Source organism: Pituophis catenifer, unplaced genomic scaffold (assembly GCF_029215685.1).
Source record: "Pituophis catenifer annectens isolate HBS135680 unplaced genomic scaffold, rPitCat1.0.hap2 SCAF_2, whole genome shotgun sequence".
Classification (NCBI taxonomy): Eukaryota; Metazoa; Chordata; class Lepidosauria; order Squamata; family Colubridae; genus Pituophis; species Pituophis catenifer.
Genome location: NW_027256882.1, coordinates 252,627,890 through 252,699,368, shown reverse-complemented (window position 1 = coordinate 252,699,368; position 71,479 = coordinate 252,627,890). Strand labels below are relative to the sequence as shown.

Sequence of the window (71,479 nt, the reverse complement as noted above, 5' to 3'; positions counted from 1 at the left end):
TGACTTTGGGAAAATGGAATGACCACTGAGATAATTACATTATAGAAAACTCAGATGTTTTTATTTTGAAATTTTAAACTACTTTCAGTGTGCTGATGGCTTATTTCAAGTAACTAATACAGTGTTACATATAGTACTTTACATGGGAATAGGTTCTACTGTACTGTAAACAATGAGCCTAACTTCTGAGTCAGAATGTATAAGATTTCATTGGAAGGCTGCTTTCTGAAATATCCTTTCCCTTAGTTGGTAACCTGAAGATATATTGGAATAATCATTCCCATATTTTCCTTCATATTTAAACAGTCTATTAGCTGCAATCCCAACCCCTCTAGAGGACATCAGATGGGAAAAGGTGGCTATACAAACCAGAAAATAAATTCTATTGAATTTAATGGGACTTGGTTATATATCCATACATACAAATATATATCTGAATATATTAGAATCCTGGAAACAACACTGGGATTCCTATGTGCAAGAGCATGTTGTACATAAGAAACAGCATGTGCACAGATGCCTGACAGATGGTTTGTGCTGTCATATCTGATAGAGTCACTTAGCTATTAGGAAAGTGGAGGCAAGCATGGGTTCTGCATTTACTCTGTGTAACACTTCCAAACAGATGGTCAAAGCTGCCAGCAAAAAGATTGCCCTTTCAGTACTGCAAATATGATCCCATTCTAAAATCTAATATTTATCAAACACATAAATTAAGGCATTTTTAACCATGACTGAGGCAACAAAGAAATAAGAGAACTTTAAAAATAATATCACATAAACCTCTTAAAAACCATTTTAACAGCAACAAAGAGACCCAGTAAGTTAAGTAGGTCCAGGCGCACATATGTAAGTGGGGATGTGAGTTTCACATTTCATATGAACATTTAAAAATAAACTCCTGTGCATGTGGCACATTTAGAACATAATGGGGAAGTAGCAGTAAGAGTATTATGAAGGATATCTTCAAGCTCTTTTTATGCTCATGGTTACTATGCAATATTTCCCCTCACAGATAAAATAGTTTTCTTTTTAAGTATAGGGGCTTTTAGATCCCCTTCAAAAAGATTTATTCTTACTATGGGATTCCTTGTTCATTTCCTCCTAGCATTTTTCTGTAAAGATCATCTCTGCTGTTTTATTTGTTATCCTAGAAAAAGGGTGGACAATTGACATCACACTGACTGCATCCCCCCCCACTTTCCCATATTGTAGAACATCCCCAGATTACATTTGTGAAATTACAAGAGAGAGCATTCTTCACTCGACAGATCTTTTACTCATAATAGAGTTTACTTACAATTATGTTTATGCTTTTAATTCAGTCATCATCCTTTGAAGCAACCCAGGCTTCCATGGACAAAATCTATTTATGTGTTTGCTAAGACTTGACACTTTGATCATAATCATAATCAGTCACTTTGCCCCCTGGACTTTATTTGTCTCAGAAATATTTTGTTTCATTTCAGAGATTCAGGAAGCTCAACTTTCAAGAACAACTAGACCAGGGGTGTCAAACTTGCATCATCATGATGTTGTCATGTGACGTATCATGACTTTTCCACCGTTCGCTAAACTGGATGTGGGTGTGGCCAGCGCATGACGCATCCTGCCTGCGGGCCGCGAGTTTGACAGCCCTGAACTAGACTATACAAAGGCAGCCTGAAGAGAGAGGCTGGAAAGGAGTAACTGATGAGGGGAGATACAAGAATAGATTATCCCATTGGCCCTAACATTTCTGCACTGAAAGACGCTTCATTGCTGGAAGAAGAGCGGGAGAGTTTTGCAATCACTCTGGTCTTGTTGGCTTTGGACAAAGAAGAGAGGGCTTTTGGAGACAGACAATAAAGAGAACCTTCACCTATCCCTGCCACTTTAAATCTGGAAGAAGTGTTTAGCAACAGTGATAGAGGGATGGAACATATCCCTTTCCTGTTTCTCTGAATGAGGAGGGAAGAGGATTAATTTTTTGGTCCTTCTAGACCAGTGATGGCTAACCTTTTTGCCGTCGTGTGCCAAAAGCAGGGGGGAGTGTGGAGGGGTCGCGCACATGTGTGCCCACACCCATAATTCAAGAGGCTTTCTTGGAGCCTGGGGAGGGCGAAAACAGCCTTCCCCACCCGCCGGAGGCCCTCCAGAGGCTGGAAATGGCCAGTTTCCCAACTTCCGGTGGGCCCAGAAGGCCCAAAAATCAGCTGGCTGGTGCACGCACGCATGCTGGAGCTGAGCTAGGGCAACAGTCACATGCCCACAGATATGGCTCTAAGTGCCACCTGTTGCACACGTGCCATAGGTTTGCCATCACGGTTCTAGACAATTGGAAGGAGAAAGATAAAAGAAATTGAAAATGATGGTAGGACAAATAGAGTGGGATTTTACAAGGAGGAATACTAATTATCTAAATAACCAATTGCCATTAATAGGAGAATTGGAAAAAAGTGGATTGTGGAAAAGGCAGGAAAAAGTACCAGATTTAAATTGCAATGTCTATAAGAAGGAATATCTTAATGTTTACAAAGGACAATCAATTGAGTTAAATGCTTTCATTTTTATATGTAGTCAAAGTACTGCATTTATCTAACAAGAACCCGTTTGATGCAGTTGTTAAGGCATCCAGTTGGAAACCAGAGACCATGAATTCTAATTCTGCCTTAGGATCAAAGCCATCTGGGTCAGTCATTCTCTTTCAGTCTTAGGAAAGAGGCAATGACAAACCATTTCTCAAATCTTGCCAGGAAAACTGCAGAGACTTATCTAGACAGTTTCCAGGATTCAGGATTGACTAGAAGACACACACAAAAAAATGCATCAAATGGTAGTTTCTGCTTCATTTAAGCCATAAAAGGAAACTGCACGAGACAAGAGTTCCTATATCTGGAAACTTAACAGTCTTTGCTTAATTAGGTTACAGAGAGTTATATTGTCAAGGAAGCAACTAAACCTATCCAGCTCTTATGGTTTAATTGAGGGCTAAATTTATTTTCTCTGACCAACCCTGTCATGCAAATAGACATAACAGGGTTCAGAGGGCCGGAATTCAAAGATAAGAACTCTTTGCAAAAATAGGACACCATTATACACTCCATGTCTATTTTATTGTTCAGTGCCCTTTATGATTTCATATAGAAGTGAAACAAAGGTAGAAAGAATGATCAAACTTCCTCAAATGTGGCAGTGCAGATATATTATTATTATAGTTGGTCATACAGTCAGCCAGATGCTTAGATTGGATTTGGCATTTTTGTTCATTTTGTTCAAGTATTTCTCAAGGATCTGGGTAGGCAGCTACTGTTGCTTATTAACGTTAAAGGTATCATCACAGGATGTATGCTATTCCATGTAAAACTGTCTCTTGCTATTGGCTAATAGTGATTTTGTTGATGCTGATGGTGTTCAAATGGTGTTTCAGATGTTTTGGGATTGCACCCAAGGTGCCTATTGCTATTGGTACTATCTTTACTTTCTTTTCCCACAGTTCTATTTCTATTTGCAGATCTAAATATATTTTCTCAAGTTTCCCCTCCCCCTCCTATTTTGCTGTCTCCAGATATTGTAATGTCCATTATACAAACTTTTTTGTCTTTCTTATCAACAGTGTTTGTTGGTGTGGCAGGTGCTTGTCAGATAATTAATCAACATAAGATAATTAAAAAAAAGAGTAGAATGACAGCTTTGGGGCAGGGAAAAGCAACTTTATTTGACCTGGGCTGCATTTTATTTTTGAGTTATGGTGGGATTGTTGTGTGGACAGGATTGAAAGACAAATCCCGTTATTTATGGGATTTTTTATTTTTTATTTATATATTATTATTTTGAAAACTGGGGTTACATTATGTTAAATGTAGGAATGGATACATCTAGATCCAAATAGGCTAAGTGCATCAATTCTGAACTTGAGTTCTATGATAAACAAGATGATGACAAAACTTGTTACATCTTCCATGTCTTAAGATCAAGCAGATTTCTCCAGCATTGAATATTAGGGAATGTATGCATCTGTTGTTCAGAGACGGTTGCATAGGTGTTCCATTTATATTTCTACAAATGTTTGTTCTAGCTATAGGGGGCACTTAAATAGCAAAGCACAGAACAGGAATTCAGCAAGCAGGACGTGCACCTATGTGTCGGCCTATCTGCAGCCATCTACAATCTATGCTTACCCATCAACCTCACAAATAGGTATGCAGCAATGGCTACAGGCAGTTGCAGGCAACTTTAAATCAACCTGTCTTAATCTGTAACATAGTAAGTTAAACATTCTGATTTCAGTAGCTTTACTGGTAAGAACACACAGAGTCAGAATTCTAGTCTCAGAGTAATAAGGCTGGTATCTCTTACCATTAAATATAGTTTATTGTCTTTTGGTAACAGCTGATTTTTAAAGAATGATTTACACTCAGTAAGAGGTAAACTTTATATACTCCTATTTCACTATGTTATACATTTCTAAAATATTTGATGTCAAACATTTCTCTGTTCTTCTATCATTTAAAAATCCCTCTTGGCCTTTATGTAATCCATTTGCTACTTCTTAATGGAGGTACTATTACATGGACTGTTATTAGATGAAATATGATGACAGAAATGATGTGACTGAACACATAACACAGGCATAAAGTAGTGCTTCCTACAAATCAAAAATAGGGCATATGGTTACCGTATATTTAATTTTCACTTACTCAGGAACGGCATTGTCTGAGATAAGCTTGCCGTATTATTCCAGATATTGTACTGCATACTGCAATATCGCAGAATCATAGCCTTTTCGTGTGCATTGTAAATTGTGAATCACAAAGTAGTGCAACTTTTTTCAAGCTAGGGGCTGTAAATGTATTAAACATCAATTTCCAGGATTGTTAGCCAGCATTTAGCATAAGAGAAGGAAACTGTGTTTCATTTAAATGTCCCTGATGCACAATGGTATGATCGGCTAGTTTTATACTTTAAGGTTCAATTTACATCTCAGGATAATCACTTCAGGAGTGAAATGCTCCTGGTTCGGACCGGATCGCCCGATCCGTTAGCGATGGAGGCAGGTGGTACGGAGAACCGGTAGCAAAAATCTCTGCCCCCCCCATGCCCAGCTGAGCCGCACAATCATCAGAGGCTTTTTTTTTACTTTTAAAAGCATTTTTTCTACCTCTTTCTACTCTTTTAAAAGTAAAAAAAAAAGCCTCTGATGATCGCGCGGCTCAGCTGGGATCGTCAAAGGCTTTTAAAAGAAAAAAAACCTTTTTTTCTTTTAAATGCCTCTGACGATCCAAGCTGAGTTGCCTGATCAGCAGAGGCTTTTTAAAAAACTCAGCTTGGATCATCAGAGGCATTTAAAAGAAAAAAAGCCTATTTTTCTTTTAAATGCCTCTGAAAATCCCAGCTGAATTTTTTAAAAAGTCTGCCGATCAGGCAACTCAGCTGGGATCATCAGAGCCTTTTGAAAGCATTTTTTTACAACCTCTTCGCTGAGGTGTAAGAAATGGTTTCAAAATGCTCTGACGAAAAATGGTTTTAAAAGTAAAAAAAAAACAAATTGACCACGCCCACCAAGTCACATTACCACCCCCACCAAGCCATGCTCACAGAACTGGTAGTAACAAATTTTAGATTTCACCACTGAATCACTTGTTTTAAAATCATGATTTATGGAATAAGCCACAATCACTTGTGGATACTTTGATATTTACAAGCTTCAATTTCCGCATGATTTTATATAGGTAGATAGGTAGTGCGATCGAGGAAGGAAGAGAGGGAGAAACAGAGGGAGAAGGGAGGAAGGAGGGAGATCGAATGCTATAATGAAAACACTCCAGCTTCAAGTATACTCTTTATTTCTAAGAATACTCCAGGTATGCATGTGCCTTATATGCTGCAGCACTCTAAGAAAATAAAAATGAAAAGGAGGTGCAATGTACTGCTGTTTTTTATGGAAAGATGAGACCAAAAAGCAGGACTTCAGGTGGTTGAAAGCATACAGGGAAACAAGAAGGAAGAATGCAACCTCATCCATTTGTTTTCTGATACATGCATATTTTGTTCCCTGCAATCCCTTCCACTGTAGCCATTTTATTGATATGTTTGTAATACAATATACTTCTAAAATTCGTCTGTCTGTAACCTTTAACTGAGTAAAACAATGCAACATAGGGTAACAATTTTTGAACCAAGGTACTAATTTACAGAATGCACCCAAAAACTGGACCTCATGACTGCTATGAGATTGAAATTTGGCAAAATTTTGGTTCCTTCAACGTTGTTGCACTGCTATGCCTCTGCCTGCAGGTAGAGTAGACCAGTCTGATCCTAACCCTCCAGAGGCGGGGTAGAATGCTCCCACCATTGGCTGCCAGAGGATGGTCAGCTGCGATCAGGCTGTCAGGATATTGGATGTTGTCCCTGCTTCCACTGCTATGTTGCCCTTTGTTATTGTGTTTTTCTGTTTAGGTAAGAAAATTGTTGCAATATTTTCAGGATCAGACTCAATAAAATTAGTGAGAGTTAAAGGTTTAAATATACTTCCTTTTATTTACAATAGGCATTCTATATTCACTGAATATTCACAGATAGAAGCAAGGAAAAGGGTGTAGGTGGCTCCTTATATATACAATGGGTGGAGCTATAAGTGGGAGTGGTGAATTATGAATACATTAAGAAGTGAAGAATAAGTTAACCCCTGATACCCCATTCATATACTATTTACATATTAGAGAATAAGGCATTTACATCTGACAAATCCCCCTCTAAATGCCGATTCGTTATACAACACCAATTACATTCAGATTCAGGACAATACAAGACATACAATTTAGATGTTAAATATTTGTGTTGCTTAGAAGGTAAAGGCTTTGTCAATATGTCAGCTAATTGTTCTGAAGTATCACAATGCACTGCTTTAATAAATCCATCCTGAGATAATTGCCTCACATGTTTAAATTTTATATCTATATGCCTGGACCTTTGTCCAATGGCATCAGATCTAGATATTTCAATGGCTGCTTTATTGTCTTCATGCATAACAAAAGGCAAAGCAGGTTTTTTCCAAACATCTGAAATTAAATCATTAAACCATACAAGGTTATTTGCAGCTTTGGATAAACAAACATATTCCGCTTCTGTCGTTGAAGTGGCTACTAGTTCTTGTTTACCAGTATACCAGTAAACTGGACAGTCATTTAAGAGAAAAATATAACCAGATGTACTTTTTCTGCATGATGTGTCTCCAGCCCAGTCCGCATCTGCATAACATGCAAGCTTTGGTTCTTTATTATCACTAGGTTCTAGTACTAAGCAAAAATCTAGTGTACTTTTCAGATATCTTAAAATTCTTTTAACAGCTTCCCAGTGATACATTGTTGGTTTGCTGACGTGTCTGGATAATAAATTGAGTGGTAAGGCGATATCTGGTCTAGTCCAATTAGATATATAAAGAAGTGAACCTATGATTGATCTATAAAACGTGTTATCCTTGAATTCAGGGGAAGATTCATCAGTATTTCTAAGAAAATCAGTTTGCATAGGAGTATCACAGGGTTTGGCATTGTTTAAATTGCATTTATTTAAAAGTTCTATAATCTTATCTCTCTGAGTAAGTTTGAATCCCCTTCTAGTCTTATTAATTTGAACACCAAGATATTTGTTCACTTTACCTAGAGATTTTAACGAGAAATGTTCATTTAACTTATTTACAAAAGTTTCTCTTCTCTCTTTGTGTTTTCCTATATATAAAATGTCATCTACATAAATCAACACAAATTCAATGTAATCATCACCCTTTTTGACAAAGAAACAGTTATCAGCAGTGGTAGCGTTGAAATCCATGGTCTTAAGTACTTTTACTAAACAATCATACCATCTTTTACCAGATTGTTTTAATCCGTATAAACTCTTGTTCAACAGCCAAATTTCATTTTTGTTGGTGTATTGACTGTGAGGTGCTCTTACGTATATTTCCTTATCTAGTTTTGCGTGTAGATACACAGTCTGTATGTCATATTGAAATACATCAAGATTGAGTGCTGATGCTACCACTAGAGCTGTTTTGACACTCTCTGTTCTTACAGTGGGGGAATACGTGTCAGTATAGTCCTCCGGATATTTCTGTGCATAACCTTGTGCAACTAATCTAGCTTTATATAGAGTATTGCCTCCTTCTAAATTCTTAATTTTATATATCCACCTGGTACCAATAATTGTTTTATCTTTAGGTGCAATTGCAGGTGTAAATACATTTAATCCTTGTAAACTTTCCATCTCCTTTTTCATAGCTAATTCCCATTTTTCTTTTTCTTCACGAGGGAGTTTTAACACTTCCTCATAGGTATTAGGTGTTATTGGCTCACCATCCATATGCATTATGTAATCTCTGTATTTATTTGGCATTTGATTTCTGTTGTTTCTAATGACTCTTTCAGGTTTGCTATTGTTATCATGCAAATATCTTGCTTCTTTTTTTGTTAGAGTGTCTGTCTTTATTTTGTGTTGGCTATTTGTCCAAGTTTTGGTTTTGCTTTTATATTTGTTGATATTCTGTTTTTCTATGGTTCCTTTCTCATGGGATTTTGTATCTTTACATTTATTTGGAAATATTTCATTAAGATGTAATTTAGACCAGTTGGCCTGTTCATGGAACACAGCTGTTCTGGAAACTATAAATTTGTTATTATTATCAATGAATCTGTACCCTTTGGTGCCAGTTTCATATCCCATAAATCTGAGTCTTCTGGATACGTTTTCTCCCTTTCTTCTCAACTGCTTAGGTATGTGTACGTCTGCAGTGACTCCAAATATGTGCATGTGTGCTAATTTTGGTTTCCTATTATACATTACTTCATATGGTGTCTTATTTACAATACTGGACCAGGTCCTATTTTGTGTGTAATTTGAATAATGTAAGGCTTCTGACCAAAATTGTTTGCTTAAGCCAGCATCCTCCAATGTGCATCTAATCATGGTTTGTAATGTGGAATTCTTTCTCTCTGCAATCCCGTTCTGAAACGCAGAAAATGGACTAGACGTGTAATGTAGCATTCCTCTATCCTTTAACCATTGGGAGAATTCTTTAGACATGAATTCACATCCCCTATCTGTCATAATTTGTTTTATTCTGATATTGTGTTGTGTTTCTATGCGTTTGTAAAATTCCTTAAATTTTTGAAAGGTTTCATCTTTGTGTTTTAATGTATAAACAAACCCATAACGGCTATAATCGTCTACTATTGTCAGGAAGTAACGTTTTCTATAGGTGATTGATGGAGTTAATGGGCCAACTAAGTCCATGTGTACTAAGTCAAAAATTTTGTTAGTTGATCTAGTAGATTTTCTTGGCCTGGGACTAGTTTTTAGTTTTGTAGATTTACATACTGAGCATTCCAAATAGTTTTCACAATTTTTTATTTTGACACCTTCTGCGTGTTCAGTCATTTTTTGTACTACAGGAAAACTGGCATGTCCTAACTTCCTATGTAAGATGTGAGCACACTCATCATGAATTGGTTTACCTATTTTTGGTTTTTTTTCATTGTGTGCATCTGCGTGATCATGAGATATTTTGCATTCATCATTGTCACTGTTACTAATATTTTCATCATCTGCTTCAATATAATCTTCCATATTTGAATCAATGTTATGCAACCATTTTTCCTTTGTTATCAGATAAGGTAGACCTCCTTTAATCATCACAGTGCCTATATTTATTTTATTCTTCTCCAAAGTCGCTTTTCCCTTTGAGAAAACTATATTAATGTCAGAATCTCTACTTAGTTTTATGGCACTTAGTATGTTATGAGGTATTTCAGGTATTAACAATACCCCCTCTATTTTTCCTAGACCAGGCAAGGTTACATTTCCTCTGCCTAATACTTGAACCTTTTCTTGGTTAGCTACCTTTATTACAAATTTATCTTCTGTAAATGAAGACAATATATTTTTGTTATTAGTGGTGTGATTAGTTGCTCCAGAATCAATAAGCCAATTATTGTTCTCATTTTGCTGTATTTTAGTGTTGTTTTGTTTATTTAATCCATTCAGTGAACCAGATTTTCTATCCTTTGAATTATCTCTGCCCCCTCTATTCTCTTTGTAATTTGGTGGGCTTCTATATCTATGTCTATCTATGGAAGACTGTCTATAATTGTATTTGTTCCTATATTCTGACCTATGTCTTTCCCTTGAAATTTTGGGACAATCTCTTCTATTGTGTTCCCTGGATCCACAATTGTGACATTTAAATGTTTCATTATATTTTTCTTGGAAAGCTACTTTCCTATAAGGTTTGTGTTCTGTGTGATTGCTAGAATGATTTCTTCTTGAATTGTCTTCTGCTATCAATTTATTGGATAGACTTTCTATGGATAAATATCCTAGATTGATAGTGTCTAAATGTGACATAAAACTGTCCCATGATGAATCAAGTGAGTTGATAATAACACTTTTCATTGTTTGGTCTGAAATCACCTCCCCCCTCAAATGCAGCTCAGCTCTTATTTTGTTTAAAGATATTAAATGCTCACTTATGGAAACCCCTGGTTTCACTCTAGATGAAAAGAAATCCTTAGACATTCTTGTGGTGGTAGCCACACTATCGCTGTGAAACAAATTAAACATGCATTGAATAATTTCTGAAACAGTCAGATTAGGTTTGATGCTATGATACATTGCAGGAGACACACTAGATATTATTAAGAAAAATGCTCTATGGTGTAAACAATCTATTTTTAAAGTCCAAGGTCTTTTTGGGGGACTAGTGATAAAAAATAGTAAATTTTCCTTCATAAAGACAACCTGGAGCTGTTGATACCATTCTTGCAAATTAATGCCATCAACCCTTAGTTTTGGGAAGTCACTGGGTAAATTTCCGACATTATTTTGTCCATTACTTACGACCTGAAGTAGTCCGTGGTCTCGCAAGTGTAGAAAATTGCAAAACGGCATGGGGATGCTCGCAACGAGTCTGCGTGGTTCTCTCGCCAGTTCATGTCTTCCCGGACCGTCTGCGTAGTTTCGCGCATGCGCGTTGTCCATTTCTTCTTTGGAGTCGTCGTGGAAGGTTCTCTCCATTGCGGCTCGCTCGTTCCGCTCTGCTTCAGACGAGTCGGTCTCTGGTTCGACCTTGGGAGTTCTGACGACGGCGGCTGCTCTTCTCTTTCTTCTGGGGGCGCTGGCACCTGCCTCGGTCTGTGGTGTAGGGTGGAATCGACAAGGCTCTCTGGGTTCGGGCGTCGTCGCTCTCGAAGTCAGGATGGGAGCGGGCAGGTCCTGAGGCATCGGCTTGCTCGCTCGCTTCTTCGGTGGCCCTTTGGTAATTTTTAGTTTTGGCCCAAATGCAGCAAAAAGTGTTTTCATTGCTGATTTTATTTGAGATTTTGTTGAGTCATCTTCACTTTCTGATTCTGATTCTTCTGAGGAGTTCGAATCTTCTTTTTCATTTTCGTTGTCTGATAACGTTTTTCGTGCCAGAAATTTTGAATTGAGCATTTTGATTGGCTCTGCTTCGCTCACCTTGGAGGCCTGTTGAAACCAAGATGGCTGCCATTCAAAATTTTGCGCGGGATCACTGTTTTTCTTCTTCGTAATGACTTTCTCTGCAGTCATATCACTCACTGTTTTTGGGTCTTTAGACTTCTCATTAGTGATGTTTTTCTCTCTCGCTGCTCCGCTGTTCTTCAGCATTTCTTGGAGGTTCGCGATGAGGCTTTCATCATTCTTCTGGCTTTTTAATAGTTTTAATATCTCTGACCTGAGTTCGTTATTCTCTATTTCGATTTCCTCCTGGTCATCATTTTCGTCTATTATTTCTTCGTCTTCAGTGGTGTATTCTTTGGATTCTCTCGAAATTGCGTTTGTGTATTCGTTGATTATTTCTTGTTCTGTTTCCATTTCTTTGCTGTAGGCCCTGGTGTTGGGCCTATCTTTCTTAGACATTTTTTTAAGTTTTTTATTGAGTCAATTAACCATCCTCTGCTACCAGCTTGTTGCAATATTTTCAGGATCAGACTCAATAAAATTAGTGAGAGTTAAAGGTTTAAATATACTTCCTTTTATTTACAATAGGCATTCTATATTCACTGAATATTCACAGATAGAAGCAAGGAAAAGGGTGTAGGTGGCTCCTTATATATACAATGGGTGGAGCTATAAGTGGGAGTGGTGAATTATGAATACATTAAGAAGTGAAGAATAAGTTAACCCCTGATACCCCATTCATATACTATTTACATATTAGAGAATAAGGCATTTACATCTGACAAAAATATTTCTGAAATGATGACCCAGTCTCAATGGGTCACAGGCTATTATTATATTCTAAATTATAATATTGTGAATTTTGTTTTTGAATCATGAGAGCTATTTTACTGAATAGATTTATTTGCAGAAGAATGGGATATGTAGGAACTATAGTGCAGATATTCACCAATATTGCAAACTGTAGTTATTATCCAATATCTAGAGTATATCAGGAAGATTGATCAAATCAAATAACACTTCCTAGTCTTGCCTAGAGATGGGCATTAAATAATTAACAGGACAAAATCAATTTATTAATAGTACTGTCCTTTATGGTACAAATATATTTCTGTCAAATACCATCTAAATGCATTGCCCACCTTCAGATTTTAAGATAAATATATGGATGAACTACTCAGTCATATACATTACATAGGATTATTTGATATTGGAAGAGGATACCACATCTGGCCTTCAGATGAATTCTGTTATACATTTTGAAATATGTAAAAGGCACAATACTCTCTTTCTACCTTGCCTGATTATGTTTCTTAGCTATCAGACAGTTCAGTATTAGACAAAGTGTTTGGCATTATATCAGCGTGCAATCACTGTCTAGTGGTTTTTCCTCAAATGTTTCCATAAAAATTAATAAATGAAAGAATATAAATATAAGAATAACTATGATTACAATCTTGCACATCATTATCTAAAAGTAAATCCAGTTAAAATGAATGCTCTTTACTGGTAAATGAGCCTAGATAGGCTTTCTTGTCTTATTAGTTTTTAAACAATGATTATCAATACATTAATTTTAATGGAAATGTCAAGCTAATGCACTATCCTGCTTAAAAGTCACATTAGCAACTTTAAAACTTCTAATATTTAGTACCGTGTTTCCCCGAAAATAAGACCCTGTTTTATATTTTTTTTGAACCCTGAAATAAGCGTTGGCCTTATTGCCATGCGCTCAAAAGCCCGATTATTATCAGGGAATGTCTTATTTTGGGGAAACAGGGTATTTTATTTCTAAATCTAATTCTAAAATAGTTGTGGAATTTAATTCAGTCACAGTAGCTCAACATTTTCTTTCAGAGGAACAAGAGTCAGGAAATAGCACTGGGTTAACTGAAATATCACTGTTTCTTTTTTCATCTACACACCAAAAAATGTCAAAAAGCAAAACTGTTACATTGCTAGAGACAGAAAACATACTTATTGTGCCTATGTGCTTATTCAATGATTCAATACAATTTGCATACAGTATCTTGTTTCTTAGAGTACACATGAAGTGGAAATAGCTTCATGCAATCGAAGAATAGTTTTCAGAATTTATAATAAACCATTTTACAACAAGAAGTGGAAGCTTCGTATCAATGGATTGTATCATTGGCAGGGATCTCTGAATCAATTCATCCAAATAACTGATTGATACTTAAACACTACTAGCTATGAACAGTCAGTCCATCAGCTCACCAATCAAGTGATGCTGTCAAGGTCTTGTCTTAGTGCCTGGAGTGCCTGGAGGCTGTTTGGGTTTGAATGTGGAGGAACAGGTTTAAATTAAGCCATAACGTGACTTATGTGCCCTTGGGTGCGTGATTCTTCCTGTGCTGGAGAAGCTCCATAATTAATTCAGGATGGGGTGGCAATACATATTTTGTGCACAATTTGGGGGGTTCTCCTTTCTGAAGAGCAGATGGCAGCTAGCCAGAAAGGCCTTTTCACAGATTAATCTGTGAATTTTAACATATGATTATTATTTTTTTGGTATAAGTTTTATTTGCAGTTTTTCTTTAACAACCAACATTTTTTTATGGACAGTGTAATGACTGGGTTAACATATTTTTCACACAGTGTTCACAGTAATAATTCAATTACATATACAAAATTTTTATCTTCCAACTTCTAACCTTAATGTGCTCATTATAATTGTAATATATTCTTTTATGTACTTATTAACTCCTAACATTTAGATATTATAGATGTCATTCAGTGTTCAACCACATTTTCAATATCTCAACTTTCTATAAACACCATTAAAACCAAATTATCAGTAACATCTAATCAGTCCCAAGTTTATATCTCTAAGTCCCCTGGATTTATAGTCTTTATAGACTATATTTTCCAATATATATATTTCTATCCTGTTAATCATAATACTACTTTTAAATATACCTACTCCTAGTCTCCCATTTCCTAATTTTAATCTGTATCTGTATTCATAAATTCTGTATTCATATCTGTATTCATAAATTCTATTATATATATGTGTGCGTGTGTTACTATTTCCCCAATTTAAACTTTCTACTTATTGATTTTCAATATTGTTACTGTCTTACAAAATATTGTTTCTCTATCCATCATCTCTCAGCCTTTCTAGAATTTCATCATTTATTGATTTTTTTGATGATTCTTTTATATTTCTCTCTTGGAATCCTATATGTCTTTGTAACAATTTTACACAAACTGATTATTCCCTCTGTCTTATCCTTTATCTCCTTCTGCTGCATCTTTTGAATATCCATCCATAACCCTTTCTTTGTTTTTGTGAGCTCCTCCTTTCCCCCCCTCTATTCTATTATAAGCTCTTAAGGAATTGTCTATTGGATTTTTAGTATTTGTCATTGCTGTCTTTTCAGTATTTTTCTCTGATTTTAACTTATTTTTATCTTTTTGTAGTTTATGTTTCATTGTTCCCTCAACCACTCCTTCTAATTTCTCAGCTGTCTTCTGTGTATCATATTCATCTTTTCCCACCATTTGTTAAGTGCCCTCTACTTTCAAATCTTTATCTTTAAATATGTCCATCAGCTTTTTATAGTTCTTTGTTGCTATTTCTAACATTTCTTCATAAAACTTTATTGTTTCCTGATGGGTCATTTTGTAACAAATTAATATCCCTCTAATATCCCAATATCCCAACATCTAACTCCCCCAAAATCAATTATTAGCAAGATTTGATCAATCCCAAAGTTGTTTCTCCAAGTCCCCCAAATGTCTATAAATTTGTGCTTTTCAGTCTTTATAAATTCCAATTTACACCTTCCCAATTATCCAGAGTTTAAAATCTTATTTATCTTTTCTTTTTTTTCTTTTTTCCTTCCCCCTTCTGTCACTTTTCTTCTTTTGCTTCATAGGATGATCTATCATGTAATGTTTAATAACCCAAATCCAATTTAGCCCACCAGGTTTCTTCCAATCTTTCAAATCCGCTTTTCAGTGTATTGTTCCAGTAGAGTTTAAGTGTTTAATTTAATTTGCCTTCTGAATCTTCAAGAAGTTCAGTAAATATTTCCCAGCATTCCAACTGCCTACTAAGATAAAGTCAAGGTCAGATAGTTTTCCAGATGTTATTTACTTTCTCTTCATTTCCTTTTGGATTTTGTACAATGCAGTAATCTTCTTCCTCCAGTAGATGGCTCCCCTGCTTCCAATTCCAGAGTTCCACAGAATATAAAAAACCAGAAACAACTGATTGTCATCCAGTCAGGGGAATTAGAGATAAAGTTTAGAAAAACAATTTCTCCCAATAGTCACTTTTCACAACGTTGTTTGGCTTTTCCAAGCTTTCTATGTTTTAAATCATCCTTTAGGTTTTTCTTTTACTTCTAAATCTTTAATCTTCTTCTTTAGTTTTTAGTCTTTAATTTTTCTCCATAAATCCAATCACCGCTTTTTTAGTGTTTGGAGATCATTGTTGGAACTTTTAAGTTTAAGTTAAGATAATAGTTGGAAATTTTCTCACCCAGTTTCACTGCTCTGTCTACACACCACTCCAGCACAAGATCTTAGTGTCCCGGTTGTCCTAGCTTGTGACTGACCAAAAATGGCCATCGTCCCTGCTGCTGTTCAGGAGAACTTTCTTCAGATCAGCAAGGAAATTGCATTTTCCTTGCAATCGACCAAGTACCTCTCCTTTCTTCACCTCCCCTCCAGGGAGGTTTAACCCCATAGGGTCTCCCAGCAAGCAGTTGCCGACTGCATTTCATGGAGGAGCTCTGCTATTTTCCAGTCGTTTTCTCCACGACGTCAACCGGAAGTCCAACATATGAATTTTTTTAACATAACTCATAATGATGTGGCACTGCAACATGCTCTATACATGGCTGTCCTTGAGGACCATATAGAAGCTACAGCTGATCCAGAATACAACGGCATGAACGCTTACGAGCACAACCTAGTATGTCCAAATAACACTTCTGCTGTATGAGTTGCACTGGTTACAGCGAGCTTTTCAGTGCAATTCATGGTGTCAGGAATAATCATGGTATAGAGCCTGGCTATCTGAGGGATGATCTTTCTCCCATTTCTGCCCACCTCTTAAGATTTAACAATGTGAGTATGGTTCATTAAGCAATCCATAAATTAATCAGTCTGACAGGACCGGGGAAACATGCCTTCTTTGTCAGAGTGCCTGTCATTTGGAATATTTCATCAGATGTTCAAACTGGCCTAACTCATAACAGTTTTAAATGATGTTTGAGAACCTGGTTTATTCCTGAATTTCTAGGATAGGTCACAGTGGGCTCATCTGGCATGAAATATCTCCTTCTGTTAGGTATGTATCAGGGATATAATGCACTTACCTTCGCTACTGGATTGGAAACGTGACCCCCGCTTCTGCGCATGCGCAGAGGGTAAAAAAAGGGATGTGATGATGTCCTGGAGGCTCCGCCCACCCACCTCCGGCCCTACAGGATTGTGTGAGACTGATAGATCCGGCCGGATATCACTGCTGGTATGTATGTTTTCCTCTGTTATGTTTGCTATTGTCTAGTTTTAAGTATTGTATCTATTTTTAATCTATATGCTCCCCAAAGTTAATTAGAGTGGCCTTATAATTATAAATAGATAAATTTGTCTGTGTGGGAGGGTTCATCATGGTGCATGTGCTGTGTGTGTGAGAGACGTACATGTATAGGCAAAGAAATCTAACCAGGGTGAGTGCTTGCATACTGCATCTGCTAGTATGTATAGTATGTGGTCACTATACTTGTGTATATGTGGCATCTATAACTTGATGGCTGCCATCTGGGCCAGAATGCGGTCAGCTTTAGATCCGCGGGACCACCCTAGAGCTGGTGAGGAACCACCCTGCTGCCTCATCCCCGCCCCCTGGGGACTTGTCACCTGTGCACACCCCCAGGGGGCAGGGCAGAGGCAGCGGGGGTGGCCCCTAGCTGGCTCCAGGGCTGTCCTGTGGATCTACGGCTCACTGTGTTCCAGACCAGATGGCTGCCATCCAGTTATAGGTCAGCACCTGGCTGAGGTGCCAGGAGCTGGTCCTTTGCTGCCTCAAGAGCAGCCCCAGGGGCCAGATCTAGCCACATCAGATCAGGCCTTGAGTTTGACACCCCCGGAGAGAAGGAGAAAGGGGAGAGGAAGGAGGAAGGAAGGAAGGAAGGAGATGGGAATAAGGAGAGGAGGAAGAGGAGGGCAGGGAGGAAGGAAGGAGATGGGAATGAGAAGGGGAGGGAGGGAGGAAGGAGATAGGAATGAGGAGGAAGGCAGGGAAGTTGGCAGGCCCCCCAGCCATGCACCCCCCCCCCGAATTCAATCACAACCCTGATGTGGCCCTAAATGAAATCGAGTTTGACACCCCTAATCTAGAGAAAAAAGTGTATCAAGGAAGCATCACTTTAGTACTTCGAATTTTTCATTGCCTGTAACAAATATAGCTAGTCAAAAGAAAAAAAATACATACTGTAGTCAAATAACTGGATAACTGGAGTTTTCGTTATCTCTTTCAAAAACATACATCAGTAGAAGAGTCAGACTGATACTGGATCTATCCTGGCAACATCAATGGAATTTAGATGTAGTCATCAAAATTCATCTGGCAGGATTCATAGAGGCTATTTGGTGGTTATGACTTTATTCTGGAATTTGCTTCAGGGAATCTTGTCCCACTGTTGCATTAGTAAAGACCTTCCTTTTGGGAGGAAGCATCCAGAGATAGACAGAATTACTTTTTGCTGCTATAGTGGTTGGATTATATTTCCTCATTTTGATTGGTGGTGTGAGCTTCCTAGAACTCCAAGAGGATAATAAAATACGTTTTAAATTACAAGAAGAGATGAAGGTGAATGTCTATAAATCCTTTATATCTAAGGATATATTGTAACTAAGGATAATTGTAATTAAGAACTATAATTGAGAATTTAGACAGCTAGTTTAAGCAAGTTCTCATTATTGAAGCATTTTGTTGCCATCAGGTTACAATTGAATAACAAATTACAATTGAATAACAAATTACAATTGTAAAAAGAATAATTTCAGGAACAGATTTATCTGTAAACAAAGAGCAAGTCTGGGAATTATTTAAAAAAAAGGATTCCTTCTCCTGGCAGATTTCCTTGTGTCTCAGCAACTATGAAAAAAGCAGGATGACAGTTTATTTATGCATATTTCAGGGGGAAAAAAAAACCCTTTGCTTGGTGTATGTCACTCCTTACACAGCTTTGAGACAGCACAGCACTGCCAAAACCCAACAAGCAGCAATCCTTTTACTGCCTGTCTATATATGATTTACTACCATCTCTTGTTTGGTCTGAGATGTTGCAACTTGATGAGAATTTTACTGGCTTTAAATTCAAGGGGTAAAAAGAGGGGAGGGGAGGCAAACACGGAAGGGGAAAAAAAAAAGAAACTGGAAAAACACGTTTAAGTTAAACTCGAAATTAAATTAAGCCTTTCTAAGTGAAACTTCGGATCTCAACTCGAGTTGATTCCAATTATATTATTTGACAGCGGGGGCTTCAAACGGTGGGAAGAGAGGGCCCTGTTATCCGGGGGGGGGGGGGGACCGCCCCAAGGGTTTCTGGATCAGGCGCAGCCGCCCCTGAATTCAGCCACTTGCGTAGGCCTCCTCAAGCGGGTCCCGAAGCGTTGAGAGGAGGTGGCCTCGGAAGGCCGCTAAACAGCCCATCCCTAAGCAGGGGAGGGGTCGGAGAAGCTGGGAAGCAGAAAATGGTCGAGGGCTGTCCCTGCCCTTGACATCGAGCCGCCAGAGCCGTTTGGCTGGGAGGGGAAGCGAGCCGAGTGGGCAGCGGACCAGCGCTCCCTCCCGAGACCGTCCTCCTGCTCCCGTCATAGGGCTTGTTATTCTGTAGGCAGCGGCGACGGAGGCTGCACGAAGCCTCCCTATAGGACCGCAAAGGACCGGCAGCCGCGTCCGCCTCGGTAACATGCAACTGCGAGAAGAGGAGGAGGAGGAGGAGGAGCAGGCCAAGGTGTGAGGAGGAGCCGCGGCGGCTTCTGCTTTTGGTTTGTTTTGGTTTCGGGCGTGTTTTTTTTTTTTTGTCTTTTCCGCCCTTTTCGTGTTTTGGCTGGCCTCGCAGGAGGAGGAAAATGGAGTCCTTCCCCAGTAGCGGTGAGTAAAAGCAGTCCTCTTTCTGGCCTTCCCGCGCGCCAGCGGTAACCTGACTCCTCCGGGCTGCTGCTGGAGGACCTCTACTTACAGCAGAACCCCCCGGCCCTCAGGCGGCCGTTTAAGAGAGGCCAAGGCCCGGCGTCAAACTTCCTGAAATGTCAAGGCCGCGCGCTTTTAAGCAGCCGGCTTCGAGAAGTCTTCCTCCCGCGCCCCCAGGTGTGTTGGGGCGAAGGTGGCCGCCCCGCCCCGTGCAAACGCCACCCATCCCCTTCAAGAAAGCCTTGAAGGTAAGGTTGCTGCTATACGGTGACAGCCTGGGAGTCGCCGGTGGAAAGTTTGGGGGAAGAAGGACGTCTTTCCCCCCCACTTGCCTACCGAAAAGGGCTCTCGGGTCGAGCAGTTAAGTTTTCACGGGTTGCGTTTGGCTTCCTGAGATGCCGGGAGAATAAACCCGACCCGTAAAGTGGATACATCAGTTTGGGGCTGTGGGGCGCAGCAAATAATTTCTGAGTGGGAACTGCCATGTAAAAAAGAGCATATGTTGATAATTGCATCCAGAAAGGCAGGGAAATCCTCCTCCTTTGGAGAGGAAGAGGGAATCTCTGTCAACACCTGTCTTTGGCTGGGAGCCAACTGCCTCTTAAAGTGATGTAAATTCTTTCTGACTTACTGGGTTTCTTTTTTCTTAAATATTTTCTTTCCTATTTATTGGGTTCTACAGCTCAGCTTTTCTAGGGTCTGACTGGAGGTGTCCAGAAGCTGATTGGAAAATGAATTGGCTCCTGAAACTGGGCCAAGAGAAGGTTCTCCATTCCCAAGCAGGAATTTTAATTCAAAGATGATGGCTACTGCTGTTTAGGCAATATCAACAGAGCAATTCTCATTTGGCTTATCATGATGATAGAAAGAGCAAAAACAGCTTGAATTCTTTGTGCAAGGGTTTGAACTTTATTTTTACGATTAGTGAAGGTTTCATGGGGATTCAGTTCAGTAATTAGAAAATGTAAAAGCTTTCATTTTTTTTTATATGATTAGGTATGATGATGGAGTTAAAATCCATGTTATTTAGAATTTAGTTACAAGATATAATTAAATTATAGAATGCAACTGATATTTTAAAATGCAGCAGTTTAGAGTGAAAAAAAACCCTGGAATCTTGACATTAATGTTACATGGAAATATCTTTTAATGCTAATCAATGAACCAAAGCTTTTGTTCATAAAGGAGATATCCTGGTAAACATATAGAAATATCTCCTAGAGGATATTCTAGAAGAGATATTCTAGTAAGAAAATAATCAAGCTCAGCACCAAGAACCCCTCATTTCAACCCAGAGCTACAAATATTCCCCTTTATTGATAATTTACTAAGACATTTTTCAGAAATCTCAGTTTTGAGTGATCACAGAAGATTGAAGAAAGTAGGAAAAATACTACTGTTGTCCTATTTAGAATTTATTTGTGGAATTATTTGTTTAAAATAGGTGTATTCTCTTTTTTTGTTTCTTACAATGAACAGTGAATATTGGTTGGATTATTAACAGTCTCTGTTTGTTGCATATCTTTTTCTTTTTTTGTGGCAAGGTACATCCTTAAATACATTTTTTGTTTGTTTACTCATTTCTAGATTTTAAGAAGCTTCAATTGGTATAAGCATCTGGCTAATCACTTGGATTAGAAACTAAGCAGGGTTGGGTGAATTATCTATTAGGATGAGAATACTGCGTCTATATACTAGATTGGGAAGTCTGGAAAAAATACCAGGAAAAGAAAAAGGACATACTGATGTATGGACAAGGACATACTGATGAACTCACCTCAAGGAAGGTGCAGTTATCTTTACTATGAAGCATTAAGCTTAAATTAATTAAATCCAGATTTCCAGTGGTGCTTGAATTAGAAAAGGAGACAGAGAAAGCCTATTCTTCTTTGGATAAAATTGTAATCCATAAATAGATTTTTATTTGTTGACTGTAAAGGATGTCTAGGTCTTAAAATTCTTTATCTTTGAGATACAAGTAAATTCTGATTTCCAGCCAGGACTGAGTTATTTCCTTTTCACTACTGCTTTATGATATATTCTATGAATCAATTGGACCTGAAGAAAAACATTGCAAGATTTTTTAAATGAGTCATATAACTTGAAATCATTTATTGTAACTGTTGCAAAAATAGTTAATTCAAGAACAAATAAATTATCTGGGATTAAGGGGTTTAGCATACATTGAGGTAAGAATCAGAATTTACATGAAATAAAATTGCAGGGAATTACATAAGCACATTTATATAGATAACATTCTTGCAACAGTTATACATTGATCTACCCTTTCTCTTGTCTAAAATTATAATCATAGGATTGGAAGTAATTTTATAGACCATTTAATCCAATCATCTGCCCCAGATTCCTGAAAGGTAGCCATATAACACCTATCTGAAATGGGAAAGTCTATAATGTTCCTGGCAGATTTACCTGTGTTATTATCAGGAAATTTCTCCTAATATTCAGTCTGAGCCTCACTTTTAATTTCACTCTTTTAATCTTTTTGTCCTTATTTTCAACTGAGAATGGAGGTGCCCAATATATATTTAAATATATATTTTATTGCATAAAGCTCATTTTAAGATACAGCAAAAAGAAGCTCATTTCATAGTCTTAAATGACCTTGCACTGATTTATTAAAACAGAGCATTCAAACTCTTCATTTGAAAGATTGTGTAAATGTTATGCCAAGTTGCTATTATAATTTGATGATTTCAAATTTTGTGATACTTAGAGAAAACCCTTTTTTTTCTTAGAAGTACTAAAGGAACACTACTTCTTCTGTTCCTGGTATTTTTCTGTCTGCTGTTCCCCTATGGCCGTGATGGCGAACCTATGGCACGTGTGCCAGAGATGGCGCGCAGAGCCCTCTCTGCTGGCACGCACGCTGTTGCCCCATGTCAGATCTCCGTGGTGTTTCTTTCATGAGCTTCTGTTTCCATGCAAACAACGAAACAGAAGCTCATGAAAGAAGATCTTACCTCTTGCTGTGCTGCTGGTGTTGGGATGCCCCGCCTCCGACCAGCCAGCTAGTCTTTGGGTCTCTGCTGCACATGCATGCATGTCCGCACATGCACATGTTTGTGCGTGTCTGCACATGCGCACACACACACACACACCTTTCAGTTTGGGCACTTCTAAAAGGTTCGCCATCACTGCCCTATGGCAAAAATGTGGATTGAAACACTTCACAAACATGGTAATTAAACTCATGAAAAAAACGATTAGTGTGAATATATATCTGTGTTGAGCTCTTGGAAATAGATTTGTAATTTGGCAAATGCCTCTTTTCGAGCTCTTCTGGGAATTCATAATCCTACTTAAATCTTCAAATCTGGTTGTAAAATGTATGTAAAAACTGAACTCTTAGATTGTGTCTAGACAAATACTTTAACTTACAAGCTCCACTTACCATGAAGCTTGTAGTTTTAAAAATAAAACCAGTGCTTTATTTATAAACTGGCTTTTTTCCTCTTAAGTAAATATGTGTTGGCTTAGGGAGCCATAGAGCTATATTTAAAGGCTCATAGGAAGAAGAGTTGATGAAGAAGAAATGGTTTATCTTTTAGCATGAGGGGTTTTTTTAGGAATATTTTCTAAAAATCATGTTAGATTTCTTTTTAGCCTTTTTAAAAAGATCCCTTTGGCATTTTCTTGAAGAAGCTTTTATCCATAATTGATTTTTTAATGTTATGTTTCAAGAGGCTGATGATTGGATGCTCTGCCTTCTGCTTACTCAGGATATGATTGCTGCTCTTTGAGTGCAGTATTATTAATGGGTTTTAAAGATGAACTCCCAGGACTGTCTTGCTCATGATATGTTCATAGGATTTCATAGAATAGATGTAGGATGTAGAAAACATTTCTGAATGTTTCTTATTAATATATATTGTAATATATTTATATATAAAACTTTTTTCCATCTCCCCTCCACAAATCAATTCTGTTTGGGCGGAGGGATGGATTAGATGACCTACAAGGTCCCTTCCAACTCTGTGAATCTGTTAATTCAGTTAAGTCAGGTAAATTGGTTCTTTCTAATATTTTGCTATAATTCCCCATAACCAATCCATCAGCACATATGCACAGAGAATGCAGTGAGCACTTAGATAATTACAGGTATCCTAAGATCACTGAGCTTTTGGGATGAAATATTTATCCTTTTGACTACATCACTTCCAGTTGATAACCACAGTGAATTTCCTACTGGTCCCAAAGGCGTTATACTAGTTGGAGGGTATGAGACTAGCTTCTTAGCATGTGTATAGAAATACTATAATGGAAAAGTACTGCAAACTCCCCTTTGTATTTTTAAAATGACTTAATTTGCCAAAATCCTGTTGAGATACTTTAGTATACCGCTAAAGCTAAGGACATAGCGATGCACATTCCCCATATCTTTGTATATATTATTTCTTAAATCCTGATTTTGCTGTATTGAATAGCATGAAATGCAATATGATTGTGTATTTATTTCCTCAAATGTGAGTTGAACTCTTACAATTGCAACCTCTGACTTTAGCTGTCATAGGTAGGTGCTTAGATGATGATGTAATGCACATGTGCATTTGTATCCCACCAAAATTAAATCTTTTTCAGTAATGAGATAATGTTTTCATATTAGGATCAAAAGTGTAGAATGCCATACTTTTATGACTACATTGACTAAAATTATGAATTATTTTATATGTGCAATGGCTAGGAAAAGAGAAGGCAGAGCCAGGGGATGGAGTTAAGAGAGTAATCAGTCTGGAGTTGTCACATTGGCACAAACAATCCAAATCCAGCCTCTTAAATTTCATTAATTCTTACCTAGTGCCAATTTAGTATTGACCATTAGTTGACTGGATTCCTGTATATACTGTAGGCTTCTTCTGAACTGCTTCTGAGCTTAATGTTTGGTCCTGATCCTTTGCACCTGACAGTATCATTATCTAGAGAAGGATTAGCAAACTTTTTTTTAAAAAAAAATAGCAGGCTACATTTTTGGCAAATACATAATTGATAAGATTGAAATGAATAATGGGTGGGTTCAGAGTCCTTTATGTGTGAGGATACTTTTTATTTGACAATCTTTTTTACTTTTTCTATCATCCAGCCTTTTCTTTGCCATTGTTTCTAACAATCTTCTTTCAATCCAGTATAAGATATAGAGGTGGATAGATACCATTTACCAAATATTAGAAATTATATTCTGCAAAGAACTTCTGAAATTAGACCATGGCCTTAGGGAGCAGACTGTCTGCCCCTGATCTATAGTTTCAAAATACATATGAACTGTAAGTAGAATTTCTTAAAAGTCTGAATATAAATTATAAAGGTGTGCATTGCTTATATATTAACAAAAACATTCCTTATTCATCTTCAGAACATATGAACTAAACTGTTAAATTAATACCATGTACTTTGAAGTTCTGCAGTCTGATAGCTCTGGCAAAACAAAGAAGGTTATGCATTTGAAGTGGAAAATATGAGGAATCTGGCGTGAAGAAAAGTATTGGAATACAATCTACAAGTTCTTATATTTTCATCTATTATGATTTTGTTCTTTGGTCTGTAGGAATTTTGTCACTCAAAAATCTAAGCATTTAAGTTCGTAGTGCATATGTCCAATTTTATTAATTTTCTTGAATCATTCCCTTAACATGATGGACTTTTGATGTCAGGTATGAAAGACCAGTTCCACATGTGAAAATCCAATTAAACTGATTTATTGTTAAACAACATATGCACAGGAGTCTTCTCAATTAATGATTAGTGCCTGCTTGTAGTTAGATAAGGTCCACAGAATTCAAGGGGGGCAGGTTCTACTTAGTGTACTTGTGACTATATAAGAATTCTAGGCAGATCCCGCTTTTAACTCTATTCCCCAGGTTCTGTCACTCCTCTTACATTTGGCTTCAAATCAAAAAGATAAGTTTTAGGCAATAAAAATTAAAAGCTTGCATTTAAATAAGAAAAACAGGTGATTTTGTAACATTGTGTACAGTTCTAAAAATAAATTAAGCATTCACAGATTTGAGCACCCTTGGAGGAGGTATTTGTATGAGGAATTGAAAGATTGAAGATTGTTCAGCCTTAAAAAAAAGCTGAAAGGGAGATATGTTAAGTGTCCTCTAAACATTTTAAAAGCTATCATGTAGAAAGGAAAATCATTTTCTGTTATTTCAAGGCAGGATTAGAATCCCAGAGGGGAAACTGTAAAAGAAAGAGATTTTGGTGAAACATTAAGGGAAATGTCTTAAAGGTCAGAACAAGTGTCAGTGAAACAGACTATTATTCTGGATGATGGGTTTTTGCTGTCTAGCAGTCCTAACCAGATGTTGAGCAGGAAACAGGAATGAATAAAAAAGATTCCTTTTTACTATTTGTTATTTTATAAAGTTATACTGTGTACTTACATTTCTGATAGAAAGCCAGAAAATACTCCTGTGATTAAAGGATGGCAAATTGTGACTGATACACTGGTATGGGCTTTCACAGGCAACATTTGTTGGGCTTCAGGGTTTAGTGAACGTGCTGGTCTAGACAACAGATTTGCTGATGTTTTGTTGACAGCTGTGGCTGGCATCTTCAAAAGCAAAGGTGGACCATCTCTGCTCAGTGGACATGGTGTGTGTAACAGATAACCTACCTTGCCTCTGAAGATCCTCAGCTGTAGTTGCCAGTAAAATGTCAGGAAATCTATTGTTCAGACCATACTCAATTCTGCAGGCTAACACTGCACAAAAATGGTGGCTGTTTCTTTCAGTTTGGATTTAAAAATTTGATGCTCACATTAAATTTCCAATGATTAACTAATTGGTAATCTATATGTTGTCCTTCCTTTCTCAGAATAAAATTAGTCCATCAATAACTGAGAGGACTTTTGTTTTATGCTTGTATTTCTTAATATGTTTCATTTCTATCTGATATTTGTGCTGCCTTGACAGAACAGAGATTAATGCTCCATAGAAATGCCACCCCAAACCTTCCTGATAGTCAGATTGCTTTAAGATATTTTTGTACTCTTAAAATAAAGCTTTTAAAAGTGATTTAAAGCATTTTCAGCTTTAATATGACTGCAGATCAGGCAATAACCACATGCATGGGAAGGTTAGCGGGGAGAGTAGAATGTGTGCCCATTTCCCTTGTTTCAATTTCACTCATATTCAGTGACCCACTTGTACAAGGTCTATGTTTCCTGTTCTGAACTAAATTGTTTTTCATTTCTTTGAAAAAAAGCATTATTTACAGTCTTGCATAAGGAATTGTTAGAATAAATATCATAATTTTATATGTACTGTATTTGTTTTAATTAAATTGCCATAACACATACCATTGAGTGGTACTATATGCTACTCAAAGTCTGTCATTATTGGAGAAGTCTATCAGCCTAGTTAGTAAGGGGGCGGGGAGAGGGGAAGTAAGAAATTAAGCAATTTGGTCACAATCCCCTAATCATGAACCTATAGTAGGTGAACCATATTTGTAGCCAGAAAGTTTTATGCAAATTTAATCCAGTTAGTTTCAGCGAATTGGATAAATTCTTGACATGTACACAGAATTTATTTTAGTTCTGATGGACTTTTCATCACTGTATACTTTCATCTACATAGTATAGCATAGCAGTACTATACAATATTAAGTAGTACTCACGACATTAACTTTCATCTAATCTGATTGCCAGAGGCTCTTTGAGAACTCAAGATAGAGGAACTTTCTATCATCCTTTAAATTAGCAATATTACCAGTTGCATATGGAACATTCTGCCAGGCATGTGCTTAGCAGCTGCTGGATCCCAAGTCTCTCCCAAATGGTGTTGAAAATTAAGAAGCATAAAAATGTTAATTGTTAGTTGAATTTGTCATTATGCGGATATACTTTGGAATTGTGGAAAAAAAGGATTTTTGTATAGTTTCCGATAGCAGGATTATGCAGATTTTATCATTAGTGTTTCTGCCAGGCTTGTGAAGAATATTGTAACTTGTATAGGAAAATTGTTCTAGTCTGTTAGATGCAACACTATGTGAGTATTGCATTCTAATGCACTTTGATTTTTTAAAAATAATTCATACATTTATAGTATGACAGACTGCTTAATGCATAATTGAAGCAGATATCTTAGCAGCTGCCTGCAATGAAGTTGTTGCTGATATCAGTGCTAAGGGGGAAAATCCATATGTCACTCTTATTAAAGTTGGAAGAATTCAGATGTATAAATGCTTAAGAGTAATATTACAAGTTAATATGTGTATCTAAACATTCCAGAATAATGTTAATCTAGTTAGTTACTCTAGGTAATGCTACAATAAGTCTATTTTAGTGCAAATGATTTGAGGACTATATAATAAATATATTGCTGCAAGTTTTGCTATGGGACTATTCCACTGTGTATTGAGTAAAATCACCTTGTAAGACAAAGTTTTAGTTTTGAATATGAATTATACTTCCCTGTAACTGAGCAGAGGTGTATGCATATAAAGTTAGTTTTATGTTTTATTTTATAAAATATAATGCAGATGTAATCCAGTACAGTATTTAATGAATGCTTGCTGTTTGTTACTCTTATTTTTAAATTTTGCATCAAAGCACTATGCTTATTAAAGACAGAAAACTCCAGTAATATTTGGAACGTATTTATATTTAGAGGGGAACAGAAAATAGTTTTTTGATAAGGCCAAAACTCCTCCAGCATGAGCTAAATCAGTGCATTTTGGAGTGGAGACATTCATGAAAAATTTCAGTAGCTTCAGAGATAATATGACCAGAATTTGCTTAGTATTTGTAGTGATTGCAGTTTCTTCATTTTATAAACTGTGTCTGATCTTAACAATATATTTTAAAAGAAAATATATTGTGTTTTAGTAATATTTGAAGCCCAGCTGTATTGAATTATGAATATGCTTTCTATGATTTCCTTAAAGGTAAAGGTGATGGAAGAGACAATGGCAATGGTGAAATTCAGTGATCCACTTATCTTTTTGCTAGCTCATCCTTAAAACCTACTGTATTTTTCGGAGTATTCTCCCCCCCCCCAAAAGAGGGTGAAAATTTGGGTGCGTCTTATACACATGAATGTAGCCCCGCCTACCTGCTGGCCCCCACCCTTTGGCCTCTGCCTCCCAGCAATTTACCTCCTTGCAGCAAACAGCAAACAGCCCGTTTCATCTTCAGTACATCCTGATTAGCACAAGCAGTTGATTGCCGGTTGGATCGGCCTCCCGACCCCCAGCTGTTTCAGGCTGCAGGGATTGCCATTGCCTATTGCCATGCAGGCCTCCGCTTTTTGTTGCAAGGAGGCAAATTGCTGGGAGGCAGATTTTTTTTCTTGTGCTAATCAGGCTGTGCTGAAAATGAAAATGAAACTAAAGCAGGCTGCTATTTGCTGCGAGGCAAATTGCTGGGAGGCAGAGGCAGATTTTTTTTCTTGTTTTTCTCTCCAAAAAAGGTGCGTCTTATAGTTTGGAGTGTCTTAAACTCCAAAAAATACAGTATTTTTAAGGAAGTCTATACATCTGGAACATTAACGGGTGGCTCTAGATCAGGTGTGTCAAACTGGTGACGTGGGGACTGGATACCCCAGCCACGCCCACCCTGGCTCCTCAAAGGCAAAAAACATCCCGATACATCACAATATGACCCGTGATCAGGTTTGACACTCCTGCTACTAGACTAAATTCCCACTTTGCAAGTAGCTTTCTATTGATGTAATGTTATCTCTGATCATTCATTTTCATTATGAAGAAATCACCAAAGCATTTTGATTCATCCATTTTTTCATCAGCTATTACAGCAGCTATTTGATTTGTTACTTTACAGATACATTGCAAATAGTTTCTTATATGAGAACTATAATATGAACCCCAATTTTTATCAGCTATAAGTAAAATAATCAAAAACCCAATCACAGCTATTTCAGTTACTTTTTGTGTAACATGTTGCTTTTTTGTTTCTTAGATCGAGTTCAGTTACCTAGAAATATGATTGAAAACAGCATGTTTGAGGAAGAGCCTGATGTGGTTGACTTGGCTAAAGAGCCTAGCTTGCATCCTTTGGAGCCCGATGAGGTAGAATATGAACCAAGAAGTTCTCGTCTTCTTGTACGTGGTCTTGGAGATCATGAAATGGATGAGGATGAAGAGGATTATGAATCATCATCAGCCAAACTTCTGGGAATGTCTTTCATGAATAGAAGTACTGGTCTGCGAAGTAATATGGCTGGTTATAGGCAACGTTCAGATGGATCGTGTTCTGCTCCATCCGTAAGGACCACAATAATCTGTGCAGTTGTTCTGGTGATTGCTGTCTCCGTAATAATGGCAATCTATCTTCTCCCCAAGTGCACTTTTACCAAAGAAGGCTGTCACAACAAAAACCACACAATGGAAGATACATATCATTTGGCAACTAATGGAAAACCGTTTCCATGGGCTCATTTTAGGCTTCCAGAATTTGTTGTTCCAACACATTATGATATTGTTCTGCAGCCAAATCTAACCACAATGAGATTTACAGGTTCTGTTCAAATAACTGTGGAAGTTATCCAGGTTACTATGCATGTTATACTTCATAGTTCAAAGCTCAATATTACCAAGGTAACATTTGTTTCACTCGGTTCAAGCCAGCCAAAACCAGCTGATTTCCTGGAATACCCAATGAATGACCAGATTGCAATTATAGCTCCAGAAGCTCTTCTTGTAGGACATAAATATAAGATCAGCATAGAGTATTCCTCTAATTTATCAGACACTTACTCTGGCTTTTACAAAATTGCCTTTAAGAATAACAACTCAACAAGGTAAGCTTAGAACTAATTTATTTTTATCTTAACTGGGAAAAAATTATATGCATCTACTTTTGGCTTGAATTGCTAATTTTTTTGATCTCCACCCTTGGCATACCACCTAACAACCAACAGAAGGACACAGCTGGAAAAAGGCTGCATATGTCTGTGCACTGTAACCCCATTTTCTTCCTGTTGATTTATTCTCCAGTGTACTGCCTTGAGAATATCTGTCTTCTTGATTAACACATAAAATAGCTAAAATAATTATACCCATCTTTATAGATTAGTTTTAATATTATCTATATTGCTGAATATTATGGAATCCTATTGTAGAAATAAAGCACTATTGCTTATTTAGAAGCAGAACATCTTCCTGGCATGCAAAAAAAAAAATCCCTGATTTAAATTTTCATGGAAGCTTCTTGCTGTAAATCCAGAAAGACTGCTGCCAATCAGTACTAATAGTATTGTACTAAATTGGATCAAGCAGAGCATGTTTATGGCTGGATCTTATGGCCAAGTAATATTAGGCCATTGAGCTGGATGATATTGGCAAAGTGTGACAGTCTGATGAATAATAAAGTGAAGCGCAGATAAAATGTAATTTACTGAATGAGGGGTTAAATGCTTCATTTTTCTTCACCAATCTATTTGGCATTCATCTGATTGAGAGAAAGTGAATCCCCTTACTCGCTGGCTAGTATTGGCATATAGCAGTTTGACAAATGGAGAAATGCCTCCCATCTAGCTTGTGCTTTACTTTGATAGGAATTCTGTACATTATGTCTGCACTATTTATGAACACCAGCCAGACTGAAAAGGGGTGCATATGTACATAGTGACATGTATGGAATGGTAAATTTTGAACAAAATGGATTTAATAACTTTAGTACCTGTAGTAATAAATGAACCTAGTCTAGTTTTCAGGTAATTATATACAAAAATATCTGAATAATAATGAAGGATTTTTTTGTTAATATAAAATTTATTTTGTTGATCACATGTATTGCCTTGTAAAATTTCAGGAACTAAGAATAAATACTTTTTTTCCTTGTTGTAGTTATTATACAGAAAATTTAATTTTGAAATGTGGCTATATATGTAATTGTTACTGTTAGTATGGCTAATATCAAATGCAATTTGCTGACCTTAATTGTTAGGGAAATCCAATGCATAAGATCGACTAAGGTAAAAGATTACAATGTTTACATGTTACGAAGATTTCTTGGGAAGATACTTTTAAATTTAAATGTAAATTTCTTGAATGAAGTGTTATGAAGACCACATATTTGTAACAATTCCCAGGATGCTATATAATCATAAAGATTTGGTATCCTGGAAATCTGTTAGGTGCTTTCAAGATTCTAGATGGGGTAGCATTTTACTTTTTTTAAACAATTAAAGTAACATGGTTAGGATTATATTTTTCCTCTCCAAATTTTATTTCTAAATTATGTAACATATAGAAATTTAAAAGAAATATAGATTTGAATGTTTTTCTTTTTATCAGTTGGCTTGCAGCAACTCAGTTTGAGCCCTTATCAGCAAGAGCAGCATTCCCTTGTTTTGATGAACCAGCATTCAAAGCCAGTTTTCAAGTCAAAATCAACAGAGAAGATCAACACATTGCTCTGTCAAATATGCCAAAGGTATATAGCTATCCATACCTTTTTGTGGTTTGATATTTATACAGTTACATGCTCATGAAGTGTGCTACAGGACAGGAAAATTGAATTACTTGGTAAAGAACTTTATTTTATGAATGTATGTGGCTATTAGTTATACTTAATTTCCACAATAAAAAAGGTAAATGTAGCTTTAGAAGATAAGAAAAACTAAAAGATTGATTTAGTCTACTTTCCACTTTCCCTCGGAGGATAGCTAGATTGCACTGGGAGTCCCACACATAGGATATGAAGGCAGTATGTGACTATGCATTTCAATGGCCTAGAAAAAAAGATAATATGATGCAGAGATATTCTGCTAAATGGAAGGACATGGTAACATTCCCCCCCTCCAAAAAAAAAAAGTGGCTGACAGACCTGCAAAATTAGATTTCAGAATTAGAAGGAAGATGGGTGCTCAATAAAAGGGTGAGTTTTGAATATTGTGATCTTTTTTCCAAACCTGATATCTGTGTAGTTGAGCCATATTGGTCCCACTAAGCTAAAAGAACAAAGAAGAAGGTTGGATGCTGGTGGTCAGCTATTGAAGAGTGAAATGTGAGAGCAAACAGAAGAAAGAGAAAGTGGCTGAGAAAATGATTCAAGTGTCGCTGTTATTAGAGTTTTAATGTTGCTGAATAAGAGTCAGTTGAATTGGTAGGACAAGATTTTAGAAAAAATGAAGGCATGATAAAATTGATTGAAATAGGATTGGGACCAGACAGAAGATTGAGAGCACTATAATGGTGGCAAGTTGATTATAAAATGAAAGAAAAAGCAAGAAGATGGGAAGAGAGATAAGAACAGGATTCACTAAAATTCATGCCAATGTGGTTCAGAAGTAGCTTTTCAGTCTGGATGGAGAAAAAGTAGCTGGGGAAAGAATAGCTGAGGAATCGTTTCATTAAAAGGCCCCTCCTAAAGAAGCCTTCCCTGGATCCAGGAGAATTAAAGAACTTTCGTCCAGTCTCCAACCTACCCTTTGTGGGAAAGGTTGTAGAGAAAGTGGTGGCACTTCAGCTCCTGCGGTCATTGGATGAAACGAATTATCTGGACCCTTTTCAGTCTGGCTTCAGGCCTGGCTACAGCACGGAAACTGCTTTGGTCACACTGATGGATGATCTCTGGCGAGCCCGAGATGGTGGTCATTCCTCCATCTTGGTGCTACTTGACCTCTCAGTGGCTTTCGATACCATTGACCATGGTATCCTTCTGGGATGACTAAGGGAGTTGGGAGTGGGAGGCACCGTGTTACGGTGGTTCTCCTATCTCTCTGGTCGGTCACAGTCGGTGTTGGTAGAAGGACAGAGGTCGACCCCTAGGCCCCTCGTTTGTGGGGTGCCTCAGGGCTCGGTCCTCTCTCCCCTCCTATTTTAACATCTACATGAAGCCGCTGGGTGAGATCATCCGACGATACGTGGTGAGATATCAGCAATATGCTGATGATACCCAGCTGTATATCTCTACCCCGCGTCAATTCAGTGATGCAGTGGATGTGATGTGCCGGTGCTTGGAGGTTGTGAGGGTCTGGATGGGAGTCAACAGGCTCAGACTTAACCCAGACAAGACAGAGTGGCTGTGGGTATTGCCTCCTAAAGACTATGTTGATTGTCCATCCTTCGTTCGGGGGAAGGGGAGAAATTGTCCCCCTCAGAACGGGCTCACAATTTTGGTGTCCTCTTACACTCACAGTTAAGATTAGAGCAACATCTGACAGCTGTGGCTAGGGGGACCTTTGCACAGGTTCGCCTGGTGCACCAATTGCGACCCTACTTGGATCGGGAGGCTCTCCTCACAGTCACTCATGCCCTTGTCACCTCCCGGTTAGATTATTGCAATGCGCTGTACATGGGGCTACCCTTGAAAAGTGTTTGGAGACTACAGTTGGTCCAGAATGCAGCCGTACGAGCTATTGTGGGTGCGCCTAGATACACACACATTACATCAATTCTTCACGAGCTGCACTGGCTCCCTATTGGTCTCCGGGCACAATTCAAGGTGTTGGTTATTACCTTTAAAGCCATACATGGCTCAGGGCCAGGTTATCTTCAAGACCGCCTTCTACCACATAGCTCCCAGCGACCGGTAAGATCCCACAGAGTTGGTCTCCTCCGGGACCCGTAAGCTAAACAATGCCGGCTGGTGGGCCCGCGGGGGAGGGCCTTCTCTGTGGCTGCCCCAGCTCTCTGGAACCAGCTACCTCCTGAGGTCCGGACCACTCCCACCCTATTGGCCTTCCGAAAAGCGGTGAAGACCTGGCTATTCTGGCAGGCCTGGGACCGTTGATCTCGCTGTTGCGATCGTGTGAGATCCGGCCATGAATGGTGTGAATGGGTTTTAATGTTTTAATTTTTAAATGTTTTTATAATGGTTTTTAAAATGTACTGTAAGCCGCCCTGAGTCTTCGGAGAAAAGTGGCATATAAATTGAATTAATTAAATTAATTAAATTAAATTAACAACATCTGGCCTAGGTCACGGAGAAGGCTGCAGGAAGAATGAGTGTTTAGCTGGTTGAAAGGCCAGACTACTGATTGCCTATAATAAGTGAGATCAGTTGGTGGTGCTAAGAGATGTAGACCATAGCCATAGATCCTGCCTTGAGTAACTTAGACACCAGGAACATAAAACAGGTTGTCAATGAGGCACAGTCATTAGTGCCACAAATGATTGGGCGGTTTAATTTTATGTCTTATTCAAAAAAAGCGACACCTCTGGAGGGGAGAAGGGGAGATTCCTACTTTTATCAGTTCAGTAGGAGTGAGAAGGAATCAACAGGAAAGTTTGAGTATAGAAGAGGTTGATAGGAAAGTGAAAAAAATGTAATGTGAATTTGTACACGTACAGATTAGATGAAATCTGACTCAATAGCAATAACTGAGAGAGATCTTTGCATTTTAGTGGACAATCACTTAAATTTGAGCCAGCAGTGTGCTGCAGCTGCCAAAAAAGCCAATGCAATCCTAGGCTGCATTAAAACAGAGGGATAAAATCAAGATGACATGAAGTGTGCCTTAATAAGACTGCACTTGGATTACTGCATCAGTTTGGTCGCCACAAAGTAAAAAAGATGTTGAGACTCTGGAAAGAGTGCAGAGAAGAGCAACAAGGATGAATAGTGGGATGGAGGCTAAAACATGAAAAATAGTTGCAGGAATTCAGTATGTCTAGTCTAGTGAAAAGAAGGAGTAGGGATGACATGATAACAGTGTTCCAATATTTGAGGGGCTGCCACAAAGAAGAGGGGTCATCCTATTTTCTGAAGTACCAGAAGGAAGACAAGAAGGAATGGATGGAAACTAATCAAGGAGAGAGGCAATCTCTGGGTGCTTCATCATGGAGGCTTTTAAAAAGAGATTGGACAGCCATTTGTCTGAAATGGAATAGGGTCTGCTGCTTGAGCAGGATTTGGACAAGAAGATCTCCAAGGTCCCTTCCAACTCTTTTTTTCTCATTTGCTGGTTGAGGCCACAATATCATCACTATATGTTATATATCTCCACCCTGAACCAAGCAGTAATGCAGTACGAATCGGCCTAGTGCTTGGAAGGCTATAGTGATTTGTTTAATGTGTGTGTATGTGTGTGTGTTGAGGGGGAGGGTGGACTTTGAACTAAACTGAATCCCATCATGGTTTGATTAATAGTTGTCGAGACTTAAAAAGCCTTACATGGCTTGGAACCTGGCCTCTAAAAGGAGCAGTTTCTTCAAGTGGATCTTACGCATACAGTACACATGTTGCAATTTGAGATGGAGAGTTCTTCCTCCCCCTTATGGGATCAAAGGGGAAACAAGGACATTTTGTTTCTCAGCTTTGGCACATATGTAGTAGCCTTTCATTAGAAATCTGGGTGACTCCATCACTTCTGACATCTAGAGAAATGTTAGAAACTGAGATGTTCAGAAGAACATTTAATTATGATATATCTCTGGAATGATATTAATTTTATTTTAGTAATTTATAAAATACTTCGATAATTGCAGATTCTTAGTGTTTGCATTACTTAAATTTGATTTTTATTGTACACCATCATGAATCATTGTAGAGTGTACCACTAGAAATCTAATTGATTATATATGATTATTGGATTTACGCAGCGGTGAAATCTAAAATTTGTTACTACCAGTTCTGTGGACGTGGCTTGGTGGGGGGGGGGGGGTAATGTGACTGGGTGGGTGTGGCCAACTTTTTTTTTTAACTTTTAAAACCATTTTTTCTACAACCTCTTTGGCCGAAGAGGTTGTAAAAAAATGCTTTTAAAAGCCTCTGACGATCCCAACTGAGTTGCTTGATCGGCAGAGGCTTTTTTTCTTTTAAAAGCCTCTGACAATCCCAGCTGAGTTGCCTGACGTCAGAGGCTTTCTTTTCTTTTAAAAACATTTTTTCTACCACTTCAGCTGAAGAGGTTGTAGAAAAAATGCTTTTAAAAGCCTCTGACGATCCCAGCTGAGCCGCGCGATCATCAGAGACTTTTTTTTTTTACTTTTGAAAGCATTTTTTCGGCCGAAGAGGTTGTAGAAAAATGCTTTTAAAAATAATTTTAAAAAAGCCTCTGATGATCGCGCGGCTCAGCTGGGCATGGGGGAGGGCAGGGATTTTTGCTACCGGTTCTCCAAACCACCCGCCTCCATCGCTACCCGAACCGGGAGCATTTCATCCCTGGATTTATGGTATTTCTGATGATAGCCTGAAATATGAAAATGCACTACTAGCTGATTAGTAGCTGATTAGCAGTGGGATTCTCTTTGGAAATTTTATAATGCAACTATTTGACACCCTAACAAATGTTCTCTAGAGTGTCTTTTTAACTTTGCCATCATGCAGCATCATTTTGTGCATATTATGCCCTACTATGGGCTACCCTGATCTTTTCAAGTGAAATTGAAATAAAAGCAAAAATGGGAAGACTGATAGTTAATTCTTCATTAAATTGCTTGCACAATTTGTTTTCATGCTATGAGTTCCTGTTTTTCAGTGATGGTTTGCAAATTTGGCATCATTGTTGCTCTTAATAAACTCTATATTAAATTAATACAATGTATTGTAAGAGCAGTCTTTTGAAGGAACCCTAGTCAGGCTGAGATCATATCATGAAGTAAATTGTGTTTGTGTAAAAGCATCATGCAATCAAAAGATAAGTTGAGTATTAGCAGTGATTCCTGCTAATACTCTGGATGAATATTTCTTTTTCAGTTAACATATTCATGAAGCATATCATATACAGAACAAATATCTTTATAAAATCAGTGCTTATTATTTTTGGTTCAAATCTGGCAGATGAACTTGCTCAGTACTGATCTGATTTTTATTTCTTAGACTTATTGATATAATTTTAATTTGCTAACTGTTGGGTATTGCAATCATAGGAAATAACAATGTTCTGTACATTATATTTTGTGTATTAGCCATTTTCTAAGTATATCTCAACATAGAACAGATGGCTTCTATGATTTATGTTCCAGGACCTGCAGCTTCTGTTTACATAATTGAATTCTGATCTCCGGTTTGTATTTCCAGAAATCAACCAATCGCTTGGCAAATGGATTATTTCAAGATGAATTCTTCGTTAGCTTGAAAATGAGCACTTACCTAGTAGCTGTCATTGTTGGAAACTTCAAATGTACCAATAAGAAAACAAATGGGATTGTGGTAGGTGGACTTTTTTTGCTCCTGTAACCCCTCCCAAAAAAACCCCCTCGTTTCCCAGTGTATTATGTTACACTTCTTAAATTTGAAGTACTGAAAGTAGATTATAGTTTTTTTTTGACCTGACAGTTGGCTTGGTAGTTGCTTTGTTTTTGATCGTATCAAATTATTACAACATTCAATAGGCTATGTTAATCTTCTTATTTGTCAGGCCTAGAGGACAAATGTTAGGAATCATCTTGAAGAAAGATTCATTTGCTGGCCTAAATATGAAGAGACAGAGTAGTGTAAAGCTTTTCTTTTGTTCTTATTTTACCCAGTACTTTGTTTTATTTCCACCTAATGAGATCTATTTTTATCTCAGTCACTCCTGTTAATGCTGGTTTTAAAACAATAGGTATGTTTTTAAAACAATAGGGGTGTTTTAAATTGTTTGGGCTGAATTATTTAATGTATTTTTACATTGTTTTTAAATTTTGTATTATGTATGTTTTATCTTTTGGCTGTTAACTGCCTTGAGTCCTTCGGGAGTAGGGCGGTATATAAATTCAAAATAAAGTAAAGTAAAAAAGTAAAGGGAAGGGGAGAAATACCAAACTTCTGATCCAGACCTGAACTGTGAACATGTATATATTAACATCATAGAAATGGTTCCTCTGCTATTAGGATATAAATCTTTAGAAATGAAAAAACAAGGAAAACATTTTGCCTTTTGTTTTATAATATGCTATACAAATGGATCTAAGACAATCTTAGCCTTTTTTAAAATCATAAATAATGGAACTTGGTTATCTATGTACCATCTTATTAATGTTGCCTTATCAACTATTATAGAAAATCTTTGGCTCTTTTCACTAAGTAATGTAGACAATGAAAAACTGAATTCCATTGAAACTTCCCTCTGATTTATTCTCTCTTTCCCATTGTGCCAGGTATCTGTTTATGCTGTACCACAAAAGCTTGGGCAGACTGAATATGCCTTGAACACCGCAGTGAAGCTTCTTGAATTTTACCAGAATTATTTTAACGTAACATACCCATTTAACAAAATAGGTGAGAGTTTGTTTATTCTTATCAGATTCTTTGTATGCTTCCCTTATAAAAATATTTTTAAAGGCAGGGGCAAGTTGAACAAACTGTGGAATTTTTAGACACGTCGTTTAGTAATCCAGGGAAAAATAAATTAAAACATAAATTTCAATCTGGAGGCAATAAAGCTCTGATTAATTTTGTAAAAAGATTTAAAATGCTGGTATGCAAAGTTTCCAAATGATGTCAGACTTCTATTACAAAATAAGCTATGATGTGCTCTCCTATTGTCTTTTTTTTTTTTAAAGCAAAGATATTTGGAAATAATAATCAAGGCAAATCAGTTAAAATAATTAATAAACTGAAGAAGTAGTTGCACCCAGTTGAAAATTATGTGGGAAACAAATTTATCTTTCTGCATAAAGAAATAAAGGTTAATTCTTCTTTCTGTGCTCTGAACTATGTGAATCTTCTAAATACTTTCAAATGTCAGTCCCGCATATGATATATTTATTCATGTATTGATTTTGTGCACTTATAAACCATTTCAAATGCCAAAGCATCTTAAGGCAATTTATAATAAATGATAAAACAATAATATCAAAACAACATTCCATAAAATATCTTCATTAAAGGGGTAGAAGAGAAGATAACAAAACAAAACAAAATAGTATTCCAACATTCAAAATAGGATGTCCTGGAGAAAGAGTAAGTTTTTATCAGGTGGCTAAAGATTTTATAGATTTTTTTTTCCTTTTGCCCCTTTGAGCTAGTGCTGATTTCTGGTAACTGACTGGATTAGTCCCTACAGTTTTCTTGGCAATGTTTTTTTATCAGTATGTTTATCATTGCCTTCTTCTTAGGTCTGTGAGTGACTGGTCTAAAATTACCAGTTGGCTTTGTGCCCAAGACAGGAATAGCATTTCACAGTCTCCCAGTTTCTAGCTTGGTGCCTTAACCATGTCACCAAACTGACTATTACAGGAATTGCCTAAATTTCAAAGGGAGAAAACATTCCAGAATATGGGTACCAAAACAAAAGCCACATATGAGCACCTGCCAAATGACACTCAGCAGCTCTCAATACATGTAGTGGTATCTCCCAGTGATTTCAGTGACCAATTCAGTTCAATAACATGAGGTGATTGTTTATCTAAAAGTTATAATAGCATTGATTCAGGCAGACAGCAGTAGTATAACTTGCACAACACTTTTTTGGGGGTGGTGAGGAGCAGCTTGTGTCTAATGCCAAATATACACATAGTTAAATAGAATGTCTAAAGAGCACAGCTGATTTATATCTAATCTCAATAAAACTAACCAGAATTAATGGCAATAGAAGTCTAGGTATAACAAGAGTAATTGAGAAGGGAACAAGTCCAGCAAAAAAACAAGTGTTGTCTTGGTTTTTATTTTCCTTTTTCTGACTGGGTTATTACTGATATTACTCTTAACAACTCTTCAACTCTTTGTTTAACCCTGAGATAGTTAAGGCTGCCAATAGTTTTTATTTGCTAGGAAACAAAAGAGGAGACTGCTGTTGCTTTCATTTCACCTGGCTGTAGGCATCTCATAAATTGGCCATTTGGGGAATTGAATACTGAGATTAAATAAAATTTCAGGGGTTTTTTTTTTGTTGTTGGTTTTTTTTTTTGATTTGATTTATATGCCGCCCTTCTCCGGAGACTCAGGGCGGCTTACAATGCGTTAAGCAATAGCCTTCATTATTTTGTATATTTTATACAAAGTCAGCTTATTGCCCCCACAAACTGGGTCCTCATTTCACCTCCCTTAGAAAGGATGGAAGGCTGAGTCAACCTTGAGCCTTGGAGAGATTCGAACCAGCAGAAATTGCAGGCAGCTGTGTTAATAACAGGGTGCACTAAACCACTGTACTATCAAGGCTCTTTTGATTTCATTTTAATGAAATTTCTTTATCATACATTCTTAAGAGGGCATATTCTCAGGAAACAAATATGCCTTTTAGAAGTCAGTTAATATTAGGGTGGGAAATATAGTGGTGAGATATAATAACAGTCAGCAAAAGTAGTAAATAAAGTAGTAAGTAAAAAAGTAAAAAATAAATAAAAAAGTAGTAGATTTAAAAAAGGGTCTTGTCTGTACCCCTCAGTGTGACTGTGGTGCTCCTTGACAAAATATCCACCACATTGTGTCCGAATGTCCATCAAGAGCTTACACTGGCCCATTGTCTGATTTTTTCAACATAGATCACCTTGTCCTTGAATGGCTGGGTGGACTGGACATTAACGTTTGATCTGCTAAAAGTCCATATGTTTGCCATACGCTAAATAAATAAGTAGTAAATAGGCAAAATAAATTACTACATAAAATTGTATGTTTTTAAATATTATATGATAGAAAGTTATATCCATTTATAAAATTAAATACAATTGAGTTATTATATTTTACTTTCTGGTATGTATATACACACTAGGTGAATGTACATAATAATGTAATACTATAACAGCTTTTAATGAATGGGAGTGCAATAGGCAAAATGTGTAATATTTACTTCTTTATTTTATTAAATTTGACTGTTATATTATTGAATGATTACAATGGTGAATGCTCAAAATTGAGCATTTTGAGAAGACACATTTATGTGCCTGCACATGTTTAAGAATTTTTTTAAAAAAATAGTTTATAAAAGAGGTAGGATAGATTAAATATTTAGACAAATTGATCATATGTTGTTTAAAAGTGACAAGAAGTTCAGCAGGGACAGTAGATATGTTCATGAAATTAGACATTTTATTTATTTACATCCCACGTTTATTATTTTTATAAACACTTCAAAATGGGGAATATACATAATACTCCTTCCTCCTATTTTCCCCATAACAACAACACTGTATGATGGGTTGGGCTAAAAGGGAGTGACTGGCTCAAAGTCACCCACCTGGTTGATATACAGTATATATTGATATCATAAATATCAGTATATTTGATTGAAAGATTCAATCGGCTTAGTAAGTAGTGAATGCTGCTAGTGTATTTAAAATAATTTTTCCTTCTTCCTCCAGATCTAGTAGCTCTTCCAGATTTTCAGGCTGCAGGTATGGAAAATTGGGGTTTGATCACTTTTCGAGAGACAGCACTCCTTTATGATAACAATACCTCTTCAGCAATTGATAAAAAGAGAGTGACAGCAGTTATTGCTCATGAGCTAGCCCACCAGGTATGGAATATACTGTTCTTTGTACTATAGATAGTTTTCTTTTTAAATAATTGAAATTCCAAAACTGGTAGTCTAAAAGGAAGCTTAGCTTTTCCAGAACGCTGCTACTACACTCCAGCATTGGGAAATCCTCTTCTCTGACAGCAACTGAGAGAACTTTTTTTCACTTATCTACCTACTCTGTGCTCTCTCCACGCCCCCTTTTGCACCCGAATCCCCAGTCTTTCTCTCAGTTGCTGACAGACTGAGAGGGTTTTCTCTGTGCTCTGAGTATTGCGGTAGGCCTTTTGGTTATTTTTGATTAGCCCCCTTTTTTTATTTCTGTTTAGTTCGGGCAGGTTTAGGTTTTCCTTTTCTGTGGATCAGTCAGCTGGTCGTCGGTTTCGTGCCCAGGGAGCTGGGTCGTGCCGGCGTTTGCGCTGCTGCGCTAGCTGCCGCCGGCTTCTGTCCCTTCGGGGCGGATCCGGCCGGATTTCCATCGCTGTGAGGTCGGGGCTGAGCGAATTGCTCCCCGACCGCCGCTTCAGACCTTCGAGCCGCTGCAGGATCGTTTCCAGGAGCGGCTACCAGCGCCCCTCACAGCGCGGCGTGGTTTGTCCAGCGACCGTCCCGTCAGGTTTCTGCGGGCGGCGCTGCGATTTCAGGCTTGATCGACCTCGTTTCGACCGCCGTGAGTGTTGGCTTGGGGGGGGGTGCGGCGTGGCTTTCCGTTGCTCGCCACCCTCCCGCCGTGAAGCGGCCAGCCAGGTTATCATCCCTGAGTGGCGTCCGTGTGCAAACGGCGCCAGGGGAAAGCGCCCAGTCACTCTACAGAGCGAGGGCGGGCCGCCATTTTATTCCTACACCACCAACGCGCGGCCGCCATTTTGAGCAGGGGCGGCCGCCATTTTGGATTGCTCAGGGCAGCGCGGACCCTAATTAAAGGGCCGCAGCCTTTGTTCTGAGAGCTTGCTGGCTGAGTCTCTGTCCCGGTCTGGGCATTGACTCAGGAGGAGGGAGAAGGGGGGGGAGCGTTTGCAGTTATCGCTCACCCCTTTGGCAGCCTTTTGTGCAAGGCCTTCCCACACACCTGGGCAGAGACAGGGGTGCCCTCGTACTGAGCGTGGCAGGAGTGCCAGCACTGCTTGCTGGGTATAGTGCATTGCCCAGAGCTGTAGCCAGACTATCAATTACTCAATTAATCAATTAAGCAAGCTTTCATCCAATCAATCAATTAATCAAGCAAGCTGATACCTATTAATTAATTATTTAATTAAAGCAACCAGTCATTCAATCAACCAATCAATTGATCAAGCAAGCATTCATCCAATCAATTAATCAATTAATCAGGCAAACTGATATCTGTCAATCAATCAATCAATTATTGATTCATTATTTATTATTATTGCAAATCCACCTGTCAATCAATTGATTAATAATTATTATTCAGCTTGGGGCACTCTCACCATGGCGGACTGTTCGTTCTCATCAGACAGTGATCAGGAGGTCAGCCCTGTCAGAACTAAGTCCCGCAAGAAACAATCGGGCAAACGCTCTGAGTCTGGCGGTCACAAGTCCCGCCACTCTAAGACCTCCTCTGCCGCTGAGAAGGATGCTCTCAGGCGTCATAAGGCTTTGGAAAAAAGATGTGAGAAGGCCAAGCAGGTGTCAGCTTCTTTGGTCCGTGGTGATACGGGACCCGCCCACCAGGCTGTTCCTGTTCCTGACCTTTCGGAGCGGAGAACGGTCCAATCCGGTTCCTTGGCTTGGCAGAAGGGCGTGTCCCAGTCGATGCCTGATGTTTCCTCAGTGGGTTTAGAGGCCTTTCCGCCCCCTCGGCGCCAACCTTCGGCCACTTTCACGCCTACAGCAGCGGGACTCCGAGAAGTGGACAATCCTCCGCCTCCATCTCAGTTTGACTTCCAGACGATGTTGTCAACAGCGTTGGCTTCTATTATGGCGGCCGGAGCGCAGACAGCGGCCCAGACATCGGCGGCGGGGACTTCGGGCACGTTGGCCTCTTCAAGCTCTCGCAGGGTTCGTTCCCCCTCGCCTCGTGAGTCTGTTTCGTCTGAGGGCTCGGGCCATGACGAGGAGGGCCCCGATGACCTCGAATTCTCTGAGGATGAAGGTCTGGTACCTGACAGTCCAGCCTTCACGGGCTTGTTTCGTCCCTCGCTATTTAAGTCCCTCCTTCACAAGGCTCGTTTGACTACTAATCTGGGTTCGGTGGGAGCACAACCCCCGACTACCCCGTCTGAGACCGGTCCTCATGATGCCCTGTTTAAGCAAGTCAAGCAGGAGAAGGACTTTATTCCGTGCCCTCAACTGTTCGCGGATGTTCTGCAAGCGCCTTGGGCCCAACCAGGGTCGTCCACTGCACCAAGCAATTTAGATAAGAAGCTGTTCTGTGCGGCGCCCGAACTTGAAGCCATGTTGGACGTGCCCACTGTGGATGCACCGGTGGCGTCTCTCACTTCGCATTCGATGGTCTCATCCGATCCGCTGGAGGGGCTCAAATCGGAAGACAGGCGCACCGAATTGGCCTTTCGTAGGTCTCATCAAGCCGTGGGCTGGACTGTTAGAACTGCCACAGCTACTTCATTCTTCAATAGGGCCTCGTTGATCTGGCTGCGCCAACTTCAGGAACGGCTCCCTCCAGAGGATACCCGTTTGCGCCACGATATTAACAAGATCATTGCAGCCACAGAATATTCGGCGGATGCTTCGTTGAATTCTGTCAAGTTTGCATCGCGGGCATTGGCGACATCTGTCACATCGCGACGCCTTTTCTGGCTACGGCCGTGGAAGGCCGATGTGAAAACCAAATGGAAGTTGGCGGCGGCCCCATATAAAGCTCCGAACCTGTTTGGCACGGCGTTGGAGCCGGTCCTTGTGGAGGACAAAGACAAACGCAAAATTATGCCCTCGTCCTTTCGCAGACAAGACAGGCGTTACACCCCTTACACGCAGCGTCAGCCATTTCGTTCTTACTCGGGGCAGGGAGGCCCCTCAACTTACCGGCAGTCATTCCAAGCCCCAGATCGCTTTTCCGACAGACAGCGTTTCAGAGAGCGCGGGAGATCTCAGTCCTCCTCCAAGCGCCCCTATCGTGGGTCCACTTCTAGGCCCTTCAGAAGGGGCAAATGACTCACCGACTCCGGGGCCAGTGGGGGGACGTCTCCGGGCCTTTCGTCATCAGTGGGCCCGGTCCACTCCGGACGAGTGGGTGCGTCGCACGATTTCGGAGGGCCTCGCAATCGAGTTCACGGATCGGCCCCCACGACGGTTCATCCGGTGCCCAGTGCCCCTATCCACAGATTCTCGCAGCCTGATGGTGGAAGAGATAGCACACCTGCTGGAGATCAACGCGATAGAACCGGTTCCGTTGGACCAACTGGGGACAGGCTTCTATTCGATTCTGTTTTTGGTTCCCAAAAGTTCGGGCGGGGTCAGAGGCATTCTCAACCTCAAGGAGTTGAACCGGGCGGTACGTTACCGTCGTTTCAAGATGCATTCTCTTCGGTCCATTCTGGCATCCATTCGCCAAGGGGACCTGATGCAGTCGGTGGATTTGCGAGAGGCATACCTGCATGTTCCAGTACTTCCTTCGCATCGACAGTTTCTGCGATTCGAGTATGCGGGCAGGCACTACCAGTACTGTGCAATGCCGTTCGGTCTTTCCTCGGCTCCCAGGACTTTCACCAAGCTGGTGGCGGTAGTGGCCGCGTCTCTCAGTGCCGTTCCGGTGAGAGTGTTATGTTACCTGGACGACATTCTAATCCTGTCCTCGTCCAGGACACAAGCGGCGCAAGACAGGGACAGGGTGCTTTCGGCGTTCCGGGAGCACGGATTCTCCATCAACTTGGACAAGAGCCAGCTCGTCCCCACGACCTCAATTTTACATCTCGGGACCCTGATAGACTCCGAGAAGGGTCAGGTTTTCCTGTCTTCAGAGAGGGCGAAGAACATCAAGTCGCTTGTGGGCCAAGTGCTGACCCGGAGGAAGGCTCCTCTATTGACTCTATCACGATTGTTAGGGAAGATGGTCTCGTGCTTCCGCATTGTTCCGTGGGCACGCAGACATTCTCGTCCACTGCAATGGCTACTTCTTCCGTTCCAGAGAACAGGCAGTTCCAACTCCGTAAGGACAGTGTTCGTGCCTCCTCAAGTCAGACTGTCACTGAGTTGGTGGAAGTCGCCGGCCATCCTACGAGGCTGCGATTTCCTGGAGCTAGACCGGGTCGTGATCACCACCGATGCCAGTCTCCATGGCTGGGGAGCCCACCTGGGTGCCCAGGTGGGCCAAGGACAATGGTCTCCAGAGGAACGTGCACAGAGCATCAACCTATTGGAACTTCGAGCCATTCGTCTCGCCCTTCTGCATTTCCGGGCGCTGGTTTGGGGCCGTCACGTCCTGATTCTCACGGACAATACATCTGCCAAAGCGCACATAAACCGGGAAGGGGGGACGAAGTCACAGACGTTGATGCTCGAGTCGATACGTCTGTTCAACTGGGCGGAGAGAAATCTGGAGTCCGTCCTCGCAGACCACATTTCGGGGAAAGCCAACACACGAGCGGATTGGCTCAGCAGGGAAGTGATCGACCAGGCCGAATGGCAGCTGCTTCCCAGCCTATTTCAGGAGATTTCTCTTCGCTTTGGACGACCTCTGGTAGACCTGTTTGCCAGTCCGACCAACGCTCAACTTCCCCGGTTCATCACTCGGTATCCAGCTCCAGGGGCGGAAGACACAAACGCTCTGCGGTGTCGTTGGCCAGCGGGTCTATTATACGCCTTCCCGCCTGTCACACTGATTCAGCAGGTGGTCCGCAAGATGATGGCGGAGAGGGCAGAGATGTTATTGGTGGCACCACATTGGCCCCGCAGGCCGTGGTTCGCGGATCTTGTGGAGCTGTCGGTGACAGACCCGTGGGTGATTCCTCCACATCGGATCGTGCTGTGTCAGGGGGCCATTCGTCATCCCGAGCCCCAGTGGCTGCAGTTGGCCGTCTGGCATTTGAGCGCGTCCTCTTGAAGAAAGGCCGTTTGCCGGATACGGTGATTGGTACGATTCAGTCAGCCCGTCGACCATCCACGACGAGGATCTACGAAGCCACGTGGAGGGCCTTTTGCCGTTGGTGTGCGACTAATCATGTGGATCCTACGTCTGCAACGGTTCAGGATGTCCTCATCTTTCTACAGGCGGGTTTGGAACGGGGTTTGTCTCCCGCCACTCTCAGGCGCCAGGTGGCGGCCCTGGCAACTGTGTTGTCCTGTCCACCGTACACTTCCTTGGCTCATCATCCGTGGGTGAAGGGGTTCCTTCATGGAGCTACGAACCTGAGACCGCCTACGGTTCATCGTTATCCCTCTTGGGACTTATCTTTAGTTTTGCAGGCTCTCACATTGTCTCCGTTTGAGCCGCTGGGTTCCGCCTCACTTAAGTTCCTGTCGTTCAAAGTTGCATTTCTTCTGGCGATCACGTCGGCTAGACGTATTTCTGAGTTGGCTGCCTTATCCGTTAGGAAAGACTTGTGTATTTTCCATGCTAATACTGTGGTCCTGAGGATGGACCCTGCCTTTTTGCCCAAAGTTAATTCGTGGTTTCACCGGGCGCAGGAATTGGTGCTTCCGGATTTCTGTCCATCGCCGAGACATCACCGTGAGGTTCTTTGGCACACTCTGGATGTGCGCAGGGCATTGCGACGTTACATGCGTAGGACGGCGGCGTTTCGGAAGACGGAAGCCCTTTTTGTTTCGTTCCATCCTGCATCCATGGGTCTGAAAGTGTCGTCGACTACGATTGGTCGTTGGATTAAGGCCTGCATCGCTTCTGCTTATGAGAATCAGCGTCGTCCTGTTCCTGGGAACATTTTACCTCATTCGACTAGGAGTGCGGCTACTTCGGCCGCCTGGGCTACCCAGGCTTCTGTGTTGGACATCTGTAGGGCGGCTACTTGGACTTCTTTGTCGCCCTTCATAAGACATTATCGGATTGATGCCTACGCTTCGGCTGAGGCGTCTTTTGGGCGACGTGTTTTGCAGGCGGTGGTGTCTGGGTCTTCTGGGGTGATTAGTGTTTTGCCCGACCCTGGGAGTTAGGCTTGGGTATGTCCCAATGCTGGAGTGTAGTAGCAGCGTTCTGGAAAATGGACATTGACTTACCTGAATGTCCTTTTTCGGAACGCTGCGTATACACTCCATTTCCCTCCCTTTTCGTTTGTTGGCTTGTGGTTGTTTGGTGTTAATAAATTTTGTTTTGGTTCACCTGTTGTGTCTTCGTTCAAGACTGGGGATTCGGGTGCAAAAGGGGGCGTGGAGAGAGCACAGAGTAGGTAGATAAGTGAAAAAAAGTTCTCTCAGTTGCTGTCAGAGAAGAGGATTTCCCAATGCTGGAGTGTATACGCAGCGTTCCGAAAAAGGACATTCAGGTAAGTCAATGTCCATTTTGCAATTTTTATTCCATTATTCTAATAAGCTATTCTGCCACTAACACATTTAAATGGTTTTTTTTTTATTTTTTCAATGCAATACCATTTCTACCAAGAATACATGGCATACAATATGGGAGCAGTAGAATTGAGAATCCTGGAATTACCTTATTTTAGTCTTCCTCCTTTCTTACTTGTTATATAGTCAAAATATGTGAAAGTCTTAAAGAAAGAGAAGTTTAAAAATTGCATACTAATTTGTGCACAAAAAAAAAACACAAGAAGGAATCATAGGCAATAACAAATTGGAAATACATGTGAGCTACCAGTATGAACAGGCTGTAGCTCTCAAGTTAGATAGTTAATGTGGCTTTTCCTGTATATATTGTTATAGTATTCTAATCCTCTGCAACCAGTATTGTGATATAGCTAGAACAATTTGCAGCACTGTGTCCTGCCAGTAAGATGTTTCTGAATATTTTGCTTAATTTAACATTAATACACCATAAGCTATCAGCACAGGCACTTGTTAAAAATCATATAGTCAATTATGTGGCTTTTTTTTAGCTGAAGAAGTCTATATAGCCCCAGTAGAAGCTTTTTGTTCTATTTCCTGTTGTAATGATTAATGTTATTTTGTGAAGCGGATACACTGGTTTTTGAGAATGTTTCCTTTTTTGTTTTTAAGATAGCAATATGGTAGCCAACTGGATGTCTTGAGCTGAACTCTTGGTATCTCTGGGTAGAACCAATAGACTGGAATAGATCTGGAAGTCCTTGTATATAGCTCAGCCTAGTGGTCCTTCTTTTGACACAAAATGTAACAATAGAGTTACAATACGTGCTTTATGTTTGCAGTGGTTTGGTAATCTGGTAACAATGGAGTGGTGGAATGACCTGTGGCTGAATGAAGGATTTGCTACTTTTATGGAAAATCTTGCCATGAAGATAGTCTTTCCAGATTTGTATACTGTAAGTGCATGGATAATTGGTGGGTTTGCATATTTCTCATGTATTATTGTATGGATCTAAAATCTTTTGACTTGATCTGTCTTCCTATTTAGTCTCAAAAGCTAGAACTGATTATTATTTAGAAGGCAAGTTATAAATATAGCAATAAAATAAGAACAAGAAACTTTGTGATAAGTACAATAATTTGCAAAAAAAATTCTCACAGGACCTACCAGATAATTAGAAAAAAAATTCTTCTGATCTTTATTTAGCAGTGAAATTTATGATGTTAGTTAATGTTCATTTTAACTTAAATGCCTTTCAATTCCTCAGGATGACATTTTTTTAAATCTGCAATTTAAGACCATGGAGAAAGATTCCATGAATTCATCTCACCCAGTTTCCCTTCCTGTCAACTCATCAGAAGAGATTGAACAAATGTTTGATGTAGTTTCCTACATCAAGGTAACTTCAAATATCCTGTAAATGTGGTTTTAATAAAACTAAATGCATTTGCAAAGTTGACACCTATCTATTTCAAATCACATTCTTAGTATGGGCAACAAAAGGTCAGTAGTTGAGGGGAAAAATATTTCAAAAGTGAATTACCGGTAGGGAGGTGTTAAAAGAAGAATGAATGGAAAATATATGCCCTATTGGGAACTATTTTTAATCTGATTTGTTTTAGTAGATAAATGCTTGGTTTTAGAAATATCTCTTTAAAAACGAAGAGTGAGAAAGAATAATTCCATTCTCTTTTCACTGATGGTATCCTAAATAATTCCTAATTCCAGTCCTTTTTGACTGCTTTTGGATATAACATCAAATCAGGGATGGGAAATTTGTAGAATTCAAATAATTCCTGTGAACTAATTTTGCAAAATAATTTTGGTGTTTCCCCATCTCTGCCCCCCCCTCAATTAAATTCCAAAATAAGGGCCAAGCCTCAGGGAGTCATATTAATTTGTATAATGCCTCTTCTTCTCATAGTAGTAAACCTGCCATGATGATGGGCTTTTGAAGGCCAGAAAACATTATAAAAGGTGTTTCTAAACTATAGCCTTTCTTAAAAAAGCTTCCTACTCTAAACCATGGGTAGCATGAGAAGAAATGCAGCTTCATTCCATTCTTGCATCTTTCTAGTTCACTCTTGTTATCACTAATTGGTGTTATTAAATTCAAAACAGCTCAAGTTTGTTTCCCTCTTTCTCCACTTTTCAAACCAACTCTTGCATATTCAAGTATAACCATTTCTGCTGGGTTAGGTTTTGTTTTAAGTTAATCATCATGTTTTTGTGTAAATTGAAATTAGAACTGTAGTTCTGCATTTAACTTTAAAATTTATTTTTCTTTCGACAGGGATCTTCTCTCTTGTTTATGTTAAAAAACTATCTTCATAAAGATGTTTTCCAAACTGGCATTCAGATCTATTTGCATGACTACAGCTATAATTCCACGTGCAGTGATAACTTATGGGACAGTATGAATAAGGTAAATCTCTACCGATGCCTTCTAAAGAAGAAGATATATCAACTAATATCAGCAATCAGTTATCCATATATTTTAAGTCTGCTTTTTAGGATAACCTAATTACTATTTCCTTTAAAAGGTCTATTATTGGTCCCTCCATTAAGGAGAAATTTATAGCCTCCTTGTTATAGATGGAGATAGTCTCCTTGAATATAATAAACTAAGCAAAGGTGAAGCAGAGGTGTCAAACACACTTGACTATCATCTTATCGCTATTCTCAAATTAGTGTAAACATTCAGTTCCCAAAGACCAGTTGGCTAAATGATCTGTATTAATGAATTGGCTGTGGAATGAATGCTGTTTATATCATCATTTAATTTCACACACATTCACTTGTATTCTAGCCATCTCCATTATCATTGCCTTCAGCTTAGGTATATACTGTGGAGCTGCCTAACTTGTCTTTAGAGGGAAAGGGCATTTTGTTCAATCATATTGCTGTGTTAATTTCTTTATCCTATAAAGTAATCAGAACTGTGGCAGAAATGCTTACCGGACAGTCACCCATAAGTAAGAATAGATTAGAATTTTCTAAACTGTTTTCTTAGATTCCAGATCTCCCCAAAGGGGAGAAAGGTCACTTAGGTTTCAACTTGAGCAGAAGAAATTGAATGGGAGAAGGGATACTGTAGATGCTAGCTTTCTCAACTTTTTTTTACTATCCTTCTCCTGTGTGGATGGTTTTATATTCAGACATTACAAAGCCAGTGTCTGTTTGTCATTTGTAAAAAAAGAAAAAGAAAGTTCCATCTCAACTCTCTTGCCTTGATTGTTTTCCCTCTGCAGGAGGTTTGCCTAGCTTCTGCTTCTAGCTTTTGAGAAATCGTTTGCCATCTGGCTAATTTGCTTTGTGGATTAGAAGATTCTTCTTTAAGCAGTGCTCTAATTCTAGCCACTAATCAGGAAGAAATCGGCCTCTGAGGGTTTTGTCTTTGTTCCTGAGTGGTGGTTTAATTATGACTAGTAATTTGAAACAGCCTCCTTCAACTGAACTATTCTGGACTTTCAGACCTCAGAATTAGCAGTCAACATGGCAATTGGCGTATTGCAACTAATTTGTAGAGTGTCAAGTTGGAGAAGGCTGGTTGGCATATTATTCAGGCAGATCCCATTTCAGAAAACTAAATTATATCCCTTTCCAAAACAGAAATGTTAAAAACTCCTTAAAAGTCTTACCATTCCATCACCCTGTGTCTATACTTCTTATGTATTCTCTGTTGTTATGAAAATGAAGAGTATTGTAGCTATTTTGCTATTGAGAGCTATATTGTTTCTAGCTATCTTCTTGGAGAGTTGAAGGAATGTTTAAAGTAGCATTTACTGAATGCTGGGTAGCATTTCAGCTTTGACTTCTAAAAATGTGTGATCTTGGGCCAGCTACGCTCTCTCAGCCCAATCTACCTCACAGGGTTGTTGTAGGGAAAATAGGAGGAGAAAGGAGTATTGTTTGTTTGTCACCTTGAATTACCTATGAAGTAATAAAGGCAGGATAAAAATCTAATAAATAAAAATTGTTAGAAACACGAGTAAAGTAATTATGTTAAACCAGCCATGATTTTTTCAAGGACTGTATGACCACTGAAATTGTAGCAGCAACGTCCTGCAAATAGATGAAGCTGCATTATGGTGTTGGAGACAGGTGTTGCTGTTTGCTTGCACTTCTGCATAAGTGAAGTATCTTTTAAGAGATTGAAACAGAAATGCTGCATTCTATACTGCTTTAGAGATTGTTTCTAAAGCAGAATCGAAATAAGCAGAAAGTCCTGCAAAGTAGAACTTGTAATATTAAACTATGATTAACAAGCTTTTATTGAGAATTATATTTCAACTATTTAGCTCTTTATTTAATTACAAGAAGCTATTGATTATGTTGACACCACCATTTTTTGCATGTGTATCTGTTTCCTAAGGTGACACATGGAACCCCTGATGTAAAAACAATTATGAACACTTGGACAATTCAGAAAGGATTTCCATTGGTGACCGTCAAAAGGGAAGGGAAAAAAATCCTTTTGAAGCAGGAAAGATTTGTGCATAATACAGAACTGGGAGATCAAATCTTATCTTCAAGGTTTTCTTTTCCTTTTTAATTTGCATAGTTTAATTTTTCAGCCCATGTTTTAGATTTTAAAAAGGTAAAGGACTGATACATAGGATAAATATTAAATTGTGCATATATGAGGGAACAATAGTTAGATGGAAATCTAATGAAAACTTTGTTACCTTTCTTAAATGTAGTTAGTTGTAAACTGAGCTGAGCTCCTGGTGACTATGGACACAGCTATATAGATTTCTTGGTAATTATATCAAAGTAGTTAATTGCTTTCTGCATTTAAAAAAATATCAGTATGGCATACAATCCTGAGATTTCCTGGTAGCCTCCCACCCAAGTGCTAATATAATTCTGTTTAGGTGCTTAAGATTGGTGAAGGTCAGGTTAGGTAAGTGTCATTACCTACTTAGGCCTGATCTTTGCACTACTTTCAAAACTAATCAAGCATATGGATCAGACAGGCAACAACAATACTTGTCACATATAATGTCACATTAAATGGATAAGGCAGAAATATTGTGAAGACAGGATTTCATTCTTTACATTGTATGACAGAAACCATTTTTTTGTAAATTGCATCTTTTAAAATATCTGCCCATGAGTCTCTGTCAATTTAGATTTTTTTCATATTGAGAAAATACTTTAATTTGAAGAAGAATAAATTCCATCTAGGACATGCCTATAGCCTTGACTCTAATAAGAACAAATATAATGTATAAATATTAGATAAAGAAATTTGATTTTTAAAAATAAAAAATTAAATTAAAATAGATATGTTTTGTATAAGTGTCAAAACAAGTTGTGATTTTGTATGTAACCTGAGACTGAATTACTTGATTCTCTCTGTACCAAACTCTGAATTCCACCAACTACAGAATATCAGGAGCTAGACAAGAATCTGCCTGTGACTGTACTGCCATTAATACTCAGCCTCAAAAGTGCAATTAGCCACAGCAAATATGGATAACTTCCCACCCTTATTTTTCCCCATGGTGTTCAGTCTAGGACATCAATAAGTGTTCACTAAACTTTACATTCTTATTTTGTTTAAAAAGAGGCAAGGCAAAAAAAAAACTCAAACAAACCCTGAACTCACACTCTCTGATAATGTCAATAGATCATTATTACATAGTTTTTGCCTGGAAGCCATTTTCTTTAAAGGACAATCTCTGGCAGAAAAAAAAAATGCTCTGGATTGGTATGATCAGATTTAAATTAGTGAGGATAATAGTTTTGCAGAAAGTACAGGAGTACAGGTAGTCCTCTACTTACGATCACCATTAAGTCAAAAATTTCCATTGTAAGCAAGACAGGTGTTAAGTGAGTTTTGTCTCATTCTACGACCTTTCTCACTGCAGTTGTTAAGTGAATCACTTCAATTGTTAAGTTAGTAACACAGTTGTTAAGTGAATCTAGCTTCCCCTTTGACTTTGGTTCACATGACCCCAGGACACTGCAACTGTCATAAATATTTGATGACATGACCACAGGGATGCTGCAATGGTTGTAATTCTGAAAAATGGTCATAAGTCACTTCTTTCAGTGCCGTTGTAATGTCGAAAGGTAGCTAAATGAACTGTTGGAAGTTGAGGACTACATTTGTACTCCTGAAATCACCTTGTTGCCTGAATAGTTAAACTCTGAAAAGGCAAGCTCAACTACTGGGACAGAGAAAGGAACTCTGGATACTTTAACAATTTGCAGTTTGATTTCTACCATGGCACAATTGTTTTATAAATGTATATTAATTTATGAATAATCTCACAGAAGCTTAAGGAAGTTGCCTCTCTACTATAGTTTCATTAGCTTTATAGAACTTTGGGATTTAAGAATATGTACCTTTTTGTTTTTCCCAGTTATCTGTGGCAGATCCCTCTTTCTTATATCACAAACAATGACAACTCATCCCTCCCTTTGCAGACATACTTACTGGATAAAAAGACAGGTAAGCTATTTGTCTTTTGAAAATTAGAAAATGCTGCAACTAAGAGCAAATTTCAGTGGTTCTAACATGGTCCAGTCATAATAAAGCCACATTCCAGTCATCATAAAGAACTAACACTTCTGAAGACTCCTAGCAACTCTACCCTAGAACATTTTGTTTCCTCTTGGGGTTAGCTTTCAGTATCTAGTTTAATAATATGGAACAAGGAAACTGGAACAAATAAGCGTATGTATGTATGTATGTATGTATGTATGTATGTATGTATGTATGTAATACAAGTTATATATAATACAGTTATATATAACTTTTATTACATATACATATATATATATATATATAAATGTATATATATATGCATATGTATATGCATATGTCTGTCTATAATAATACAAATAGTCTTCAAATATAATATCCAACTTAAAAGAGAACCCTGAGATACAAAGAGGCTGCTTATTACTTGGTAGATGGTGTTGCCCTTCCTCAAGCAGACAAAGCACTAAGAGCATGTGTTTTAATAGCTTATTTTCAGCAATTCCTGAAAGTATTTGCACAGCATCAGTGCTTTGTAGGTTCAAAGAACAATGACATCCATCATTTTGAGTTGATGCTTCTTGTAAGTATTCTGCTTCTTGTAAGAGTTCTGATATAAATACAAATTTGGTTAAAAGCAGAGTTAGGAAATGGAACTTAACACAGGAACTGCCTGATACCAAATAACTGAACTCAGAAAGGGGGAGTTCAAAGCTTAGACCTGTTGCTGTGAGAATAAATGCAATAAATAAACCATACCTCACAGAGTTATACTGTGACATTGAAAGTAGCATGTGAACAAATTTTATGTTGCTGAAGTGTGCTTACTGTGTTTCCCCAAAAATAAGATCCAAATGGAAAATAAGCCCTATCATGATTTTTCAGGATGGTCGTAATATAAGCCTTACCCCAAAAATAAACCCCAGGTAAGATTGTCAGCCATATGTATGCATTTAGTACCATATTTCCCCGAAAGAAGGACCTAATCGGAAAATAAACCCTAATGCATCTTTTGGAGCAAAAATTAATATAAGACCTGGTCTTATTTTCGGGGAAACACATACATGTTATTAAGCAAATGTGACTTTTATTGCTTTTGGAGGAAGGTATCTGTATTGGAGGTATCTTTTGGAGGAAGATACATGTGAAAATTCAGTTTATGCAATTTTACTACTGTACAAGATGTCCTTTATAGCACTGAACAGGAGATACTTGTCCCTGCAAGTACTCCTGATCTTCTGTAAAAAATACAAAGACAAATGGCTGTCCAAATATTGTTAGTCAATAATGTTTATCCTTGTGAGTACTTAGCAATTAGCATTGACTTAAATTGATGCTTTTTTCTTTTTTTCTCTCCTTTTCTTTTTTATCTAGGTGTAATTGAGTACCCTCATGAAATAGAGTGGGTGAAGTTCAATGTGAACGGAAATGGTTACTATATTGTGCATTATGATGATAGTGACTGGATTGCTCTAATTCAACTACTGAAGACAAATCCCAGTATTTTTGATCCCAAAGACAGAGCCAATTTGATTCATAATATATTTATTCTGGCCGGGTAATGATCCAAAATGAAAATTTCTTTTTGTCAAATAAAAATGTAAATATAAAATATTCAGCTATCACAGAGAATGGGATATACACCATATTACAATGTTTTAGAGATTCAGGAACATGGTGAAACAGAAAAATACCAGTTCCAATTTAGAATTGCTTTTTGGGGGAGTTAAATGAATTTGGAATTTAATACAAAATAATCGAGCAGATGTCAATAACACTATAGTTATACCATATATATTTGTTCTTCCTCCAAATAGCAATTCCAATAATATGAATTCATAAAAACCACAAAAAGATTAAAAACAACAATATTCTTAAAAGAGCTAAGTGCTAGAAGACTTCAATTTTAAATAGACACACAAATGTAAAAAAAGAGGTGGCTATTTGATTATACAATTGTGCAGCCATCTTGATTTTTTTTTATGATCCTGGCGCAGATGCCTCTGTCCGATACATTTCCAGGATGAAGTACATAGCTTTTGATTTGATCTAAATTGAAGAAAACCAGGGGTCTGCCTTCACATTTTGTGAGAGGTGCACATCTAAGCTAAATGTAGCTCATGAATGAAAGAACATATATGTGTCCCAGGTTAATGTTTCAGGTTCCAATTTGTCTTGATCCCCGGGACCAGAGGTTTAGTCTTCTGAGATTTCAGGGTTGTGCTGGAGCCAACCCTCAAGGAACTTCTCTCTCCCCTGTAAATAATAAATAAATCTTATAAATTGTTTGCAAGATGCTTGTACAACATGCAGGGGAGAGAAAGGAAGAAAGAAGGTACAAGATATGGCACACCCTGTCATACATCAAAAACATTTAGGAAGAATAGAATGCAGCTTCTGAGATCTGCAAGTGGGCTTCAAACACTGCCCAGAGGCTACCATATGAGGATCAACCATGCATTGCAAAGATCGCTTGGAGATACTTCTAGTGTAATTTACTGGATCTATAAGTTTAAATTTAACTTATAAGTTTTCACAGTATAAACCTTTATCATATTAGAATTGGAATTCTGGTCTAAAACTTTTTTCTGATCTCTTTAGGGTAGGAAAAGTCTCTTTGAACATGGCTTTCAATCTAGTAGACTATATAGTGAAAGAAAGCAGCACAGCTCCAATCATGCAAGCTTTATACCAAATCAGACGTGTCTTCAATTTAGTTGAGAAACGGGGAATGCTGGATCTCTCAGCCAGAGTGTTGGTAAGTTCTTGAAAATAGGAAAGCAGCAATTGTGTGATAACTAGAAAGTTGTACAGGTAGTCCTCCACTTACAACCATTTGTTTAGTGAGTGTTCAAAGTTACAACAGCATTGAAAAAAATGACTTAAGACACGATTCAGCTTTCACACGACTGTTGCAGCATCCCCGTGGTCATGTGATCAGAATTTAGGTGCTTGGCAACTGGCATGTATTTATGACAGTTGCAGTGTCCCAGGGTGGTAGGATTGCCATTTGTAACTGTAAAGAAGTTGTGGCAGCTTCATCACTGGAAGCTTTCAAGAAGAGACTGAACTGTCATCTGTCAAAAATGATGTAGGACAATAATAGCTAACCTTTTCCAGACTGAGTGCCCAAAGCGTGCGCGCGAATGCACGTGCGCGCACCCAAACCCCCCAAATGCAATGTGCGCACCCCCCTGTGCATGCGCCCCACCCACCGCGCATGCGTGAGTGGCCCCCAGCATGTGGCCCATCCCCCCATGCATGTGCGAGTGCCTCCCGCACGTGCTTCGCCATCCGCGCATGCACGGCAGAGACCCAAAGACCAGCTGGCCAGTGGGAGGCACATGTGCATGCGCAGCGGAACTGAACTGGAGCGACGGCTTATCAGAGAGGGCGCTGTGTGCCACCTCTGGCATATGTGCCATAGATTCACCATCAGGGATGTAGGGTCTGCTTGGGCTGGGGGTTGGACTAGATGACCTGCAAGGCCCCTTCCAACTCAGTTAATCTGACTCTCTGCCTAACTTTCCCAGATAGCTTCCAACAAGCAAAGTCAGTGGAGGAAGCCAGATTCACTTAACAACCGCATGATTCTCTTAAAAACTGGCAAAAAAGGTTGTAAAACGGGGTGCAACTCACTCAAATAAGGGCTTAATTGTGGTGGTAAGTCGAGGACTATCTGTATTACGTTAGGATAATGTCTGAAATGATATGTAGCATTCATTTTATTTTTGCTTAAAAATGCTATGCTTTCAATAGTTTATTATTTAATCTACAGGCATTGTTATTTAGAAACGCATTGTAATGACAAAGACCATCTGCTCGTAACTGCATCCCTTTCTATCTTGCGTAAATAAATACAACTACTTATAACGGAAGAAACAACTTACAGTTCCTTTCATTTCTTAATGGTCTCAATATTTTTTACTGCTGTCTCTTCTAGTACTATGATTGTGAGGGAATGCTATACATCTTATTTCCAATAAATAAATAGGGTTGTGTGATGTCATAGTTTTTTCTACTTACATCTGTCTAGATTTCTAGTACAAATTCATTCACCTTCACATCGACATCATATAATAAAATTACTGTTGCATAATAAATTCTGACTGTCTAGTAGATCTCTCTCAGACATGGGATCTTTGATGCTCATTTTGGAGTTGGTATAGTTCCTGAATAGATCAGGCTGTGATAATAGTTGACAGAAGGAAATGAGAATTAGTCGGGTTTTGCTCAGATCTGTGTTCTACATAATTTTTTGTAGATTTTGAAGTTAGTCATAGCACAATTGTAACAAAGCTTTTTCTATTGACCAGTGGTAACAAAGCTTTTTCTATTGACCAGTGGTAATCTTTTTCTTTTGCTATTTTCTAGTATAGGATTGAAAAATTATTTGGAGAGAAGATTGACCAAGAAACATGGAACAATAATAAGACCCTCTCAGAACTAGAGCTACAGTCAATTCTACTAAATTTTGCCTGTTCCTATGATTTAAGAAAGTGTCATTCAGTTGCTTCTGATCAATTTAAGATGTGGAAGGACTCCAATGGGACAATAAGGTAAATAATAATAAAAAATCTTACTTAAATTACCTTTCTGCTTAGGCACTGAGACATTACTTCACCATCACCAAAAAATATCTTTTTAAAAAATCAGTATATATATGCAAAAGTGTATCTCTTTCATTGGAGAAGAAATTTTACTATGGGCACACAGTGAAAACTTGAGCACTTCATATGACAACAAGCCCAATTTTTGATGCTAATTACAGATAGTCCTCAATTTACGACCATAATTGAGCCCAAAATTTCTGTTAAGTGAGTTTTTCCCCATTTTACAACTTTTCTTGCCATAGTTGTTAAGTGAATCGCTGCAGTTCATAAGTTAGTATGACTGTTAAATGAATCTGGCTTCCCCATTGACTTTGCTTGTGAGAAGGTCTCAAAAGGTGATCACATGACCGTGGGACACAACATTGGTCATAAATATGAACCAGTTGTCAATTCACAAATTATGTGAATTTTAATCACATCATCATGGGGATGCTGTAGAGCTCATAACTGTGAAAAACGGTCATAAGTCACATTTTTCAGTGCCGTTGTAACTTTGAACGATCACTAAATGAACTGTTGTAAGTTGAGGGCTATCTGTATTTGAATCAGTCACAGACCTAACTTATCTCTTTACGCAATGTCATATAGTCTGACTGACTTTGCGCTACTATGTACTTTGTAGCATCTTTATTTATTTAGCATATGGCAAATACATGGACTTATAGTAGTTCAAATATTAACATCAGACATTGGGCTGGTGTAAGCTCGTGATGGACATTCGGACACAATGTGGTGGATATTTTGTCGAGGAGCACCACAGTCATGCTGAGGGGTAGAGACAAGACTCCACTTCGGTCGATGAAGACAGCTGTGGTTTTTAAGCCTCGCTGGAAACCAGCTTCGATATGTCCTGTTAGACCCGTTTTGTTTATCCGTTGCCATGTATTTAGAAAGCCTGGAGTTCTACAAAGATGACCAGCTGCCAACTGTCGTTAACTGCCAATTCTTCAACGTACACTACCGTGCCATCCAGGGTGCACCACGAGGAGGTGAACTAGCATCATACCCGTGTGGTTCATTGTACCATAAACTACAATAGATGCCATAAAGCTATCTACTGCAGTGTATAAACCACGTTTTGTGGTTCAGTGTATTTTGTGAGCACAACCAATTTTTAAATTTCAGCAAGCCATGCTTAGGCAAACCTTGACTGAATAAAATGTCTCAACACAGTTCACTGAAAGTTATTCTCCCTATGCTGCTTGGGAAGTAAGGCTCATTTTGACATGCTCCAAAACATACAGAACAAGTTATGCGCACATTTACTTTTCTTGAACTTGTAGTGATGGATAAGGCTCTTCACATTTTAAGAATGTGAAGAGCATTTCATCTTGAAGAACGTATCTTTCCAGTTCCATCAAAGTTTATACATTTTATGAGTACTTTCTTTACTAGGAATCTTTCCCTGATATCAGTTTAATGCATGTATTCCACTGTCTTTCAGAGTGGATTGTATCCTCATTACTGCTATATTAATACAATGCTGATTGGATAATCATATAAGACAATACAGACCGCTAACAGGGATTAAAACAGGATTGAGCAATGGGTAGCCTTTTTGGTTTCAGGTGTAAAACTAAGTCTGCTTACTTTCTAGCAGGCTACAGGAAGCCTAGGAATGTGGTGACCACTGAGAGGGCCAAGGATATTTTATCTGCCTTTCCTTTTTATTGGTTGTTTTAATTTTAAAGAGTAAGAATGGGAAAAGTTTTCTTTAGTCTTCCAAATATTTGGCACTGATTTTAAGATCCAGTGGCCGGTCTCATGAGGGAGAGCTGATGCCTGCATGTGGCCAACAGGCTACCCACCCTTGGCCTTATAATTCAATGGTTTGAACACCATTCTAGGATCACAGATGCTAGTAGCCATATTAAGACATTTTTGTATATTTCAGAACACATCATCAAATAGAAAGCCTTTGGTGTAAGACTATCACCCCAAAAATTATTTACAATGAAGAAGGGAAAAGCCAGTGAAGTTTACTGCTGGCTAGGAAACAAAGCAGTTTGGTGTAGTGGTTAAGATACCAGGCAAGAAACCAGGAGTCTGTGATTTATAGTCTCACCTTAGGCCAAAGCTAGCTGGGCTAGTTACTCTCAGCCCTAGGAAGAAGTCAATGGCAAATCGTTTCTTTAAAAATTGCCAAAAACTGCAAGGGCTAATCCAGGCAGTTGCCAGGAGTCAGCATTGACTCAAAGGCATACACACGTATAAAAGAAGATGTTACAAGAATATGTTGTTTTTCTTCTGAAGACAGGTTCTGTAGAAGTTTTCAGTTGTACTTGCATTTCAAAAGCATAACAAAGAATGGGAGCAGGCTGGTATCCATTTAATATTTAATTAATTTATTTGATCACTGTTATAATCAATTAAGTATTACACTATTATTTTTAACCCTTTGCACTCTTCTCTGATGCTGATGAGCTGTCAGACTTGTCACAGCAGTTGGAAGAACAAAAAAGCAGGGTCCAGCTCAACGTCTGTCAGAAATGACTATTGCTCAAAGAAAGACATTTATGATGCCAAATATAAGGCTTGAGGCTGAGAGACAGGAATTACCTATTCCCAGACCTATTAGACATTTTATGGCATCTCAGTCTCAAGGCCCTTAAGAAAATGTCTAAATACCAATGACTTGAAAAGACAGGAAGCATAAACTAGAATTTTTAAAAAATCTAATCTAGCTGAGCTGTATTTGTGAGAAATTGCTGAATAACCAGTTCCTGAACAGGAGATTATTGTTGGGAGAGATTTACAGCTTTGGCTCTGTGAAGCCTGAAATCAGAAGTTCAGTTTTGCTGGTAGTTGCAGTTGTTCTTGCTTGGTTCTATCTGGGCCAGAAGCCAATATTTGAAGATTTTGTGAGCAACAAGTGCATGCCATTAGATAAATGTGACTCAGCCCAGTATTAGGTTTAGTGTCTTTGCCTTTTTTTCCATTTTGCATAACAAAACGTAATTCTGAGTAGTAATTAAATTTAATTCTTCATTCCTAAACGTCTGAGAACAAGAACAAAAGACAGAGAACAAATGACAAAGAAAAAATGACTGAGAACATGAAAAAGATTAACTTATAAGGGGAATATTTGTGTTCTACTACAAATTACTCTCATATCTAAGGACTTAACTGAGAACCGTTAGCATTTACCTGTTTTTATGTTTAACATGGATGTTTATATGAGATTCTAAGAATACATATATACATATTATTTTTCTATGTCTCTGCAGCTTGCAGACAAATGTTATGAAGATCATATTCACAGCTGGAGCAAAAACTGAAGATGGCTGGCAATTTCTTTTAAAAATGTATTCTTTTGTGGATTCTGAACCAGAAAAACTCAAAATTCTTGAATCATTGGCCAGCACAAGTGATGTTAAAAAACTCATCTGGTACAGTTCCTCCTCCTATTCCCATATGCAGTACAGTTTTAAAATTGAAGATTTTAAATCTTAAATAAAAGTTAGTTATCTAGTTATGGTCAGCAGTCTCTGGCTTAATTTATTTAAATTTGATTACTATAGATTCCTCTGTGTCATTGCACAAAGAAGTTAAGAAAGTACATGAACATTTAGCATGCTTTCTGTAATCTTACAAATCTTTTACATTTAATGAGAGAAGTGCATTGACATCTGGGTTAATGAACAGATGTTTTGGCTTATGAACACCTGTGTCTGGGGAACATTGTTTCTTCCCTTAATTATTAATTCAATTGCTTTAAAGTTGATAAAACAGATTATGCTTTCTATGCTTTCTTAGAATACTCAGGGATGTGCAATTGCGAAGTTTTAGATGACTAGCATCATCAAAGTGGCTCTGAAAGAGATGAGTGGTCTCTAAATTTAATAAAGTCAATCAATCAATCAAGTTTCTAATCTTCTACTGAAACGAAATAAAGAGGGTATGTTTTGCTTAAATAAACAAACATAAGAGGTTCTCAACCACACAACAGGATTTGGTTAGCTATTTCCTAGACTCAGGTACTTGCTCATACTTGACCTGATCACCGATGATCCCCGCTCAGACTAACCTATTTCAAATAGCTTCCTTCTTCTCTAGGAGCTCAAGAATATTTTATACTACTGTGATCTATGCAGTAAATATTATACTGCATTGATTCTCTGTATATTGAGAACTCTGTCTGCTAAGAGCATGCTCAAGTTATAAGACATACACACGTACACTTTATCTTGAGTTTATTAATACAAAGTGTTGTGCATTCCTTCATTTTTGAAGCATCTGACTCCAAAAGGAGCAATTCTTTTCAAATTGTTAAAGCAGCAGTAGCTTCTTTAGAAGCTGCTCCTGGCTTTTTCTGTGTTTTGCAAAAGGGCTAGGCCTACGCTTGTATATGCATGCATTTTCATTCATCTTCTATATTTTACTATCTATTAGGTTGCTAGGAGATTTGTGATCTGAAACATTTTGTTTTGGATATTCGTGAAATATCTTTTATTTAATCATTTAAATGTGGCCTGTGAAATGGAATCCATGTATTTATCCAAAATATATATATGCCAAAGGAGCCCATTTTAAGTTATGATCTGAAGTATTACAAGCTGATATTTGTCATAATGGTTTATTAAACTTGTATGTTACTTTATTCTGGGTAGTTCACAATAATAATAAAAATACAATAAAATCAATAGAACATTAAAACAATAAAAATAAAAGATGACAGGCATGATTATATATGGTCAAATAGTGTGTATGTATGTTTATATGTATACAGATAATCTTTTGTTCATTCAGTAAATATCCAAAGTTATGGCAGTGCTGAAATTATAGATGATATAATTCTCTGGAAAAAGAGAACATACATGCAATTTTCTTGTTGTTTATTTCATAGGTTAATGCAAACAAGCCTGCAAGGAATTGTCATCAGAACCCAGGATCTTCCAACTGTCATAAAAACTATCAGTCAGAATTTGCCTGGACATTTATTGGCATGGGATTTTGTCAAAGAAAATTGGGATCATCTTATCAAAAAGTAATGCTTTGCTTGAATTATCATTATAATAATTCCTTGTCCCCCTATATGAGTCAGCTGTGAAACGGGTAGTTGCTAACCTCTGACATGAGTAAGGGACTCACATTGTTTCTTACATTGTCCACTGGGCCCTTATTGCTGTCTCCAATTAACACTAGTCAATGAGGGAGATACTTCAGCACTGAGTTGTTTAAAGACACTTTGATTTAGTTCATGGCAATATGGTATCTTGTGACAAACATGACAATTAAGAACCTTTACTGTGGTCTTCTCAATTTGGTACCTTCCAGATGAATAAGACTACCCAGCATCCTTATTTTAATTTAATACTAAATTGGATGAGATTGATTTACATTCTTCTGTACTCCAGATACAGTGTAATTCAGCTGCTGCTATCTGTGAAATGAATGGGAGAGCATATGTTTAATACTCTGCATTTTCTGGAATTGTGAAAAATATTGAGTTTATTGATGATTTTACAAAAGTTTGTTTTGTGTGGCTGATGACAAATGTAACATAACTGATTTTGGAATTTCCCTGAACCTTAAAATTGGTTAGGTGTCATACAAAATGCTTTAGATTAATATTGGTAGCCCTTAATTTACAACCATTCATTTAGCAACCTTTCAAAATTACAACAACACTGAAAAAAGGGACTTATGACTGGTCATTGCACTTACGACTGTCGCAGCATTTTCCCCTTCCCCCCAGTTTCGTGATCAAAATTTGGATGCTTGGCACTCAGCATTTATGATGGCATCCCACGTCATGTGGCATTTGTCACCTTCCCAGCTGTCTTCCAACAAGCAAAGTCAATGGGGAAGCTGGATTCACTTAACCACTGCATGATTCACTTAACAACTGCAGTGATTTGCTTAGCAACTGTGGCAAAAAAGTGATAAAATTGGGTATGACTCACTTAATAACCGCTTTGTTTAGTAATGGAAAGTCTAGCCCCTGTGTAGGACTACCTGTATAGGTTAGTGAAATATATATCAGATTAACATAGATTAATGACATATATTACTCTTGTTCCATTGTTTCTAAATTTCAGGTTTCACCGTGGATCATACACTATTCAAAGCATTGTAACTTCAACAACGAATCAGTTCTCTACACTAGAACATCTGCTAGAGGTTAGTTGGATAAATTGTTCTGAAAGAATTGTGAAATAATATTCTCACTGATGTAGAAAGGCAATATGTGATGCAGATTAAGATTCTAAATTATAACATTGCTTCACAGTACAAATAGTTGTGTGAGGACAAAAGATTAGGTCCACACATGAAGACTTAATTTAACTGATTTATTGCTAAAAGCCTACGCACAAGAATCAACTAATGGTCAGCACTGGTCAGAGTTAGATAAGGGTCAACAAAAGTGAAGGGAAGGACTTAGTTCTTTTGTGGCCTCACAGTCATTTTATGTGATCCCTCTTTTCACTCCTCATCCTGGCTGTGCTAGTCCTTTTCCTACAAAGTTGGTCTGTCCGTCTGTCTGTCTGTCTGTCTGTCTGTCCGTCCATCCATCCATCCATCCATCCATCCATCCATCCATCTATCACAGGGGTGTCACACGTCACGATGGCGTCATGTGACTTATCGGGACTTTCCCCCCCTTCGCTAAACTGGGCATGGGCGTGGCCAGCACATGACGCATCCAGTCTGTGGGCTGGGAGTTTGACAGCCCTGATCTATCATCTTCTATACTTCCTATCTCGCCAAGGTGATTGATTATAGGTGGCTTACAATCATATAATTAAAACACAATATAAAACCTTAAAACACTAAATAGCAACCATATATTTTAAGTTAAAATTCAATAAACCAAAATGGGAAGAAGGGAACAAAGTGTGCATGGGGAGGAGATGAACTCTGTCTAAACCATTAACCACCTCCAAGATGCCACTCCCTCATTGGGATTCCAGGCCGGCTGACAGAACCAGGCTTTCAAGTTCTTATGGAAGGCGAGAAATTTTCATAAAGATTTTGGGGATTTGATAACGTGAAAGATCTTTTCTGAAATTAGAGAAATTGTTTCTAATAGGGAGTCGTGTTTGTTCATTTAAGATAATTATTTAATGTCTTGCATTGTGTGAAATAGTCTGAATTTCAAAATTTACCATTTCAAATTTACCATGTAATTAGAACTGAACTATAAAGCACAAATAGTAAATATGTAATGAAATTTTCATTTCCCATCAATTTGCTGATACATTTAGATAACAGCTGGTTGGGTTATTTTAAATGTTTAAGGGATTATTTCTTTTCATTGCTCTGATAGCTTTTCTCTCTCTCTTTTTTTCCCCATGTGTTACTTTTCTTTAGGTTAAGTCATTTTTTGAATCAAAGTCAGAGGAAACTGCTCAGTTGCGGTATGTCCGAGAAGCTATTGAGACAATTCAACTGAATATTCAGTGGATGGAGAAAAACTTGGCACTCCTTGAAAAATTGCTATAGTAATCACAATTCTCTTATAGCTTGTATTAATTACTAGGAATGCTGCAACTCTTGGTCTTTTGCTTTTGCAAAAAAAAAAAAAAGTTAAACATGAGCAATGCAATCTTTGTTTTTTGCACTGTGAGAGAGGGTTGTAGTTAGCTCAGGGTTAATCTCTTCTGAATTGGCTCTCTTTGGAGTATTTGTGGACGATATAATTGCTAATAAGGGAAGAGGTCATTTTGATCAGATATTTACATCAAACAAGGATACTATAATAAGTTTTAAAATTTAAGTACAGTTCCCTTTCATTGTAGGAAAATGGAATTCCATTTCTACTTATAGAGTACAGTTTTACTTAATGAAAAAACAAGAGAGCAAGACAAACACTCCTGAGACCTGCTTTTTCTTTGCAAAATTCAGTTTGGTCTTTCTCACTGTGCATAGTTTCCTGAATTGTAAATAATGTCTCTGTTGTAAAGCATTTTTTATCACCATTATAAGCAGTGGCTAAAAAACAATAAGGTGAATAGGGGAAATAAAAAGTAAGATTTGGGGAGTTCTGGGTGTTGATTTATCTAGGTATTTTCTAGAAATTATGCAAATATGAGAATTTTTTAATTTGTCTACAACATGGCTAGATGTTACTAGTACTGTGTACTGAATAAGTTAAATTACCTTTTGTAAACATAAGTAAAATGTTAAGAGAGCTATGCTGAATCTGACCATAGAGGTTTTCAAAAAGGTTATAAATTATAGGTTGGAGAATGCTTTATACAGTTTTCAGAATCCAGTTTTGTTTCTCCATTTGGTATAGCTGCCTAAAGTATATAATACACTGATTCAGCAATTTCAGAATTATTGGTTTGGGAGTTGCCTGGTTTTAATTCCTTTCAATACTGACCTGATGTTTCCCATTTTTCTGTACTGAGATATTTCTGAAACTAGATCATGCCTGTGCTTTGACCAAAGTAATTATTTGTTAAATTATGAGACATGCTGTTTGTGTCATCCATCCTTGTTCTAAAACCTTTCACCGAAAATAAAGCATGCCATATTATTATAAGAAATTATCCCATACTTGTGAAACTCTTCTACCTGTGCTGACTTTTATAGTAAAATAAGAAATTGGCATTTGAGACATTATTGTCAACAATATTCTATGTTAACCAATATAATTCTAAAATCCCCCATTAAAATATTACATTATAAGAAGAATCGAGAGAAATAGAAACAGATGAAAAAAAATGAAATGTGTTGATTTAGGCCAGCTTCCCCAACTTGATGTTTTTTAAATGTTTTAGAACTATAAATTCCAAAATACTTAGCTATCATGTTGAGATTTTCAGTTCTGGGATTTGTAGTTCCAACACATCTTAAAGGACACCAGATAGGTAGTGCCTTCAATCATTTGAACAGCTCCAGAGTACTCTAGAGTAGTTTCTAAATTTGTTCCTATCAAAGAGGATAATCTAAGAACCTCTTTCTTCAAGCAAATGTGAACTTGGAAAGGTAATGGATCCAATTTGGTGCAGCTTTTGAGACATGTCTTTTTTTCAGGATGGGGGGGGGGGGAAACCAGTTTTCCCTGAAATGTATATAGATTCTACTATAAAAACAATCAGAAGATGGTTCTTTAGTTCAACATTTTACTACTGATTTTACTTCATTTTTCATGGGGGATTACATACTCTGGAACATTTTAGATCTCATTATTTCTGTGCCATAAAATCCAATGTTTCATAAATCAGTATTGGGTAGTGTGTTTACTTTCTTCATAGGTATTCCAAAAATTGAATATAAGTGTGGTAAAGCTGATATGACATTTGTGTTACAAATAATTCAAAGTGAAGGATATTGCTGAAGAATATACTAAATTCAATGTCTGAAGCACTTTGGGGTCAATAAGAAAAATACAGTTTTCCAGATTAAGAGAATAATTTGAAACCAATTCTGCTTAGTTATGAATATAATATAAAAACATAAGTTAGATAAGTTGTTTTCAATTATATTTCAACTATATTGAAAACAAGGAAAGAAAAAAAATCTAGTTTTAGTACTTCTGACTCTCTAATATACTGTTTTCATTGCAAGTGAATAGCTCAACTCTTAATTTTGGTTGAAAATAACTCATCTTGATACCCATCAAAAATGAAAATTGTCTGACTTCACAATGTGAAGAACATCTAACCTGGTTGTTAGAGAATGTGAGGTTTGCTATATTTCCCTCATATGTTTTGTTTGCCACTTACATTTTTGTATATTTCCTTGCTCCCTCCCTCTGCTTGTTTGTTAGATCATCTGACACTTAAAATCATATGTAGTTGTATTTGCTACTGGAAATGTGAACTGGACTTGAAAATGTAGCACGCATATATTCTAAATTAGAATATTTTATTTTAAATGAAAGCACTGATATTTTGAAAATACTTTCAATTATTTATCTTTTTAAAAATAATAGTGGCTTGATTTTGATTTACATTTGATTAATTGTGCTTAAATGGAGAAACATATTTTAAAATAATGTATAGATTTGGATTTGGTCCTTATCAAAGCAGTTAGTACACTTATTTGCTTCCAACAAAGTTTGATTTCCAACAATGGATAATCTGGAAGAGTTGGATTTTCTATACATATGTATTTGTATGTATAGTGAAACCATAAATGATAGGTATTATACTTTAAATATAATTGTCTTGAATCCATTCAGAAGAATTTTGTGTAATAGAATGAAATGCTTTTATCCAGTTCAAAAATTAGGGGTGACTTTAATAGAATAGAGAATTTTCTACTACATCAAGAACTGATTAAAGTAAGTTGAATGTTCTCAATTTTCTTTATGGCTTTTTAGCTTAGAAATGCCTGATTCTAAATCTTGATCAAAGCTTTTGTGCTATTTTGAAATCTTAACATCTTCTACATGTAACCTGTTGGAAGTGGTAGTGTATTTTGTTTTGATTTTTCCTAAAATCACTTACTTTACTATAGAAATGCAGTGTAGAGTGATACAAACTATATACTGTACGTCCAATCCCCCAATTAGGTTCAAAGCTTTCTATAATAGATGAAATTGGTATTGGGGAAAACATGAATGAGATCAATTGGTTTTGTTTTCAATCTGTTTGAAAACATAGTTCATGTGCCTTAAAGTATAAGTATTGTAAAAAATATATAATGGAAGTCTATTTTTCTTAAAAGTCCTTCATAGTTATGAATCTCCATAACCTTGAAGATTATTGAGAGCTATCATGTTAGCACTTAATCAGTGAAGGAAAACCTTTTTGTTCAACTTATCAACATATCCTTTTGAATGACTAAAAAACAAAACAAAATAATGATTTTGGTCTTTGTAGCCATGAGTCCCACAGAACTTTAAATAGCCAAGGGCATTGTATATGAATGGCTAGTTTGTTCTCTTTAGTGTTAAGAACGTAACACTATATTTAAAATACACATGGAGCATTGTGTGTTTTTCTATGTTTGCATTGAAGCATTTTATTAAAGAAATAATTAAATAAGGTTTATCCCAATAATCTGGCTTTGTGGATAAAATGTATAGCTCTCTATATTTGAAGCACATCTTTTAAGTCTACAAACTTTGGAGAAATACTCTATTTGCATCTTAAATATGTTTATATATATATGCATACCAATATATGCGTGTAACATAGATAACTTTTCTGCCTATTTTATTTCACATTGAAAGACTAGGCCTGTCTAGTATATCATCATAATCAACCCAGAAGTTTTAGTTGTGGTTCTCAAAAACCATTTTTTTTTCAATATGTTTGGGGAGAAAATTACTAGATACATATAACAGGAGAGTCACTATAGTAGCTATATTTAATTTTTTTTAATATAAAGGAAAATACAGTTTTTATCCTGTCTCTTCGTATTAGATTTTGGAGGCCCAAGGCGTGCTACCAAAAGGCCAAATATAACTCTTGGTCCCCAAAAATAGTCCAGACCCACTGTACACATGTATGTGCCACTTTCTCAAATGTTGCACTGGATATGGGGAAGGCATACACTAAGAAGAATAGGATTGGTATGTTTGGTCTCTCTACATATTTGGCTGAATGCAGAGTTCAGCATATACAGCATAAAGTATACCTACTCCAATATTTAGAATCAGGTTTTGTTCTCTTTGAAATAGGTGCCAGACGTAAAACCCAAATTTGTATTCATCCTAGAATTCAAAATTATCAAGTTTGAGCACTATAGTTTTCTTCTGACATTGGGAGACAAATTTCTCCTGGGCCATTTTGTGATCTCTATGGAATTTTGAAAAAAAAAATGCTATGCATAGTAATTTATCGTTTAACTTGTGGTTTTGGAATTGGTGAGAGTGTTCCAAATAATATTTTTGAAAAGAGAGTGCATGATGGTTGTATAGGTATATGTAAAAGGGCCTTAAAAGTGCAGGTTTCAGCTATAAATTTGTACATATGTAGCCATATTGTGGCTGTAATTCTGTCAAAATGTACACAAAGCAATCCAGCCACTTAAAATTGCCCATCCTCAAAGTAATAATTTTTTTTACTTCAAATAATGAAACTGCTTTATTTTTGAATGCTCTCA

The 71,479-nt window shown here is 38.0% G+C and overlaps 1 protein-coding gene across 2 annotated transcripts; it reads left to right on the top strand.

The window, feature by feature from the left end:
- Positions 1-19,142: 19,142 nt before the first annotated feature.
- Positions 19,143-67,971, top strand: LNPEP (leucyl and cystinyl aminopeptidase). Of its 2 annotated transcripts, none has more exons than XM_070938765.1 (18): positions 19,143-19,591; positions 29,571-30,411; positions 31,910-32,048; positions 37,581-37,712; positions 38,642-38,762; positions 41,783-41,937; positions 49,209-49,322; positions 49,635-49,766; positions 50,661-50,792; positions 52,743-52,903; positions 54,742-54,830; positions 56,235-56,418; positions 57,462-57,618; positions 59,235-59,419; positions 62,701-62,862; positions 64,320-64,460; positions 65,515-65,596; positions 66,788-67,971. In XM_070938765.1, the coding sequence occupies exons 1-18, from the start codon at positions 19,570-19,572 to the stop codon at positions 66,917-66,919; spliced, it is 3,081 nt and encodes a 1,026-aa protein (XP_070794866.1). In that variant the 5' UTR covers positions 19,143-19,569; the 3' UTR covers positions 66,920-67,971. The 2 variants fall into 2 exon arrangements, with proteins under 2 accessions (XP_070794866.1, XP_070794867.1); XM_070938766.1 differs by lacking the exon at positions 19,143-19,591 and adding an exon at positions 19,795-19,878.
- Positions 67,972-71,479: the final 3,508 nt, after the last annotated feature.

Excerpts from the sequence above, each read along its gene's own strand:
- LNPEP (XM_070938765.1), top strand. The coding sequence starts at position 19,570 with ATGGAGTCCTTCCCCAGTAGCG. Across the intron at positions 30,412-31,909 it reads AAGAATAACAACTCAACAAG|TTGGCTTGCAGCAACTCAGT; the intron begins GTAAGCTTAGAA and ends TCTTTTTATCAG. Across the intron at positions 37,713-38,641 it reads AGAAAACAAATGGGATTGTG|GTATCTGTTTATGCTGTACC; the intron begins GTAGGTGGACTT and ends CCATTGTGCCAG.